The sequence below is a fragment of the Heteronotia binoei genome, chromosome 1, assembly GCF_032191835.1.
Source record: "Heteronotia binoei isolate CCM8104 ecotype False Entrance Well chromosome 1, APGP_CSIRO_Hbin_v1, whole genome shotgun sequence".
Classification (NCBI taxonomy): domain Eukaryota; kingdom Metazoa; phylum Chordata; class Lepidosauria; order Squamata; family Gekkonidae; genus Heteronotia; species Heteronotia binoei.
The window spans coordinates 98558729-98630817 of record NC_083223.1 but is presented as its reverse complement, the minus strand read 5'-3'; the positions used below and the strand labels follow the sequence as shown (position 1 = coordinate 98630817).

The 72089-nt window shown below is 40.6% G+C and overlaps 1 protein-coding gene across 1 annotated transcript; it reads left to right on the top strand.

Annotated features, from left to right (window-relative positions):
- Positions 1–28341: 28341 nt before the first annotated feature.
- Positions 28342–69506, top strand: SEC63 (SEC63 homolog, protein translocation regulator). The gene is made up of 21 exons (XM_060237827.1): positions 28342–28731; positions 43644–43743; positions 44997–45111; positions 46296–46408; positions 47935–47996; positions 48469–48527; positions 49666–49716; positions 50655–50763; positions 52911–53005; positions 53084–53216; positions 53709–53801; positions 54360–54514; positions 55836–55983; positions 57839–57921; positions 60115–60174; positions 60679–60849; positions 61362–61517; positions 62249–62350; positions 65763–65861; positions 67740–67844; positions 69094–69506. The coding sequence occupies exons 1-21, from the start codon at positions 28608–28610 to the stop codon at positions 69235–69237; spliced, it is 2277 nt and encodes a 758-aa protein (XP_060093810.1). The 5' UTR covers positions 28342–28607; the 3' UTR covers positions 69238–69506.
- The last annotated feature ends 2583 nt before the right edge of the window (positions 69507–72089 follow it).

The window sequence follows — 72089 nt, the reverse complement described above, 5'->3', positions numbered from 1 at the left end:
TTGACTTATTGTTTTAATCGTGTAAATGACTGTTGTAAGCTGCCCTGAGTCCGCTTGCGGAGAGGGCGGGATAAAAATCTAATGTAAATAAAATAATAATACTTCTATATCAACCATGTGATATCACCAACTGCCAGCAGGTGAAGGAGGAGCCAGCCCTTTAGTTTCTATTTAGTATTAACATATCTGAAAGCAATTCACATGATATAATAAGGTAAGAGAGATAGAAATGTAATTAACTGTGCTAGCCCAGTATGAAGACAGATAGGTAAAGGTACCACCAGAGTTATCAGATTTGGTGCCATGCAAAATGCACAAATTAAAAAGAGAAAGCAACACCAAAAAACGTACACCAGATTTGTTAACAACCGTATTGTGGGAAGATCAGTCAAGCAGACAGGCTTGTTCTGCAATTAAGGTCTTAACATCAGCCAATAAGCCTGCAGAGCCAGAGCCAATCCTGGCATTAAAATCACCACATAGAACAACTTGAGCATTAGAAAAATGACTACTCAGAATATCAAGAGTATCAGACAAAAGCTCCCCAAAAGTCTTCTTATTCTGTGATGGTAGCTTAGGGGGACTGTAAACATTTGTAAATAAAAGCAGCAGCATCCACCTGTCCAAACTGGATATTGTTTACCTAGACTTCCAGAAAACTTTTGATAAAGTTCCTCATGAAAGGCTCCTTAGTAAGCTCGAGAGTCATGGAGAAAAAGGACAGGTCCTCTTGTAGATCAAAAACTGGCTAATTAATAGGAAGTAGAGAGTGAGTATAAATGGGCAGTCTTCGCAGTGAAGGATGATAAGCAGTAGAGTGCCGCAGGGCTCAGTATTGGGTCCCATGCTCTTTAACTTGTTCATAAATGATTTGGAGTTGAGAGTAAGCAGTGAAGTGGCCAGGTTTGCTGATGACACTAAATTATTCAGGGTGGTGAGAACCAGGATTGTGAGGAACTCCAAAGGGATCTGTTGAGGCTGGGTGAGTGGGGGTCAACGTGGCAGATGAGGTTCAATGTGGCCAAGTGCAAAGTAATGCACATTGGGGCCAAGAATCCCAGCTACAAATACAAGTTGATGGGGTGTGAACTGGCAGAGACTGACGAAGAGAGAGTTCTTGGGGTAGATAACTCACTGAAAATGTCAAGACAGTGTGCAATTGCAAGGAAAAAAGGCCAACACCATGCTGGGAATTATAAGGACGGGAATTGAAAACAAATCAGCCAGTATCATAATGCCCCTCAAGCTGAAGGGTTATAAACCACCTAATAACCATCCACATCTTTTCTTTTTAAAGGCTCTACCTTTAGGACTTCCTGCCAATTCCAAGATACCTCCCATTTCCTTTCCCTCCAAAACCCAACTGGAAGTTAAATCTAGGGTTGCCAATCCCCAGGTGGGGGCAGGGGATCCCCCGGTTTGGAGACCCTTCCCCCGCTTCAGGGTCGTCAGAAAGCAGGGGGAGGGGAGGGAAATGTCTGCTGGGAACTCTATTGTTCCCTATGGAGATTTATTCCCATAGAAAATCATGGAGAATTGATCTGCAAGTATCTGGGGCTCTGGGGGGGGCTGTTTTTGGGGGTAGAGGCACCAAATTTTCAGTATAGCATCTAGTACCTCTCCCCAAAATACCCCCCAAGTTTCAAAAAGATTGGACCAGAGGGTCCAATTCTATGAGCCCCAAAAGAAGGTGCCCCTATCCTTCATTATTTCCTATGGAAGGAAGGAATTGAAAAGGTGTGCCGTCCCTTTAAATGTGATGTCCAGAACTCCCTTTGGAGTTCAATTATGCTTGTCACAGCCTTGATCTTGGCTCCACCCCTAATGTCTCCTGACTCCACCCCCAAAGTCTCCTGGCTCCACCCCAAAGTCCCCAGATATTTCTTGAATTGGACTTGGCAACCCTAGTTAAATCACAACTATCCCTCCCCTCCAACATTCCATTCAGTGTAATCTGATTGGTATGAGCTGAATGGGAAGAAAAGAGGGCAGAATCTGTTGGTGTTCCTTCTGCCCCCCCCCCGCCCCACTGAAACAATGACTTAGAAGACAAAATTGTTGTGACTGTCTAGCAGCCCCCAAGAACCACCACTGAGAGTTCAGGGGGAATTCTTTTCTTAAAGCTAGTGGGGTAGTTTCAGTTAATTTGGGGTTATAATTCCACAATGCATTTTTAAAAAAAGATTTCGGATGCTTTTGGAACCCTGGAACTGCCCTCAGGTTTGTAGAGATGTCGCCTCAGTCAGTCCATGGCTCCGTTTTGTGACTGTATTATATCTTCTATCATGCAGTTCAAAAGTAGGTATATTGATGCAACTTTTTATTTATTTTGAACATTTGCATGCTGCCTTGCCAGAGTCTTATTTGTTGACGTTTTTTGGAGCTGCCCAGAAACATATTAATGAAAAAGCAGGACAAATAAATATTTCCCCTAGAGCAGAACATTAAGATCTAAGGGCTTTTTCATGCACTTCTATGGACTCCAGTGCAGCCTGCCTTCTCCACCACAGAAAAATTTGACTTTTTTCAGGGCTGGGAAGCTAATGTCCTTAATACAGGAAAAGCAATTGACAAAGCAGTACTTTAAATTGCATGCCTCAGCATTAGCTTCTCTCACCACTCCCTATGAATTAGCATTGCAAAGTGTCATAGAGTGGTGAGTGAGAAGTGCAGCAAACTGAAGTGGGAAACAGCAAGATTGGGTATCTGCTCAGTGAATGAAATGTGCAGCCAAGGGGGAAGAAAATGAAATGGTAAGACAACCTATGTCCGAAGGAAGAGATTTGGATGATAGAGCTGGGAAATATAGAGGCAGCAGTGACCACATGTGAGAGGATTTTAGAGGGCGAGCAGTGGCATGTGGAAAGAGGGTTTAGATAGTAGGGGAGAGGATCATGGGCATGATAATGTGCTCTCACCTGTGTTTAGTCACATTCACTTTGAGATTTCCTCCACTTGCCTCTCAAGTCCATCTGCTCAACTATTTCATTTGGTATAGTAAAGTTTAGTTACAGTCATTGATCATGACTAGATCTTTGCTATCAGTTGTGCTGATAGATTGGATTTGTCCTGGGTTGGAGGAATGAAGAATGATAAGAAATAATAGTGTGTAAAATCCAAAGCATGGTTGAGAAGATATCATAAGGACTTTGTAGACCAAAAGCCTATTGAGACCAAAAGCAGAAACATGCAGTAGCCCACCGGGTACCACAAAGCACCCTGTTTCAGAGGAGGACAGAGTAACATAAATAGAAAAGACATGCACTACCAAAAAGATGTCTACAGATGAAACAGTTGCACCTGATTTCAACAATCAGTGTGGGGGAAAGAACTGTTTTTCTATAAGTTTAAAAGATGGAGCCTGTGAGAATGTGTGCTTTCTCTTCTCTTCCAGGATGAATTTTCATATACAATTCTGCTTTGCAAAATCAGTTGCTCTTTCCCACGCAAAGTTCACTCTTTTGCAGCTAGTGTTATTTTTATCCCCCCAAATTACTGCCAACATTTAAACACAAGAGAGGAGTGAAAAGCAGTTGAGAGACAGGAGTCACAGACCTTTCAAAAAATTAGTTGCTGCTGTTGCCATGACCAACCTCCCCCCTCCATGAGCAAGAAGAGGTGCAGTGGATTCTATTTCTTGGCACAAACTGGAAGTCCTGGTGCGTACAAAGGCACTGCTCGGTTCTTTAGACATATTCCAAGCCTGGAGTCTGTTTTTCGTCTGATACAGGACTGGTGAGCTGTATTAAAGATACTTTTTAAAAAAAGAATCTGCAAAATGGTTAATGAAATTCAAATCATGACAGTATTGTCCATTGTGGTGGGATGTTACAGTATTTAAATCACCATTCATGCTCACCAAATTATTAGAATCACAGGAATCTAAGCAACTTGGAGGTGATAATTAGAAGGGAAATGAATTTGTTTAGTTTTGAGTAATGATCTGTTGAGTTGTAAGCTTGTGATCAGCTTGGCTTACTTATATGTCCCCTAAAGTATAATGTCCATTTTTAAGAGATGCTGATAGAGGACTTTCAATACTCACTGTGTCTGTAGCATAAGATCTATCACTCAATTTGCAAGATATTTTTAAAAATATGCTAGGGCACTGTTGAGATGTTGGCTTAAAATTGCTAATTTAACAAACAAGGGAAACTGAGAAAAGGGTCTTTTCAGATAGACTACTTCTACATCTTTGTTATTCCTCTTTCTCATAATTCCCAGGGCCCCAGTTGCTAGAATTAATCACAGCCCTTGTTAATTTCTAGAGATGCAGCAGTGGCCTCTCCAGCTTTCATTGTACTTATTTACAATATTGCTACTCTGTTCTAATTCCTCTGAAACACAGCGGTAAATCCTGCACCTCTTAAAGAATATGATCTTATCAGAATATTAAACTCATTCTCTGTGTAAAGCTGCTCTCTTTGTGGATGAGATGGGAAGGAAGAAAAATAATGGAGAAGGGAAGAATCAGAGCTGTCCCCCTCCATCTCTTGTGAAGCTAGAGAGAGACCTCTCTGGGATGGTGGAAAAATATAAAATGACAACTACTTCATAGGTTTCCAGAAGTATTCACAAAACTGTAGGCTAGTTAAATCAGCACTTGTGGAGGACAAACTTAAAGGAATAATACATCCCATCTTCCCATTCCACTACGGAAGACGTTCGAGCTATTGAAAGTGACCAGAGCATTGTTTTATGTTACATCCTGTACTCTGGTCATGGACTGTAATAACCTATTTGATTTGATTTGACCAGAACATTGTTAGACTAGACAAATCCAGGAACATTTGTCTTGTCTTTATGAGCCTTGGTCTCCAGACATTCTGAAACCCAAACAGGACAGGAGCTAGTGAAGTTTACAGTGCAATTCTATGTAGATCTAAGCCCTTTGCATACAGTTGTACTTTATCTAACATATAGACTACCCTAAAAGAAAGTTTTTATAATGTTAAAGGTAGAAGCAACATTGAATATTAGGTACAATAATTTCCTCTCCCTTTTATAGTATTTGATCCAGTTTCTATAGTCAGCATATTCAAGTGATAAAGCTTTGCGAGGACTGTACAAAATTAAACTGGATTTGCGTATGTGCACACATTTTTTTCTGTGCACACACAGGGTGATTTAAAAAAAAAAAGAGGCATGAAAAGTTTGCCCTTTGATCAGCAGTCTGAAGTGGTACAATCCAGGAAATCTTTATCATATATAGATGATCCAGATATACCTATTGCTGTGAAGATTATAACTGAACCATGTAAACCTATGCTGAAGAATAAGAACATCCTGTCAAGTCACAACTGGCTCATGGCGACCCCAGCCGTGGGGCATTCAAGGCAAGAGATGAGCAAAGAAAGTTCACCATTGCTTTCCTCCATGTAGCAGTCTTCCTTGGTGTTCTGCCATCCAAGCACTGACCATAGCTGACCTTGCTTAGCTCCAAAGGCCTAATAAGCTCAGGCCAAACTGGCCTATGCAGGTTAGGGAAACCGAAGGTAAACCTAATTCTCTTTCAGCAGATTCATCCTGCCACTCCCTTCTGCTAACAGAGGGGCCTTGCTCTGACTGAGGATGTATCACCCAGACCAGTGGTTCTCAAACTTTTTGAAGTGGAATTATTTGTAAACTTCCTGTAACTTGGCATCCACTCACAAAGTAAATCTAAGCGACTTTATTCTTACTCAAAATAAAAGAAGACATTGGATTTATATTCCACCCTCCACTCAAAAGTCTCAGAGTGGGTCACAATCTCCTTTATCTCCCTCCCCCACAACAGACACCCTGTGAGGTGGGTGGGGCTGAGAGGACTCTCACAGCAGCTGCCCTTTCAAGGACAACCTCTGCCAGAGCTATGGCTGACCCAAGGCCATGCCAGCAGGTGCAAGTGGAGGAATGGGGAATCAAACCTGGTTCTCCCAGATAAGAGTCCACACACTTAACCACTACACCAAACTGGCTCTCTAAAATGCAGGAATCGGATCAGTAAACATTTAATAAATTTATATTTTATTTTTCATCCATTTTGTGTTAATAAATGTAACTCCAAATAGCAAGCCATATTTCATGGCGACTTCACACATTATGCAGCGGCAATCCCACATGTGCCATCATGGACCCTCCCAGAGAACACTCTCCCAGCTCACCTTATTCTGCCTCCTCCCTCCTGGCCTTGCTGTTTGAAAAGCAAGTTGGCACCTGGAGTGCCTTCTAACAGCTACATTTGGTTAACCAACTTCTCCTTTCTTAGGCTCAAGCAAACTGGCTACACTGATTTGTCCTTCTATAATCTCATGGCTGAATTACTTTTAATAGGTTCTATGCTGGGCTGTCTTTGAAGACAACCAGGACTTTTCTTGAGCAGGAATGCACAGGAACGCAGGATTCAAATGCTGCAAGGATTTCCAAGAGATCTATTAATTTCCTCTCAAAACTAAACCTGGCCATTTAGATCATGTTCCGAGGGCCCAGTTATGAATAAACAGCTGTATCACGTACAGAATGTTTGAAATAAGCCATTCTTTGACAGCAAGCTAGGTGATCTTTGTGAAATCACCTCAATTAACTTATTAACGCATCAATAAGGTTACTAAGTATTCAGGGGCCACAGGCGATAACTGGTAAATAATTCAGCTAAAGCATTATTTGATTAATATGTGGAGGTTAATTTAGATTGGTTAGGCTGCAAGTTAAGGGCACACTTGTTTACATTTCTGTTGTGTTATTGTAAGAAAGAATTAGAAAATATTAAATATGGCCTTTTCTTCAGGAAGTGAGTGATAGTTTACAGTTTAATAAACAAAAGTCCTATTATATTTTTATCATCTCCAAAAGTTAATAGGCAGACTTATTTTTACTTAATTATTTAGTAGCTGATAATGATTGACAAGTGCTTTAATCAATCAGCAGCCCTCATTCTCTTCCTTTTAGAGATGAGTAACTGAAGTGGATAGTAAAGTAAAACAGGCAATACCTTAACAGCTTAACAACGTTTATTCCAGCACAATAGTATTTCCTGTTGGAATGAACCACACAACACGCGTGTTGAGGAGAAAATGCTTCTGCCTTGCCTCTCCGAGCAAGGGTTTATTTATCTCTGCATCAGTTGCGCCAGAAATAAACCAGCTTACAGCATCGAACAGACAAAAGCACTAACAGGAAGACATACGCCCCTTTACCATGAGGTCGTATCTGCCTAGTCTACAGAAACTAATACCAGCTCAGCAGTTGTCAAGAATACATGTGTCAGCAAAAGGAAGCTTGAATATGAGTGTAAGATGTCTGCGCCCTTTTAGCCTTTCAGACACAACGTGGGCGGCTCAGGCTGATATGCCAAATGCATGATCCACCCACATTTCTGTCTTCAGGCTTTGTGGGGTCTGGGGGCTCAAGTGCATGAGCCCCACATTCCATTCTTTTTTTATATGGCTGCTTGCAAAGGGCAGCAAAATAACAATTTGATCTTTACATTCCCAGGAAGGAATGAAATAACATTATGAGTTAAAAAAAAGTGTACTAATAAAGATGGGGTAATAGATAAGCCACAGGTGGGAAACAAACAATGATGGATTTATGCATTCGCACTGTCACATCTTAGTATTTAATTTTTGTCCGTCCAGAAAAGATGCACGTATAGGGGGAGAAGGGTTATTCAGAGGAATACTTTTGGCTAGGCAGGCCAGCCTTCCACTACAGAACTGTCTCCATCATGGGGCTGGGTATGCAGGCTAGCGTGAGAGGGCCCACCATGTCTTTTGAGGCTAGGCTACCCTCTTTATACAATAGCACCCTGGTATCAGTTCTCCCCCTTCCTGCACTGTACCATTCCTGGAGAGTGTAGGCCAAATTGCATGATGTGCTCTCATTTAGGTTTCAAACAACCAGGGTTAAAACACAGTTGCTACAAGAGGGGGATGGGAATGTCAATTACCAAAAAGTAAGCTCTTCATGCATGAGGGAAAGCTATGTGTCTTGATACTGAAAATTTTTTATCAATAAACTTTACTAGCTATGTTGCAAAAATATAAGATGAATATCTTAACTTCTAGGCACATAAGCAATACTGAGTGACATATGCAAGTGACATGTTATAAACTGAATCAATTCATGTGCCTTTATGGCAAGCAACATATTGTAGCCCAGGTGATCAAGATACACACATTCAGACATAGGTGAGAGCATGGCCAGAAATGGGCAGTCCATACTGGCCATATTAACATAGGTGAAAGCAGTGCCAGAAATGGGCAGTCCATACTGGCTTATTATTACAATATAAAAACCATTTCACTGTTCATTTCTTGTTCCCCTCCTCCCTTAGTCTAACAAAAGGTCTTCTTTCTTGAGTTCATGCAGAGTTTGCGTGCTTTATGCATGACAATCTTTTCACAGGGAAATGCGTTTCTATTGCAGCCAAAAGGAATTCTTTTTATTTGGAAGTATGACTTGGAAGTGGCTGTGGGGATGCTTATTGGGATCTCGCTGGGGCCTCTAGCCTTTTGCTAGGCAGAGGAATTTCCCTGGAAATAAGTGGTCTCCATAACTCAGTTTGGATGGGGTTTTGGGGGAGGCCTTCCTTCCAACATCAATGAGGCATGTCCAGGCAATTTCAGAACCCCTGGGTAGATATGGAAGAGCCTGGAAAACATATTTTGTTTGTTTGTTTCTCCAAGTAACAATAATAGATTTTTTTCTTTTCTTTTCTTTTAAAGCTTTTCTTGGCTGTTCACAAATTGCCATAACTAAATTACTACACTTGTTTTGGACTGGATACTTTCTTCTCCTCACATGAAGTTTTAGTTTGACAATGTCTCTGCCCTTCCAATGTTAAAGGGCAAATTTTATACACCATACATTATGCAGAATACAAATTCACAATATAAACCTATGCATCACTTCTCATGATTCAGGCTAGTGGACATCCATATAAAAAGCATGCACCTAGAGATTCCTGAGAGGCTTTTTACTTTGTTGCAACAGATATAAATTTTAAAGAAAAAGAAAACATGAAATTGTGCACAAGATTGGAGCTTCAAAAAAAAGATTACCAGAGTTGAAATTACCCCTGGATTATAAAAATAGTCACAAAAAGGAAAGAAAAACTTTTGCTATAGCTTTGGAACATATGAAATTGTCAAAAATAAGAAAAAACTTTAAAAACAAACAAAATAAAACTGAGGCCTCAATAGAATAATGCCAGCTTTTAACATACATGTATATGAGGGATCAGACTCAAAATGATTAGAGAATTGGATCAGAGAATTTAAACCATTGGAAATCAGTGAGGTGATCAAGTTCCACTGAACCCCATTTTTCTCTGTGCCAGCTCATCCCAATCTGTTCTGTGGGTCTCAACAAACTTTAACAACAAAATCCTAAAAACAAATAATAATTAATCCTTAAATAAACAATTCTTAACATACATACACCAGCAATTCTTAAAACTATCATAATGAACATGCATTTAAACTTGACTTGCAGGTCCAGATTTCCTGCACAGGATATTGAAAGAAAAGATGAGCAAACTTAATAAATCAATGAAAAAATCCTAGAAATTAAATTATGGTTAATACCTGGTCAAAAACACAAAACAATTCTTAAATCCATTTATAATAAGCATGCTATATATAAACTAAGTTTATATATATATAAACTTAGGAGAAAACCTAGTAAGGAGCTTGCACAGCCAAGAAGATGTGTGGGGCAGTGCAAAGATAGAATTTGGAACTGATGCATAAAGCAGGGTGCTAAAACATGCACCTTGATGAAGAATGGTTGAAATAATGGAAAGGCTGAAACTTAAAACAAGCAAATGGAAATGTGTTATCCAGTAGCAAGCCTGGCCAGGACTGTAGACTGGATTGAAACACAAAATCAAGCAGAACTGGAGTCCTACCATGATAAGAACATGAAATATAGAAAGGATTTTCTAAACAAAACACTCAGAAAAGGTCAAACTCTTACAAGGCATAAAATAAAATAGATAAGCATGTAAATGCCTCTTTCCACAGGTAAGAGGTTCACCAAATAGCTAAATAGGAAGACTGATATGTACAGTTCATAGATGGAAATAACTATAAATGACATTAAGAGAGCAAATGAAGATATACATTTGAGGAATGCAGAACATTATTAAAGTCTAGATTTCTAATGAAGACCAAGAGTTTTCAGGAATTCTGCCAAGTGAATCACCAACAGATCTAGAAAAGGTATTTCTATGAGAAACATGACACTGAGAGTAATTGGGTCACTGATAAGACAAGGTATTAGTTTTTCAAGACTTAAAAGAGAAGATGCACAGTGAGAGGGTAGTTTTATCCAAGGAAGGATACAGATGTTCTTCTATAACACATGCTATAACTTCAAATGAAAAGAGGTCTTGTAGGAACCAAAATTTGCGAGGTAGAATTTTAAAACACTGTTCTTTTCAGAAAATAAAAATTCAGAGCCAACAACAAAAAGAATTTTTTAAATTTAAATGAATAAAAATTGTGAAGCAATTCAAAATAAGATGCAAAATTGTGATAAATGTAAAACTAATAGCCTTAACAGGAGACAAAATACATAAATACAATAGAGACTAGTCATGGATTTCATTGTGAGTTGCAAAATAGCAGCCACCAAATTCTCTGGAGAAGGCTCTTGCCCAGCCACTTCCAGCATTTGAGGCTGAGATTGAAATTGAGAATCAGATTTGGGAGACCCTGATGCCATGCCATCTTTAGCCAGGCAAACGCAACATGCCAGAACCCACAAAAGACCTGCAAGAGAAAACACAGCAGCATGCCTGCACCCCCAGGTAAGGGGGGCTGGACTATGCCAAGTTAATAATTCAATTTGAACCCTCATTTTCACTCCTTTTAATTGTTTTAATGTATGATTAGCATGTTCCACAATAGCGTGACCTGTGGAATTACATGAAATGCCATGCTGGAACTAAATGTGTACAAAAAGCAGCAAATTCAGAAAAACAGGTAGAATAAAATGGAATTTCTGGAAAATATTAGAACACACTTGAGATTAAATCAAGAGAAAACAAAATTAATTCTATATTATATGGCTGATCAAGAATGTTTTGTTCCTTTTTTCCCTGAAAAGAAAAGCTAGGGTTAAAAATTAAGTTGCTGTTTGCTTTTCAGGGCAATAAAGGGTTACATGCCTTAACTCCATGCAAAAAAGCACTAAGCTATTTATTGCGCAGTGAAATTCTGCTCATTTCCTGTTTCCTCTCTAAACAGAGAGAGAGAGAGAGAGAAATGGCTGGAAGCTCATGTCGCTAAGCCATTCTGGTATTTTGTTCTGGTAATTATTCAGTTTTTCCTTTTCAAATTGAGTCAGTCTTGCCCCACACAAAAAGGTGGCTTGCAGGGCTGTTTTTTCTCTTTTCTCTTTGTTTGTTTTAATTAAAAAAAATTCTTCTATGGGGGAAGGAGCAACTTTTGTAAAAAAAATCTGGCTGGGGTTTTTAAAGTAATGCTATCTGTCTGTCTGCTGCTCCTCTATTGGCAGTAAGACTTTGTGGGCTGTTTTTCTGTCTTCATTGCACAAGCCTGTTATTTGTACTTGGCCCGCCTTGCAGGGCTGGTGTGCAAGTTCAGAGCAGAGTTGTTAGCAATGAGTAATAATAATAATAATAAATTTTTATTTATACCCCGCCCTCCCCGCCGAGGCAGGCTCAGGGCGGCTTACAAGACATGGTACAAGCCATGATATAACAATAAAATCAGAATAACAACAATTAAAATACAATTCATAAATTAAATTAATTTAAATTAAATAAGTAATCTAAAAACCAGTATAACTTAATGGTGCTACAATTTCAGTACATATATAAAGATGGCTTGATATTATTGCCAAGGTTCCACCTTAAAAGGCAAGTTGGAAGAGGGCAGTTTTACAGGCCCTACAGAACTGATTAAGAACCGGTAGGGCCCGCACCTCCTCTGGCAGCTGATTCCACCATTGGGGAGCCATTATCAAAAAGGTTTGCTCCCTTGTTGTTTTTAACTTGGCCTCCTTTGGACCAGGGATTTTCAGAAGGTTTTGTGAACTAGATCTCAGTGCTCTCTGGGGAACATATGGAGAGAGACGGTCCCTAAGGTAAGCAGGTCCTTGGCCATATAGGGCTCTAAAGGTAATAACCAGCACCTTGTAGCGAACTCGGTACACAATTGGCAGCCAGTGCAGTTCCCGCAGCCTAGGCCGTACATGTTCCCACTGTGGTAGTCCCACTAACAGTCTGGCTGCTGCATTCTGTACTAGCTGCAGTTTCTGAGTTCGGTACAGGGGCAGCCCATGTAGAGGGTATTACAGTAGTCTAGATATGTATATATATGTGCATATGTGTATGCATAAAAAAAACATTGGATTCATATTCCGTCCTCCACTCAAGAGTCTCAGAGCAGCTCACAATTTCCTCTATCTCCCTCTCCCACAACAGACGTGGATGTGGCTGAGAGAACTCTCACAGCAGTCGCACTTTCAAGGACAACCTCTGCAAGAGCTATGGCTGACCCAAGGTTGTTCCAGCAGTTGCAAGCGGAGGAGTGGGGAATCAAACCTGGGATTATTAGCCCAATGTGAACACAAGAGAACAATTTTGCTAAGTCTAGTCAAAAGCAACAAGAACGGTTTGTCTAGTGTTTTGGCATTTTAGGTAACTGAAAGAAAGAATAAATAGGGAAGTGACATCTTTCAAAGTCTTGTCAGCAAATGCATTGCCCTGAGCAATCACACCAGGAGGATTAAAATGACTTTAAATAGTGAGCAAAGAAAAGTAACAACAAGAAATTAAAACCTGCAAGATTAAAAATATAGCCAATCAAATCAAGGTCAATTTGGAGAGATACATGCATAAAACATTAAAACTGATGAATCAAATTAAGGGCATATAAGGTATCAACTTTTAAGTTGAAAGCCTGTGTGAATAGTAACAATTTCAGCCTGCTGCACTGAGCATTGCCACAAAGTAAAGTGCGTCCTTTACACTTCCCCCTAGCAAACTGGGTACTCATTTGACCAACCTCAGAAAAATGGAAGGCTGAGTAACCTTGAGGCAGCTACCTGAATCCAGCTTCAACCAGGATCAAACTCAGGCCGTAAGCAGAGCTCAAGACTGCAGTACTGTAGCTTTAACACTTTGCACCACGGGGCTCTTTTTGAATCCAAATTAGCATTTTCCTTGGCCAATTTTATCAATTTTTCTGCTGCATCAGGATTATCAACCTGTCTTCTGATTGCTGCCTGAAGACAATTGATAAGGTCTAAATAGGACTTTTGTGGCTTTTGACAGACAGTTGCAAAACTATGGGCTAGTTTCCCTTCTGTAGGTACCTTGACAAAAGCCTGTAAAGCACATTTCACAGTGTCGCCATTAGAGAGTCCTTCTAAAAGATTTTGCACATTGGTTTCCCACATCTCTGATAGCCTTTACCGATAAAAGGTCAGGCAGCTCTTCCCCTGTCAAATGTACAGGGCAAATAGACATCATTTCTGCCAATTCTGGGACATCTTCCAATTTAGCCTGATCAAGTTCCTTTTCCAAAACTTCACAGACCATGATTCCCAGAGTGTTAGATGATGGGCCCACGGGTGGATCTGTTGGTGAAGGAGGGGGAAAAGGAGGAGGAAGAAGGGGGTGGGCAGGGGGCACTTGTTGAACATCAGTGCTTTTTAGGGAACAATCTTTGGAGAGTTGGCTTGGGTTAGAAACGGGCATAAATTTCTCTACTGCATACCTGCATTTATGCCAGACTTGCAGAAGTTCCATAGAAGCTCGGGGCTCTGTGTGAAAGGTCTTCCCTGTCTTCTCCCAGTCCTGAAGTTTAAAGGAACCTCCCTTCGGATACCAGGGGCATTGCTTACTGATCTCTTGTAACAGAGTCCTAAGCTGGCCAAAGTCATGGACCCGCCGGACTTTTGGATCAAAAACTTTAACTCACCTAAATGTTTCTGCTCAGCCTGAGAGAACTTTCCACCCATACTTACCAAATGAAAGGGGTCATTTGAGAACGACGAAGAATGCACTCAAGGGGCCTTTGCCAGGCGTTTGATAAGTAGGAGCTGAGCTGCTGGGCTGTGCCAGATGATACCTGAAAGCAGGAGCTCTCCCTTGTCCCAGGAGCTGAGCTGTCCTTGCTTCGGTGAGCTGTCCCTGTTTTGGTGCGCGACTTGTTGGAAAGAACCACACAACACACGTGTTGAGGAGAAAATGCTTCTGCCTTGCCTCTCTGAGCAAGGGTTTATTTATCTCTGCATCAGTTGCACCAGAAATAAACCAGCTTACAGCATCGAACAGACAAAAGCACTAACAGGAAGACATACGCCCCTTTACCATGAGGTCGTATCTGCCTAGTCTACAGAAACTAATACCAGCTCAGCAGTTGTCAAGAATACATGTGTCAGCAAAAGGAAGCATGAATACGAGTGTAAGATGTCTGCGCCCTTTTAGCCTTTCAGACACAACGTGGGCGGTTCAGGCTGATATGCCAAATGAGTGATCCACCCACATTTCTGTCTTCAGGCTTTGTGAGGTCTGGGGGCTCAAGCGCATGAGCCCCACAATTTCCTAGTGCTAGAGCCAGATTTGAATTCTGGATTTCCCTCTAGAATGCAGTGAGCTACATCCTTTTTCATTTTCTCTGTCCACATGAGAGCAATCAAGCAAAAAGTGTGTGCATGTGGCATTTGCAGAGTCTTGCCTGAAGGGAAACTGTCAGACTATACAAGTGGTATTATCCATGTACAAACCCAGATAGATGAGAGGAAAGGGAATGTTGCCTAATTCAACCTTGAGTGCTACTAAATCCAGAACAGTTTTTTCTAGACTCACTAGTCCAAAGCATATAAATCTGATGATATTCTTTCTATGAGCACCATTACAATGAAAATTCCTCTTCCAATCTGATAACAACCTCTTTATTTGGAATTCTCTGTACCTTCTACAGAACTTTATTCCTGATAATAAGTGTATTTAAGACTGCCACCTGAGCACATCAGCTAGTTGAGCTGTGGGTTGAAAGGCATCTGCTGAGAGCTGCAGATAAATGCTCAGCTATACTGGACTATTTGCAAAGTTTCTCCCTAGCCATGATATGACAAACTTAATTTTCCTTCTAGTGTGTCCAAAGTAATTCCATGGATTATTGATGACTAGGCTTTATGCACTGTCATTTTCCTCAGAGGGAGAAATTGTTGATATAGTTGGGACTAAAACAAAGAATCATACATAATTGTTAGGGATGGCAGCAAGGCGAAAAGATGATGCAGAAGAAAAGCTGCTTTCTACACTGGGGATGTAGTTGTCATTGCCCAAGGCAGAACCCTGACATGCCAAAATGATCTGCATGGTTTCCACTGGATGTACTTCACCTAGTTACAGGCGCATCTGATAGGGTCACAAAGAACTATTTTATTGATTGGTTCCGTGCCAGTGAAGTTCCACGTCACATAAATTTGTCGCTCTTCTAAATATGTAAGAAGTAATAATGTTCCTTCTTTATATAATGCACTAAGCTGGGGCAACATGCTAAGAGAATTGCATGATTATTTCATTTGGATGAAATTTAAGTATTTGTCAGGTTTACAGCTGATTACCCCCCCAATCACCACAATCTTTTTGACTCAAATTAACAACAAAAATGGCATAAGAGGTGTTAGGTTTTGTGTAATTAGACTGCCATCTGCTGGTCGCATGCACTACCTGAGAACTCTGCTTGTAAGATTGGTGATACTGTGGAAGCAAAACTGACATAGGCTGGATTTGCATGTGCATATTCAGATGTTTTCCAGCAGTTTAATGGTCACTTAGAAATAATATACTTTAGTTATTGTGTATTTTTGCCATTCACAAATAAATGTTTTTGCTGCTTTAAATGTTCGCTTACTTCTTTCAGCTAACAAAACATACCACCCCAGATGCTGCTAGTTAGACTGGTACTGTGGGTGGGAATCTTCTAAAAATCAGGATGGGTGAGAAGAGTAGGTTAATCCTGTTTTTAAATTGGGAAGAACAGGGAAATAATAACTCCCCATGATTTCTGAGTTTTCAAGGAATTGTGGTCTGTCCACCTCTGCACCAAATTATAGTGGAGTACTTTACTGTAGGATTAATGCTTTGGGGAGTGGGCTTACTGGGAGCAGGAAGTCTCATGCGCCCAGTCAAATATTGGTCAGGTTTCTTAATGCATTCATTTGATTTTTTACTTTATTTTTACCCTGTCTTTCTCCCCAGTGGAGACCGGACTTAACTAGAACCATACACACACAAATGTTAATCAATGTAGCCCTGACCTTAGCCCTTTTAACTAGGAGTGGTCTTGCCACGTGAGTGGAGTCATTCCAACATCAGGGAAACATCAGAACCTCCTACAGTACTGCACTCCAGAAAGCCAGGCTTGGTACAGAGAGGCATCTGTACCAAGACATTGGCCTGAGAGAGATAAAGGCTCCATGAACAAATGTTGTAGCCAGACTCTCCCAAATCTCCCCCTCCTGCTGTCTGTCTCTTCCTTATTTCTTGGATTTGTTGTGTATGTGACCTGATACCTTAATGAAGGTTTGTTCCTGCCTGGCTCATTGGAGCCTTTAGGATTGAGCTTGAGGTCACTGAAACAATGAGAAGCAGGATCCAAATCTCTGCTTCCTCGGACCAATAACAAGCTCCCTGCTGGTTCAAATGATCCAATGATGTTCTAGCACTGGAACTCTGTGTATATATAGTTGGCCCCAATGGCCCAGTTATTCAGTCTTAGTTTAATCATTGCCATGCTATAATCACCAACAATGAGCTGTGATCAATTGCATATGAGTCTCCTCATGCATTGAACCCAGTACATTTCAGGATTATTCTACAGCCCAAGGCTGTCATACCTGATGGCTGAGAATGCTGTCCTTTGTCTAGCTTAGGCACTGAGAATGGAGCAAGCATCCAGCCCTTCCTCAATAGGCTGAATGGTTTATGTTTGGTGATGTTTTCCCCAATTTCCTTCCTGTTCTGCTATGGAGTTTGCAGCATGTACTTTCTCTATGGTAATCACTTTATCCCTGAAGTAATCCTAGTTATTTGTCTACATTTCCTTCCTTCATGCCAGGCTGTTGAGACAACCCTTAACTTCTCAGTAATACTTGGCTACCACCATATTGCTCACATCCTACACCCATTTAGAAATATTCCCTTTTTGTCTAACACTTGGGAAATGTCAAACACTACTTTTGTCAAGACCTCCTAAACTCATCATGCCATTGTCATAGCAGCTCACTCACATTAGCATACCTTCAGGATACATTTTGGGGTGTAAATACACCCAGTTCTGCCAGTGCTCAGTGTGTCTTGATCTGGGTGCACCAGAAAGCAGCACCCCTGATGCATATCATGTCTTTGTGCATGCATTGCTGGTTGTTGCATGTACCTCCTTCTTCCCCATCTCAGACTCATCCACTCTCCAGGACCAGTAATATATCACCCATATTCCTTTCCCCCTCTATCACATCCACTACTATCTTCTTATTCCAATATCTTGTATGTGTGCTCCGATTTGAGTGTATATTTGAATTCTTTTGTTTTTTATACAATAAAATTCCTTTCTGTTTTATAATTGGCCTGGTAATTGACTCATACAGGGTTTATCAGAGAAATATCTCAATAAACATTGATAGCAGGTTCTGTTCACCCCACCTTTGTTGCTAATTCCCCAACTTAAAGATGAAAGGCAATATTTAATAATTCTGTCAGGGGTAACATCAACAGGTTTGATACCTATGCTAATTACAAAATAAATTAATTGTCACAGTAAAACTGTTACTGTGAAATTAACTTGCAAAAAACCTGCTAATTATAACTGAACAATGTTAAATAAGTTCCTGTGAGTGCACATTTCCCTGAACAGCTCATCTCTTTTGGCCTTTATTCTGGAATATCACAGTCAGACAAGTTTCAGGTTTTGTTTTTTTAAAAAAATCCAAAACAGAAATAAAGGAACTGTTAAAAATCAGAAGTCACTGTTTAGAGACAGTTGTGTTAAACCTGGAAAATGCCTGCAACTGCAACAGGAGGCCAGTAGGAAAGCCTGGGTGTTTTTCCAGTTTGGCCTGAAACAGCTGCAGGGTTCACAGCCTGCCTCCTTCCCTTGCTGACAAATGGAGGGAAAAGGCAAGTGGCCACCTACACAGCTCCTTCTTTAACTTCATAGACTATTCAAAGCAGTAAAACAACAGATGATCTCCTGGCAAAATCTGACCAGTCAATTAACCAGCATGAGAGAGAGAGGGAGAGAGAGAGAATGTGTGTTAAGTACGTCAAGTAATTTCCAACTTATGGCAAATTCTATGAATTAATTACTTCCAAAATGTCATGGTAACAGCCTTGCTCAGATGTTGCAAACTGAGGGCTGTGGTTTCTTTGACTGAGTCAATCCATCTCATGTCAGGATTTCCTCTTTTCCTGGCTGTCTTCAACTTTTCCTAGCATGATTGTATTATGTCTTCTCATAATGTGACCAAATTATGATAGCCTCAGTTTAGTCATTTTAGAGGGAGAATTCAGTCACCACTCATATTGCCATTTTACCATATCCCCTAAATTTAGGGTTGCCAACCAGTATTCCCTCTAAGCTGAGTTAGTGTAAGCCAAATTGCCCTCAAATGAGGTAGGGGAATTAGTCTGGGGGGCAAGATGACCAACTAAATGGGGTCAAAAACCTGTGTATACAGGAGATGGTCTCCCAAGAATTTCCCCTTTAAATAATGAGGAGATATTTGGTAAATTAAAATAGGTTTTATTAGAAAGTCAGTTCAATCATACAAAAATAAAATCACTCATCAATCACACAGTTCCTAAGAAAATAGAGATGAAGATTTTATAGAGAAACATATAATGGAAAGACATACAGGGCTTATACTTTACCTATCTTGAAGACTGCAAAAGGAATGGTCCAGTAGTGAAAACAATAAGGAGAGATGGAGCAAGAGATGACCAGCATCATTTAGCCATAATAGGGCCCAATTAGGTAATTGGGGATGGCTCAGACAGCAAGTGGGGATATTGCAAGAGACACACCTGAATGGTCAAGCACATGGCTTTTTATACCCTAATTCCTGTTCCCAGGCAGTGACATCAGGTGACCCGTGACATAGCTGTCAGCTGTCAGCTGACTGGTAACACTGCAACATGTGGTACCTGATGTCACGGAGAGGGAGGCTCCCAAGCATGTTTGCAAAAGGAATTAACAGTGTTGATGAACTTCTTACTTAAACAAAACACCTGATGGGATAATAGTGGGGCAAATCACAACCTATGACGACACCAGAGTTAAACACAATGGGGATGGTCTCCATGGCTGGAACTGGTCTTTGTCCTGGCTGAAGTTGTATTGTGTATGTAACTGCTTTGGCTGTCTTTTGTTCAGGTGAGAAGATGAAATTAACAAATACCTGGTTCACCTGGGCTTCCTCTATTTGCATCTTCAAGACATAGCCTGAGTACATGATGGTGATATTGGATGATGATGATACTGGATTTATATCCCACCCTATACTCTGAATCTCAGTCTCAGAGGAGTCACAATCTCCTTTACCTCCCCCCGCCCACAACAGACACCCTGTGAGGTAGGTGGGGCTAAGAGAGCTCTTACAGCAGCTGCCTTTTCAAGGACAACTTCTATGAAAGTGATGCCTGACCCAAGGCCATTCCAGCAGGTGCAAGTGGAAGAGTGGGGAATCAAACCCGGTTCTCCCAGATAAGAGTCCGCACACCAAACTGGCTCTCCTGCTTGGCTCTCATAGCATCCAGAGAGGCTTGACATTGTTGTCTCAGGACAACATAGGAAAATGGCTCCTGCAGAGAGACCGCGTAATGACTTCCATGGACAGGAATGCAGTTAGGATCTGCATGGCTGAGCAGTTCAGGAGAGAAGCGTGATCTGGAGTCCTTGGCAGGGCAGGCACAAATAGGCACAAGCAGCGAGCTGGCTGGAGACTGGCAAGGAACACTGCTGCATGATTCACAGAGTAAATCTCCAAGCGGAAGCTGGCATGAATGCAAAATGCTTAAAGTTGAACAGGATTCATTGCCTATAGACAGTAGGCAAGTGAGTAGTTGGTGTTAATGTTCATATTGGGTTAAGTCTTATACCCAGTGTTTTCTGCTTACCACTGAATGATGATAGAAACAGTTTGCCTGTGCTCACACAATATAGATTCATACTGTAAGTTTATAACAATAAGAGTCCTGTATCCCTGACACTACGCCAGAGTAAACTCAGTCCATAAATGGTGAAAAAGGGGGGTCCAGGGAGTCTGGCACCAGGGCCAGGGTGAACATAGTCCATTAAAGATGAAAGACGGGGCTCATGCTTACACAGATTTTTAGCCTCCAGCTCACACATTTCTGTCTTAGCTCAGGAAGGATGACCCCAGGGCACACTAATTTATGCAGTAGGTAACAACTTTAATGCCAGTAGCTCACGAAGTAGAATTTTTGCTCAAAAGACCGCAGCTTAGAGGGAACATTGTTGCCAACTACCAGGCTGGCCACCTGGAAATCTCCTGTTATTACAACTGATCTCCAGGAAACAGAGATCGTTCACCTGAAGGTGGACTCTGTGGCATTATACCCCACTGAAGTCCCTTCTCTCATCAGGCTCCACCCCCAAATCTCTAGGTATTTCCCAACCTGAAGCTGACAACTCTTAACTAAATTCCAGTAGTGTTCCACTTAGAGTGTTGGACTAGGATCTGGGAAAACAGGGTTCAGGTTCCCATTTTGCCATGGAAACTTGCTGATGACTTTGGGCCAGTCACACACACTCAGCCTCACCTATCTCACAGGTTGTTTTGAAGACGAAAAATGGAAAATGTTATAACTCACTTTGGATTCCCCAAAAGGGAGAAAAGTGGGGAATAAATTAAGCAAATAAATAAATAAACAATAGTAACTGGGGAAACATATGTAATTGATTTGGGTTTTTTATCATACATATACAAAGAATACACACCCACACAAAGAATTTCACAAGAGGTGCGCAGAGCTGAGTCCTGCCATGGACTCAGAAGATCGCCTTTTGGAGCAGACAGACCCTCAGTGGTATTTGTAGCTACTAATTTATTGTAACTTATAAATTGCTCTATATGATTTAGTAACAATTTTCCACTTGCTTATTGGAACATGTTATAATCCAGATGCTGATTAACAAAGGGAGCTTTATGTAAGTGATGTGTCAGACCAAGGTTCATGAAGTCAGACTGCCCTTGAAGAAGATTGTAATAAAGAACCTATACAAATAACTTTAAATTACTACTTGTTGTCTGTTTTTGTTTTGGGGTTTTCCTTCTTTTTCTCCTGCTTTGGCAACTTACTGCTCATTCCTACTGATTGCTGTCAGCCCTCCCATCCCATTTTTCTGATGTTACAATTAGCATTGTCAGGCCTTAGGCTCTTGCTGGTGGGGGGTGGGAGGGAGCCAATGTTCCCTCTAAGCTGAGCTAGCTCACAGTTTTTTAGCCTCCAGCTCACACATTTTTGTCTTTGCTCTGGAAGGATGGCCCCAGAGCAAACTAATTTATGCAGTAGGTCACAACTTTAATGCCAGTGGTTCACAAGGCAGAATTTTTGCTCGCAAGACTCCACAGCTTAGAGGGAGCATTGGAGGGAGCTTTCAGGGAATGATGGTAGCCATGGCTTTTTTTTGAGCAGAAATGCATGAGAACACAGTTCCTGCTGGCTTGGTGTCAGTGGGTATGGCCTAAAATGCAAATGAGTCCCTGCTAGGCTTTTCCTACAAAAAAACCCTGTGCAAAACAATGGCGATGATCGGTGTATGTATCCTAATATGCAAATGAGTTCCTGCTGGGCTTTTTCTACAAAAAAAGCCCTGAGGGTAGCAACATGATGATGACATTTGATGGAAGTGACTTTATCATGCCAGGAGTGTTGTGTGGTAGGGCTGCCAAGTCCAATTCAAGAAATATCTGGGGACTTTGAGGGTGGAGCCAGGAGACATTGGGGGTGGAGCCAGGAGCAAGGTTGTGACAGACATAATTGAACTCCAAAGGGAGTACTGGCAATCACATTTAAAGGGACTGCACACCTTTTAAATGCCTTCTCTCCATTGGAAATAATGAAGGATAGGGGCACCTTCTTTGGGGACTCAGAATTGGACCCCATGGTCCAATCTTTTTGAAACTTGGAGGATATTCTGAGGAGAGGGACCGGATGTTATGCTGAAACTTTGGTGCCTCTATCTCAAAAAACATCCCCCCAAAGCCCCAGATCAATTCTCCATTATACCCTATGGGAATCAGTCTCCATAGGGAATAATGGGAGTGCCCAGCAGACTTTCCCTGCCCCCCTGCCATTTTGATGATCCTGAAGCAGGGGTAGGGCCTCCAAACCAGGGGATTCCCTGCCTCCACCTGGGGATTGGCAACCCTATGATGTGTGGCAACACTGATATTGTGGGCAAAACTCTATGGTTCCTAGAGGTTTGCCCAAAATACCAAAGCATCACTGTGTGACATCATCTTGTTGGAGATGTTGTGCCAGGTCATGACTGTTGGTGTCACGTTCTCAGGGTGCAGGCAGGCAGGAGTCCAAAGCCAGTCCAAGGTCATAGTCCAGGAAGTCAAGCAGGAGCCAAGTCACCAATGCAGAATCACAAACCAGAATCAGAAGTCAATGTTCAAAAGCCAAAAGATCATGGTGCCAAGGAAATCAAGCAGGTCAGGATCAGGGATCAAGAAGGAGCGTGGATGCAAGCCAGAGAATAGACTTGTTGCTTCCACAAGATTACCAGGTCCTGGGTGGGAGCTATATGGGAGCCTTAATCAGCCTGCTCCCTGTGTGGCAATGACTCTGCTAGAACTCAGGGCTGAGAGATCTGAAGCATCGGCGTGCCTCATGTCTTCGCTCTGAAAGTTATTTCCGGAGCCTGCTTCGAACTCTTGAGATGGGAGGAGGAGAGCTTGGAGGAGATTGATCGTCAACAGCTGACACTGGTGCCTGGAGAGTGATTGATGGGCCAGCTGCTGTTTGTTCAGCTGAGGAACTGGCTGGCAACTCTTCCAGGTCTGTTAACCCTTCCAGCTCCCCCTCATCAGAGCTCATGACAGTTGGAGGTGGGACTTTCCCTAGTTTCATGCGCTAGTTACAATTGCACATACCCAGAGGCTACCAACTGAACATATTGGAAGAAAACCTGTGACCCTCTGGAATGGATGTGTACACTTGCAATGTTGTGTAAGAAGAAGACTGCAGACTGCAGATTTATACCCCGCCCTTCTCTCTGAGTCAGAGTCTCAGAGCGGCTTACAATCTCCTATATCTTCTCCCCCCACAACAGACACCCTGTGAGGTGGGTGGGGCTGAGAGGGCTCTCACAGCAGCTGCCCTTTCAAGGACAACTCCTACGAGAGCTATGGCTAACCCAAGACCATTTCAGCATGTGCATGTGGAGGAGTGGAGAATCAAACCCATTTCTCCCAGATAAGAGTCTGCACACTTAACCACTACACCAAAACACGTATTTATTATATGTAGCAGTCCTAAACACAACCCTAAACACAAACCCTAAAAAGGCCATTGCTCAGTTTGTGTGTACCAGAGTGGCACATGCATGATAAATATGCACACTGCCCTTGTTCACACAATATGGCAACCATATGTATACCCTGTGCTCACTGGGACCACCAAGGTAGCTAATAGATTACAAACATAATGACACATCTTAAATTTAAACCAAACAAAAACACATCATTAAAACAGTTAAAACCAAGATAGGATGCACATTCCCCTCTTGGATGCATCATGCATGCCTTAACATGGTGGGATGGTTTGTTTGTGTCAGAGAAGCTGAGTAATATCATAAGGAACTATACTCTGTGAGGAGGCTAAACTCCTAGCAGAGTCACTCAAGGCAGAATGGTCACAGCTGAGACACCAGAATAAGATGCATCCACCCCCTTCTGGAATCAATGGCCACATCAGCAGAAGAGGGTGGACACTTCTGGTAGTGATAGGGTGGAAGAATTCTTCAAAGGCAGCTACGAGGCAGCAACAGTAATGGAAGGTGACACTGACAGAGCTGTTTAGTACAGCACATAACGACAATGTAAACCATTTTTGATCATCTCATACCTTGAGCATCCTATAAAATAATCCAAAACAACAATAATAAAAAAGATGTAGTGTTGGAAGACAGGTCAGATGATGCTCAATTATCTCCTGGAGGAACAGAAGAAAAGTCCTAGTAGCACTATTTTTAATGATGCAACTGGATTAAAGCCGGAAGGATATTCAGTTATTGATGTGAATGGATGCAAAAGGGAAGTCCAAAGTTTGACACATATAACAGGAACATGGAACATGAGAAGTATGAATCAAGACAAATTCAAAATCATTAAATGAGAAATGGAATATTTAAACATGGCAGTCCTGGGAGTGACTGAACTAAAGTAGACTGAATTAGGACATTTTCAGTCAGAAAATTGCAAGGTGTTTTAACTAAGAGAATGACAAAAACGGAAGAAACAGAGTTGTTCTAATAGTGAGGTGAGATGTAGCCCATGTGGTCAGAGGCTACAATACAAACTCTGGCCAAATATCAATTAGACTTCATGGAAAGTCTATCAACATAACCATCATTTAAGTTTATGCCTAAATTATGGTTGCTGAAGGGGAAGACAATGAAAGCTTTTATGTAAATGTCCAGGAAGAAATTGATCACACATCTAAACATGATGTGCTTATAATCATAAATGACTGGAAAGCAAAAGTGGGAAACAAAGCAGCAGGGCTTTTTTTGAGTAGGAATGCACAAGAACACAGTCCTGGCTGGCTTGGTGTCAGGGGGTGTGGCCTAATATACAAATGAGTTCCTGCTGGGCTTTTTCTACAAAAAAGTCCTGTGTGAAATAATAGTGATGTCAGGGGTGTGTGCCCTAATATGCAAATGAGTTCCTGCTGGGCTTTTACTACAAAAAGCTCTGCAAAGCAGAATCAAATATTGTTCAAAGATTTGGGCTAGGAGCATGGGATGGAGCTGTACTCATAGAATTCTGTGAAGACAACAATTTGTTCAATGCAAACATTTCAGGCAACCAAACAGATGATTATATACATGGACAACATTGGATGGCTAAGATAGGAATCAAATAGACTACATAACTAGGAGAAAATGATGGAGAAGCTATATTCTCTCTGATAAAACAAGACCAGGAGTTGATTGTGCTACAGACCATGAATGGTTAATATCAAAATTTAGAAAAAGCTGAAGAAAAACACCAAAACATTAATAGTGCCAAATTATAAACTAAACCACATTCATGAAGAGTTTAAAGACCAAGTAATGAATAGGCTTGCATTGCTAAGTTCAAGTGAATGGGAAGCAGAAGAATTGTGGGCTGAAACCAGAGATATTATCAAGGAAGGATGCACAAAGATTATTCCTATAGCCACAAGAAATGAAAATCCTTGATGGATGTGTTAGGGAATTTTTGGAGTATAGAGACTTATCTAGGACTCCCATTCCTACTGGGCTCAGTAAGGGTGTGGGGCATGACTGGCAAGAACCCCATAAATTGAGAGAGAGAGAGAAATCTGTTCCAAAGTTAAACCCATTTATTAAAATTAAAACCATGTTGCAGTTATTGTTAATCATATAACATAGTATGCAGCATACAGAATTTAGTACATTACACAAACACCCAAGTAAATTGACCTTTTATTTCTTAAAGAATGCATCCTGATTGTTCAGCCCAAAGACCTATAAGGTGTTTGTCCAGAACAACAAGGGGCAAGAATAAAATCACATATTAAATACCCTTTTCCATCCATAAGAGCTAATGTAATTGTCAGCCAGGTCTGTGATGAACATCTGATGTATCTGATAAAACCGAACCGCTGTCATACAGTAAGGCATGAACTCTTAGTCAAAACAATACTATGAGGGCATTTCTTCAAGTATATTATGTCTACTGGTGGATCAAGAAGGTCTTAGACATTACAAATTCCTAATCTAATGTTTAGGATTACATTACAAATTCCTAATCTAATGTTTAGGATTTGAAGCTAGTACCATTGATACTGACAATATAAACTATTTTCTAGGACATAGGTCACTTGCATAGAGACAGTGCAGCTGTGCTGTAGAGGATCATGGGAGAAAACCAAAGCTTCTAACAGTGAACAAATGTGAACACAAATGGATGTATACATGAATTTTTAAGTCTCCTCACAAAAATTCCACCACAGGATTACCTATACACACACACATATTAGGAAACAAAGAAATAGTATAAAGGACATACAGAAAGGAAAAAAGGGTTATCTAACACACACACAAGATTATATATAATAAAGTATAAAAGACAGAAATTATTTCTCTGTTTACTTTTGATGGGGTACATTTTATTCATTATTTTAATTTCAAACCTTGTAACTGGTCAATTTTGTAGCTACACTGCCAGTTTTGTCATTTTTACATAATATTACATGTGTTTGCCTCTTCTGCATAATTGCTGCTATTTTAAGGTAATATAGCAAAAATACAAAGGAAAGGCTATTATATATTTTATAATAAGAAAAATTTAAAAGATGTTTCTCCCCCAAATCTGCTTCCTTACACATATTCATGATATTATATTTAAAACTCACACTGTGCTTCTTGTTTATTACCATACATTTGTATATAATATTTTAAACTACTTCTCATTCTAAATTTGCTTCCTGCTTGCATAGTATATGCTCCATCTCTCCTCAAATTTTGTAATTGATGTTTCTCAAAGTTGTTGTTAATTTTGCCATTACTACATATTGCAAAAAGACATTTACAGAAGACAGTTCAAAAACAGTCTTTTCAATCACAAAGGAGTAACAATATTCCAGCATTTAGTTCATAGAACTAAAAGAACCCCTTCCTCTGTTCTAGACATCTGTTCTAGATATCAAGATGCTTCATCTGTCTTTCTTCAGTTTGGAGGTTTATTTATCACTGGAACCCAATCTTTACCATACATTCACAGAAGACCCACAAGGTTCAGAACGTGTCTGTTAAATCAGGGCGGCTTACATGTTGTAAGCCGCCCTGAGCCACCTAGTGGGAAGGGCGGGATATAAATCTTAGATAAATAAAAAAGATAAATAAAAATAAAATTTCCAGACAGGTTCTGAACCTGCAAATCTATTGTAAAGATTGGGTTCCTGTGATAAATAACAGCCTTTAGAGTTATATACCATCTAAAGATTTCCTCCTCCACCAATAGCTGCCATCTCCTGGTTGGGAAACACCTGGAAAGCTGGGTGGGTGGAGGAGCCTTGGGAAGAGCAGACTCAGCAGTGTAATGCTCCCCCCTCCCCCGCAGGCATTTTCACTAGAGGAACTGATTTCTAAAGTCTGGAGATCAATTGTAATTTCAGGATAATCTCTAGACCCTGGATTTTCAGAACGTCACAGAACGTCACTGTCACCCTATTTCAGAACGTCACTTTTCCCATTCAAAACTATTTACTGTCTTCTCTTCAAATAATATGCAGGCAGGCAGACTCCAACCCTCGTGAAAGCTAGCTGCACACCCTTTTTAAAAGTGCTCATACAGCCCTACTCTGAGGTTGCTGGCTCAGATATCAACTCGATTTACTAGAAAGATACAATGAGATAGGCATGCCTGTTCATTTTTAATTTGATTTGCCGAGGCGGATAGACACGAAGTTTGCTGATGAGCGACGACGTCCCTTTTTAACCGCCTCAAACGCAAACCGTCACCTCTAACTCAACGGGATATAGAATTTGGGCAAGGAAGCGATTAGAGCTAGTTCAAAGTGTTCAAAAGACCATTTTCTGGACACTCCTCAGAAGTCCCACTAAATTCAGTGGGATTCACACAGTGATTAAGCATGCGACTGCAGTGTAAGAATGGTGAGAGGGGTTAAAGATCCTGGGAATCGAAAACATCAGCAACAGCAGGCTGTGATAATCTGTCGCTTGATCACTGATCATCACACATCCGCGTTTTAAATCGTATTTTCATAACGAGAACTGGAAAATTCAGTTTCAAAATACAGACATAGGTTGTCTTGCAGGGCTTAGAATGGTACAACTCAGTTTAGAACAACTTGCAGGGCTTAGAAGAGTTAATTTAGAACATCACAGCAAATGTTAGGCAAGACGGAGGTTACGTGGGTTTAAGGGCAAATGAGAATTTCCACATATGCTTTTCACCGCGTTCCGTTGCAATCCCTCCTGCGAAAAAAACCCACACCTCCTCCTTCAGCATGCCCGTCCAGCAGCGCACCCTTCCGCTCGCGCGCGCGCTCTACCTCCTTAAGAGGGTGGAGAAAGTAACCGGGCATAGCCAATCTAGTCCCATCCCGGGCAAGGAACCGGAAGCGCCCGTGACGTCACAACGGCAGCGAGGGTGCCTGCGCAGTGACACGTCTCCCTACCTGCCCGCGCCGGCGCTGCCCGAGGCCGAAGTTGGACAAGAGACGGCGGGCGGTAGCGGTGAAGTAGGAAGCGGAAAAGGAAGGGCTCTCTGCTTCTCTTGCGGTGGCGCCTGTTCTCGCGGGATCCCCGCAGAGGCCACTGCCGGGCTGGCTGTGGAGGGGGCGGGGCGTGTGAGCGACCATGGCGGGGCAGCAGTTTCAGTACGATGACAGCGGCAACACCTTCTTCTACTTCCTCACCAGCTTCGTCGCCCTCATCGTCATCCCCGCCACCTACTACCTGTGGCCTCGGGACCAGCACGCCGGTGAGTGGCCGCCCCCGCCCCCTCCTCTCCCTTTCCCCCGACCTCGAGTGCGCGGACCCTCACTTCAGGCGGGCCCGGGGGTCTCTCGGCCTTCTCCACCCGTGGCTTCGCTGCCGCCTGTAGAGTTACTCTCGGTGACCCCCCCCCCCCCCGCAGTTCTTACCTCGTCTTCTCAGCTCCTCCTGCTTCGTGTTCTTTCTCTCCCTTCCATGTACCCCACGCGCCTCTTGTTGCTGCAAAGAAAAGGTGGTCTTGCCAGTTGTGCGTGAGGAGACTGCTCTAGCGTGAGGCCGGTTTCAGCATGCGGGAGTGACGCTAAAAAGCAACTCTGAGCTCTTTTCCCCAGCTGGTCTGTGGTGCCACGTGGGACTGTTGGTAATGGCCAGTAGCACTTCTTGAAATCTTTAGTTGTGTATTGGAGCCAGTGTAGGCGTTTGCCTTTCAGGACAAGATGTACACTGATATTTATAGTGCTGTGCGTGTGAAAACAGGCAGAGACTGTGTGTTTGGGGACAGCCATGGTTTGCCAAGTCCCATAAGGTTTGACAGATACTGCCTACCTGATTATTGTTGTGTATGCTGTGCTGATTTTCTTCCTGGAAGGAAAATCGCCACCTCTTCCATCTCTTGCTAAAGTGAGTTAGACCTTCATGCTAAAAAAGAAGAAATTGATCATTGCATGCCTAGCAGGTGGTCATCATCATTAGATGACTTGAATGTAGGTAGCAGGTTGTAGTCTCATAGAGATGCTGAATAATGGTCTCCATAGCTGTAATGACTCTTTCAGAAGGAGTGGTGGTTCTTAGGTCTGCTGGATTTGTATATAACTAGTTTTACTATAAGGGCCTGTGGCGCAGAGTGGTAAAGCTGCAGTACTGCAGTCGGAGCCCCCTGCTCACGACCTGAATTCGATACCAGTGGAAGCTGGCTCAGGTAACCAGCTCCAGGTTGACTCAGACTTCCATCCTTCCGAGGTCGGTAAAATGAGTACCCAGTTTACTGGGGGGAAAGTGTAGATGACTGGGGAAGGCAATGGCAAACCACCCCGTAAAAAGTCTGCCATGAAAATGACTGGTGCTTGCACAGGGGACTATCTTTAGCTTTACTATGTTTGTTTGTGAAGTTGCTTCTGGTTTAGTGCAACCCTATGAATTAATGACCTCCAAAACATCCTATTATTAATAGCCTTGCTCCGGTTAACCAGCCTTGCTATCCTTCAAGAAAACTGTTTCATCATTAAAAATATGAATGTTTATCTTTAGAACTGTATTGTAAGCCACAGCCTGTAACTTCCTCAGCTAAGCAATAGTTTTCTTCGAAGGCTGTTTGTAAAGCACCAAGATTATTCTGATTTAGACTGTTTGTAGTTAGCCTCTGGTTTCCTTCCTACTCAATATCTGTGTCTTTTGAAACCCCAATATACTGGAATGCATACTATTTTTTCCTAATCCTTGTTATAGTAAGTAGAATCAGCTACCACACCATCTTTTCCCATGCTGTTCCATTATCTACAAAATATTTCCTTGCAGCTGGGTGCAGCCTGTAGCTATTGTTTCCCTGCTTGCTCTCATTATGGGAATAAGGAACAACCAGTATCTTTATTTTAACTTTATTTTAACTAGTAGTATCCCTAGACACTTCTATTGTGTAGTTTCTTGGTGATTATCGTGTCATCCTAAATATGACATCTTGTGTGCTTATCTTGATATGGTGGTTATGGAAGGTGAAGTCAAGTTGCAGCCCACTTATGGCAACCCCATAGGGTTCTCAAGGAAAGAGATATTCAGAGGTGGCTTGCCATTACCTGCCTTTGTGTAGCGACCATGGACTTCCTTGTAGATCTCCTGAACCTGCTTTACTTCTGAGATCAGATAAGGTAGGATTAGCATGGACAGGGGTCCACATATTTTGCCTTTGTTTGGCTAAGGTAAGTGTAGTGTGTTATTTGTGATTGCCAATGACCTATGGTTTCCACAAGTCTGTTGTTATTTACAGAAAACTTGGGAAATAACCAGTTAGCTTGGGAAATAATGGGGGTTCTAACCATTTGTGGAGGGTGCAAGAATTACTTTGCTGCTGTCATCTTGGAAGATTCAAGAGGTACTTTCATTCACCTTTTCCCTACAGATTATCCACTGAGTAAAGTAGGAGTGATTTCTCTTCCTGACCTTAGATTTTTGTGGGAGGTTGTACAATCGGGGCATTGCTGAAGCTTTGTACAAAAACCTGCATACAGGATTTTTGTGGGAAGACAAGGAAGTGAATACACTACTTTTTTCTTCCTGCCAAGTTTTCAGGGTACTATGTGGGGTCATTTCTTATCTGTGAGATAGGCGTTTGTAAAAGTTCATTGCAGAATAAGAGGTAAAGGACAAAAAAGTGGTGTCACTTCCATCCTGTCCTTCAAAGTCCCTGGGCTGTGCTTGAGAGAGAAGTTGCCTTGTTCTGCAGAAGGTGGCCACAGACACCACCACTCAGTAGAATGAGAGAAACCAAACTTTTGTACTCCAAGTACTTCCAAGAGGAACTGGAACAGCTTCTCTTCAGTGAGCAACACATTCTGGGAGCACAGCTAAGCTGTGTGCATGAGTGGCCACACATTAGCACAGGAAGCCCTGCTCAGCAGCAATCTGCAGTGTGCAGGACCTTGCACTGCCCATTTTAAGATTATAGTAGTTATATTCTGTTTAGGATATGAATTGCTCTGCTTGGTGATGGTGGGGAAGTTGGAGGGAACATTGAGCACAGGAACACTTGCTCTCCTGGAAAGGAAAATTTGTGGTTGGTGGGGAGTCAAGTGAAGAACCCTGGTGTAGGGGAATGGTCAAGTGAAGGCAAAAGCTGGCATAACATTGGTTTTTGGGAGAAAACATTTCGGGAAAGGCACCACACCAAATGGAGTGGCTTTTTAAGTTATATGTTGGAAGACTGATTTAATTTATATTTCGAAAATATGTAGGTGCCCCACAAATGTTCTTGATATATTGAGGAGACAATAAAATTACCTAATAACCCAATAGGAGGTAGAACTCTTGGTTATGTCTAGGAGCTTAGTTTAATTTTAAGTGCTCCTAGACACTGGATTTTTGCATCTCTGCTTATAGTGGTAGTGAGGTTCGATTGGACAAGAAGTCAGTGATAGAAGCATGTATAGACTTTCCCCCAAGGATTTTCAGAAGACTCTTGTAACATGTATAACATTTCCTGAGCTGGATACTTTTGATACTATCATAGCTGCAACAAACATTCATGCCATTTGTGCACCTTGTTAGTAGTGGGAGGGGGAGTGAGGTTAGCACATGACTGGCCAGAAAATTTTCATTAACTTTTATATATAATCTCACTGCCCTCCCAAAAAGGAAATCAAATTAAAATAGCTGCTCTTGAAATCTTGTGTGAAATTCTTCCATGCACAGTACTGATACTGTTCTAAGAAGTTTGCAGGAAGGATGTTTCCCAAGTTTTGAAACTCTTTTCTGTGTTACAACTGTTCATTTTTTCTTCATTTGTTAGTGGAGGCTGAAAGAATGTTGGCTTGGGAGAAATTCTTAGAACTGTGTAGGAATAGTTTAGTATTCTGAAATGTGACTGCAGAACTTCTACCTAAAGCATTATTTCCAGATGAACCAACTTCACCTTTAACTTTGACCCACTTATTTTTACAGTATCTCATTCCCCTGTAACTGCTTGATCACTTGTTATTCTTCATATTAGCTATTCTTCAGATTTTCTTCTGAATCTTTCCAGTTTGACAGCATGCTTCTTGAAGTAGTAAGTTTATGTAGCATTTGGAATCCAATTATATGCATGCTTTCAATGATAGCTTAACAAATCATAGTGTTTGGGAGGCCTCACTTGCTTCTGGTCTTCTTGGAAACAGATGGTGAAGTTGGGCTCATGCTCGACCAAAATGTAGAGCTGCATTCTGAGTATGCACATCAGCTTCCGTTCCAGCCTCTCAGTATGCAGAATAGATTGTGTTGTCCCTTTCTCCTCCCCCTTTGAAATCAGGTATAGAGACAAACAGCTGTTCAGGCTTCCGGTAGTGATGTTTTAAATGTGCATATCATATTTCATTGTTATTCTCTCTACCCCCCCCCCCCCCCCAGCTTCAAATTAGGTATTGCATTGCCTTTTTCTCCCTTTTAAACAAATGTGGCTGATCTTTAGAGTATCCATGAGATGCAGAACATTGCCCTGCATGTGCATGCCATCTTTCAATCTGGTATCTTGGTCTTCAAGGCAGATATATTGCATTGTATCACACTTGCATTTTCCTTCTACCTTTGAAAATAAGAACATATGAAGAGCCCTGCTGGACCAGAACATCTAGTCCAGCATCCTGTCTTGCCAACCAGTTCCTATGGACAGCCAATAACAGGGCATAAAGGCCAAGGCCTTCTCCTGATGTTGCCTCCTGCCTCTGGGATTCAGAGCTTAATGGGAGGGTTCCAAAGTGATCTATGCCACTGGTAGGACAGAACTTCATGGTGGCCCCCATGTTTTGAATTTTGTTGTGATTGTTCACTGGGACTTGCTTTGCAGGTGTGTGTCAGGCGAAGTCCGCAGTAGTGCAGAACCAAGTTGTTCAGGAATGGGCATTTCCTTTTAGATTGTTTTGATTGCTGTAGGGAACATGCTCTTTTGAGCTGTAATTTTACTTTAAGGATTAAAAATAGCATTGCTATTTTAAACGTATGGTGCCTTTGCTCATGAATTAACTTAAGTTTTTTTCCCCTGATTGTTGTGTTTTACTTGTGGAAGCAGCTTCTGAAGTACAGTCTCAAATATTCTCCATTCTGTAGATTTACAATATGGTGTATATTTGATCTATGGTTACACAATGCTAAAGGTAAAGGTAGTCCCCTGTGGACGCACTGAGTCATTACCGACCCATGGGCTGACACCACATCACAACATTTTCTAAAAGATAGCTATTTGGTTAGCCAGTACAGCTCTTTCAGAACAGGGGTGATAAAATCTCTCTAACTAATCCTGGACAGTAGCCTGGCAAACACATTTTGTACCAGCTGAAGTTTCCAAATTATTTTAAAAGGCTGCACTATACAGAGAACATTACAGCAGTCTAGCTTGAATGTGATCAGACCATGAATCACCATGGCTAGATTAAAGTTTTTGAGGAATAGTCATAGCTGGCTCCTGCAGAAAGGTCCAGTGACCTGCAAGTACAGTGCTTCTTTGGCTCCTTTGAGAGGTTGAGACATGCAGTGTCTCCTCCTCGTGGCACTCCACTGTTCTAAGTCCATCTGACTCCTGGAGGGTTCTTTGCTTCTCTTTAGGTATTTATAATACCATCAGCTCGTCATTTTAGAGCATCTCCCTCTAAGCATCAGCACTGTCTATGTAGCTCTAGACAGACTCCTCCTAGTGTCTGCATCTGCATGTTCTGGGGATCTAATGATCAACTCCCTCCCTTCCCTTGGCATCTTTTAAATAATGTCTTTGAGTTAGGCTTGACATGATTATGAATAACAGATAATCCAGCATTTAAAGTAATAAGAAATTTATTAAAAAGAAAATGGCCACATGTGTACTCTGCACAACAGATCAACTAGGAATACAAATTAAAAGTGCATGCACTCAATCTTACATCCCACCTCTCTGTATACTTTGCTTATTGTTATTTTAGGATAGGCTATTTACTCTTAAGGTTACAGCATTCTATTAGTCAGCCAATACCTTGAGTTCTTGTCCAGACTGTTTGTCCTTTGTTAGCTCCATGCAGAATTGGTAGCTGTCAAGGTGAAGCTTAGATGAGAGAGCCCCTTCTTGCAAGTTATCCTCAGATAGAATTGACCAAAATGGACCTTGTTTCCCTCATGTCACGGGAATTTATCTCCTCTGTTTGCCTACCTCTCCTTGGACCAGTCCTCTTTCTGTTCTAGCAATTGGCATTCCCACATTTCTATCCTCCCTAGGTGTCACATTCCTTCCGGGTTGTGAAATGGCCTTTTGATCTCCATTGGTTTAGAAGCATTTATATAATTTGTGAAAGCCATTGCCTGGATGGGGGATGCTTGAGAGAAATTAACTTCTTCCCTGTTTCCTGTCCCTTTTCTAACAGAGAAATTTTTGGAATAGAACTTTTTTATAACCCTCAGACTCCCAATAGTGTTGTGCTGCCCAAAGTGTAGGGCATTTCTCCACACTAGCATATCAGCTGAACCTGGTAAAAAATGCTACACGTTAATGAGGAGAACTGAGCTAGATTGGTTCACTGTGCAGTCCCTGTGCAGGTTCCCCATTGACCAACAAACTTCAGTTGTGTCTGGACTGAATTTCAGCTTATTTGCTCTCATCCATCCCCATTACCTTCACTTATTCTGGACTTCCATAGACCTACCTGACTCAGTTGTTAAGGAGAAACAGAGCCTGATGTGAACTGCATGTTTTAGTACCAGTTTACTCTGAATTCTTTGACAGCCTCTTCCAATGATTTCATGCTGATATTGTACAGAGATGAGTATGGAATGTTAGGAAATGTTCCTTTTTTCTGTTCAAATATTGTTGTTAGGGTGATAATGGAATCAGACTGTTGAGTGCAACTACTTCTTAAGGCATAGATCACTTGGGATTCCAGCACATGTATTAAGACAATTTGGTTTTGGGACAAGCCAGCTTACCTCTCTTATATCTGACAAAATAGAACTAGAATCTTTTTTTATGGAATGGGCTTGTAGCCTTTGACCCTTATAACAGTTCAACAGATGGTGGTCCTCAGACATTAAGTGTAATAATTAATATGTATGGAGAAGAATTAGTTTGAACTGCTTCCCAATTAATATAAGGAGTAGAAGGACAGTTTTCTTATTTTTAACAGTTTCACTTCATTTGGATATGCGACTTGTTTGTGGGTGAGGGCTGTGGTTAGGTCTGAACACCATATTTCCAGAGAACTACTTTAGTATTCAGCAGTGGTTGTTCATCAGGCTGTTCAGGCATGTCTGATTATTTGAATCGATCCCAGTAGGCAGCCATGTTGGTCTGAAGCAATAGAACAAAGCAGTAGACAAGTGCACCTTTAAGACCAACTAAGTTTTATTCAGAATGTAAGCTTTTGTATGCTCTTAAGCAGACTTCATCAGACATATGGGAATGGACGCAGCAATTCTTATGTAAGTTTGCAGTGTGGAATCATGGGAATGTTTTTAGCAGATAAAAAGAATCACAAATAGGATCTGTGTTTGTTAGTGTAGGACAAAACGGCTGAAAAAACACTAGATGATAAAAAGCAGACTGCTGTCGTAGGAGTGCCATAAATCTAGGTAACATTCTGGCTTTGTTAATTTAAATAAAGAGCATGTTTACTCAAGAGATTGTAGCATCCATATAGTTTGCCATAGGATGGGTTGGTATATGCAATAAGACTAAACAGCCAATATCCTCCATTTGAGTGTATCAATACAAAAAAGCAAAAACAAAAATTCTGATACACTGTTCTAAAAGAGAAATAATATAAGTTAGCCCTTAGGAAAACAGGGTGCATTAAAGTATAGTGGAAGGTAAGTTAGTATATGTAATGAGACAAACAGCCCACATCCCTCATTTGAGCATGTCAACACACACAAAAAAACATTATTCTGATACACTGTTCTAAAAGAGAAATACATTGGAACACTGTAGATGCACAGCTATACTCAGTGAGAGTTGGTTTAGTATATGTAATGAGATAAAAAAACCAATATCCCTGTTCAGTCCTGGGGAGGTGTTTGTTCCAAGTTTCATGATAATTCGTAATTGAGCAATTTCTCTCTCCATTCTGTTCTTGAAGTTCCTTTGCAGTAAAATAGTTACTTTGAGGTCACCCATTGAATGCTCAGGAAGGTTAAAGTGTTCACCTTTAATTCAATGAGTTCAAATTTAATTCAAAGCATTCAATGGGTTTAAATTTAATTCAAAGCATTCAATTTTTTTTGTATTGACATACTCAAATAGGGGATGATATTGGCTGTTTGTCTTATTGCATATACCAACCCATCCTATGGCAAACGATATGGATATTACAATCTCTTGAGTAAACATGATCTCTATTTAAACTAACAAAGCCAGAATGTTACCTAGATTTATGGCCTAGGGCGTTTTCGCACTGACCTTAATTGGCAGCGACGTCCCTCTTCACCACGCAGGATCTGCGCGGATTTTGCACCAATTGCTGCGGAGCACCCGGAAGAGCCTCAAAGTCCCGTGGCTTTTGCGGCGCAAATGGAAACCGCCAAAAACCAGTTTCCATTTGCGCCGCAAAAGCCGCGGGACTTTGCGGCTCTTCCGGGTGCTCCGCAGCAATTGGTGCGAAATCCGCACAGATCCTGCGCGGTGAAGAGGGACGTCGCTGCTGATTAAGGTCAGTGCGAAAATGCCCCTAGTGTTTTTTCAGTCGTTTTATCCTACACTAACAAACACAGATCCTATTTGTGATTCTTTTTATCTGCTAAAAACATTCCCATGATTCCACACTGCAAACCTATATTAAGAATTGCTGCGTCCATTCCCATATGTCTGATTAAGTCTGCTTAGGAGCTTACGAAAGCTTACATTCTGAATAAAACTTAGTTGGTCTTAAAGGTGCACTTACCTACTGCTTTGTTTGATTATTTGAATATCAGAGTTTAACTGATGTTGCCTAGAACAGTCACTCTTGAGAATCAGTCATTGCCATGAAGACTGGAGAACCATTTGATTGTGACAAGTGTGTTCTGATTAACCTTGACTTGTCCCCTTTAAATCTAATATGATCATGGACTTGTGTGTTAGGGAGACAGAGAAGTTGGAGAGGAAGTTGTGTCAAGAGCTGAATTCAAAAGCAGGTGTTAAGATAATAAAATATAAGTTTATTTCTATTTTGATCTGCTTCTTGGTATGTATCTGTATTACCTTTCACAGTCCTAATTGTTTGCAAAGGATAAGCTTGATGTTTTATTTTATGCATTTGTTATTGACTGGTCATCTACCCCGAAGGCTCAGAGTAGGTAATAATTTGAAAACACTGCATAATTCCACAGAGCAAAACTTTACCATACTGCGGGACCATTCAAAACCCAACTTTCTTCCAGCTTATGCTTCTTCACATTGGAGTGGAAACAAGGCTGGGACCCCCTGCAGTTGAAGCAACTGTGATGGAGTGCATACTGTGGCATCCATATGCCCTGACCCTGAGCCACTTAGTCCTGATGCCACCCACTTCCTTTTGCTCCATTTCATTGATGAGATAACAGTTGTGTGGCCCCTCCTATTACCTGGTAACCCTCCTTTCCCCTTTCTCAGCTGAGTCAGGGTACAAAGAGGTACCCTGGTTCAGCTGTGAAATAAAGGTGGTTAATGGGTTAAATGGAGGGTGTGGAGATGTGAGGCTGAGCTCAGCCCGTTTTGGCTGTGGGTAGAATGTCCATTTGGATTTGCCTATTTGGAATTATGTGATGATAGTGTATGTAGACTGGTGCTTAGTAGATGCTTTTACTGTAACCTTTTCTGACTGGCTTAAAGGCCAATGGCAAACCACGCCGTTAAAAAGTCTGTTGTGAAAGCAGTGTCACCCCAGAGTCGAAAACGACTGGTGCTTGCACAGTGGACTACCTTTACCTTTATGTGAGGAAACCTTCAAAGGTTTATGCAATGACTCTTACAGGATATCAACTGTGTACTGAAGTTAAAGTTGCTTATTCCCTTCCTGTGCTGTCTTGGTTATGTTTTTGGAAACATTTTATGAATTTAGAGGCAGACGACAACTATTAGGCAAACTTTTAGACTTTTTATCACATCCCTTCAGTGGCTAGTTCTTCTGGTGCTGTCTTCAAGAGATGTACATTCCCTAGGTTCTGAAATACAGCTGCTGGTGACCTTTAAAAAACACCTAGTCTGACCCTTTAGTTTTCCTACAAATGTAGAGTGATTTTAAGTGTTCCATTAGCCTGTTTCCTCAGAAGTCAGACTCTGAAACCTCAGGTTTCCTAAACCAGCACCTCTGGCAGTCAATTCCTGTCTGACTGAAAACAGCAGTTTAATAGATTCCCCCCCTCCCATCAACTCTTCCCTACAATTTAGTTGCTCCAGAATTGTGTGCAATGATTGGATGTAACCTTCTGTTCGCACACTTAAAGCCGGGCATAAAAAGTGTTGGTTATTCATAGAAAGGGACAGGAACTTAGCCCATCCATCATAGTTGTGTGCAGTTCACCTACGCTAGCCCTAGGAAGCCTACAACTCATGCATGAAAAGAGCCCAGCATTGCGCACACCCTCCCAAAATATCAGCAGCATCCAGCTGTACAAAATGGGGGAAATCCCCATTTGGAAGAATTCTTAATCAGGTTCTAAAGCCCACCTGATCTTGCAGTACTTTTAAAGTTTTTAGTTTTTTCTATTTCTTTCAGAGCTGGTATTTGAAGAGCAGAGCTAAGATGTGGGGGCAGTTGGTCACTCTTCTTACCTGGCAATGTTCTAGCCATGGTGGGAACCCCACTGGCTACTTGGCTAAGCACCACCAACATAGAAATGGTGCAGCAGGAAGGATCAAGAGGGCGATTGTGAGGTAAAATAGGAAGCTGTGACCCCAGAGATACCATCCAGTCAGCACTCCAGCCCTTGGGGGGGAAGGCCCACCCCACTGTAAGAGCCAGGAAACAGTGGGTGAACCTGCCTGCTCTTTAGGCTGGCCCTTAAAAATTAGAGAGGGGCTGGTGAGGACGGACCTGTCTGGGTTCCAGGCAGCAGGGTGGACTTCAGCTATTCTTATCACTTCCTGACTCTCTTGTGCTTTCTTACTTGGAAGTAATTCTCATGATTCCAGTAGAATTTATGTACAACTAAGCATATTTAAGGTAGCACCATTAAAATCCTATTAATATTTCTTTATAGTCCCCCTTTCTCAATGAGACTCAGGGTGCAAGTTAATGCAGATAGTACCATGATACATCTAAGAAGTTATATTAGTGGAATTCATGCTTGATTTTCCAGACAAAACTTTAAACTTTATCTGAGGAAGTGAACTGTGCCTCACAAAGCTCATGTTGAAATAAATGATAGTCTTTAAGATGCCACTGGACGACTTTCGTTTTGCTATAATGACTATCCCCTTGCAATTGTAGTGAAATCGAGACGATCTTGGTTTCCATTTGGTATTGTGACCAGCCTCAATGTTAGTCTGCTGGGATATTTAAGTGGCTCTCCCAAAGAAAGCATTAAACTGCATTTAAGTTTTTTTGTGAATGAGTTTTAACTTAAGGGGTGTTTTAAAAATACTTGAACAAATTCACCCAGCACTGTATGGGTACTTAAAAAAAAACAAAAAACTGTTCCTGAGCCTGTGAAATGTGATCATTGTAACACTTTCTTCAAGAACATTTAGTTTATAATTGCAAGAAGCAGCTGCTACAGTTAGCAACAAACACTAAGAATGTACACATTTGGTTTTCAGAAAAGCCTAGGATGATCTCAACAAAATAGCTCTATTCTGCTATGTATTATAGTACAGGGGTGTCAAATATGCATTCCAGGGTTGAATCAGGCCCCTGGAGGGCTCCTATCAGGCCCCTGAGTAACTGGCTGTCATCTGCTTCCATCTCCCTATTCTTGCTTCCTTCTGCATAACAGATTGCTTTGCAAGGCTTGCTCAGACACACAGCCACAGAACTAAACCTCTGTTTTCTCCATTGACTGAGGTTCCTCCCTTTGGGAGGAAGGGGGGGGAGGCAAAGCTTGTTTTTCCAGGCTCTCTCAGTTGCACAGCAGAGCTACTGAGCCAAGCCTCTCTCCCTTCTATTGGATGATACTCCACCCTCCTCTGTCCTCTGGGGAAGGAAGGAAAGAGCCATAGCTTTGTTTGCCTAGTTTCCCTGGATCCCATGGGAGAAATACAAAGAAAAGCACCTTTGAGACCAACGAGTGCTAACATTTTAAGCATATTTCAAGTTTTTTAAAAAATTGTGTTTGTCGGTGTCCTAATCTTAAATTGGTATACACATGGCCTGGCCCAACATGGCCTGGCCCAGCCCAGCCAGGTCTTATTTATGTCAGATCCGGCCCTCATAACAAATAAGTTCGACACGCCTGCACTAGTACCAAACAGCTGTGACATTTTTACTTCAGAAAAACAGTGTACAAAGTAGCTGACATGTAGGTTGTTATACAGAATTACTACTCTGGGACTTCTGGGTATACCTGAATCAGATGACTGTAGCTTAACCCATTGTAAGTTAACGTGTTGCTGATCCACCAAACCACTTTCCACGAATTGGATACAAGGAACAAACTTAAGCATCAAATTATGTGCTTTTTATGTAGCCGGCCCTGGGTTGGATCCAGCAGAAAAGCTAGCAGAAGGAACTGATGGAATGAATCCTGCCTTCTCCCATAAACTCTTTTGGAGTGGCAGAAGAGCCTCACTAACAAAATGCGCTGTGGTAGGAGGGTGCCTCAGTGAGAAGGTGGAATCAGGTAAAATCAGCTGATTCAAGCTGCCAATGAACATGGAGGAGGCAGTTTTACATGAGTCCCCATTTTAGCTGCAGCATGCAGTACCATGGTGCATTTTGTTTGGTATCTGACAACAGCAGGGTGCTTGTGGAAGGCAAGGAAAGACCTACTCTTCTTTCTCCTGTTTTTCTGCTGGATCCAACCCAGTATTAAAATCACGTAGTATTTTCTCTTAAATGTTAGATTGCAAGTTGGAGAATGTTTGTTTCTCCACCTTCCTACTGCAGCCCATTGATCTTTCAAAAATGTCACTCCCTAGGGATGTAGGACCCCCAGGAACCACATCAGAAGCAAATGAGGGTTCTGCAGCAGGAGAAGAGAATTGGTGGAAATTGCCCCACTCTTTCTATTAGTCTGGATCTACCCCTGTTCCCTGGTTTGTCTGCTGCAGGTAGCTGAGCCTGGCAGCTGCTGATAGTGCTATGGAAGTACATAATGTGGGTGTCGGTTGCTGTGCATTTCTGCTATTCTGTGTGGAAGCTGCATATCCAGCGCTACTTCTGTAAGCTGCAACAGTGGTACATAGACTAGCCTTGAAATGACCTGTGCCTCTTTAGTAGAATTAAATAGCGGACAGACATTGCTGAAAGAACTACAGTACAATTGTGCTGCTGTAGGTGGGCAAGTGAACAAAGCCAAACTGAGTTGGCATATCACCCTGAATTATAATTGGGCAGTTTTGCATTTTGTAATTTAGTGTATGGAACACACCAGCTGACCACTGCAATCATGATGCAGGAATTTGTGTGAAGGAGAAATATTGCTTTGCTATTTCTTGCAGTAATTTGAGCCTGTTAATTTGATAGCTGTTAAGAGAACTACATTTTCCTCAGTAATTTCAAGAGTTGTAACACTAATTATTATTGTTTTAAAAGCATACAAGTTCACTGAACTAAACCAGACCAAAAGTTTATCTGTTCAGCTCATTTATTACTGGTGTGTGTCACTGGTTAGTTTTATAGTTGATTACTCTTATTCTCTCTATCCAGTGCAATACTTTGGGTTGAACTGCAGCAAGGAATATATCAAAACCAAGGAGACCAGATGCAGCTTTAATATGGGAGTACTTGACAATGGAATATTAAAATTTTAATTCAATACTACTTTTTCCTAAATTTTACTCAGTAACCTGAGAAACTACAAGTGTTCTTACATTGAATTAAGTGTTCTTTAGTGTGAACAGAAGTATGTATGGTCATAAGAATCTGGCACATATCTTGGCAGGTGGATCTCCTAAACTGGAAAACTACTGGAACCAATAACAGTAGAGTTAGACTACTGAGAAGCTGAAGTTAGTTAAGAATAACTAGCTTCAGCTTCTCAGTAGCTGAATATACTGATATAAGGGGAGTATAAAGCAAAAATCAATGTGATAGAATTGCAGCCTTAAGACACATGTTTTTTCCCTTCCAATGGTTTACTAATTTCAGTGACTCAGGAATTCAGATGTTGTTTAGTGTGAGAAAAGAATATGGGACAATCTGCTGCAGGCTTTAACACATGGGTATCAAATTCAGTTGTTATGAAGGCCGGATCTGACATAAATAAAACCTTGTTTGGACGGGCCATGTGGCATAAAATGTAATGCCAGGAAGTGGAGATATAAACTTTATAAGGGACACAAACACAATTGAAGATTTTTAACTTGAAATAAAATATGCTTAAAAGATTAGTTCTCTTGCGATATTTAACAGTTTTTGATAACTAACACCTCTTGCTCTGAATTATTGCATCAAAATCTGGAGACAATGTCTGTGCTGTAGCAATAGTTTGGAAAGGGTGACTCGTTTAATGACTGAATATAATATTATGCTAATAAGGATAGTTGCCTGCCATTAAAATGCAAATACATTTGCATTTAAGGAATAAAAGGAGTTAGTTTTAAATACTTTGCTCAGAAAATTACAATTTACAGTACCTTTTTTAGATCAGGTAAAACAATCTTTAAAATTGGATTTCATTGTCCCTAGTTCACATATTCCAAGATTGTACAGTGGCATTTAAAATCTAATGAGGCCCTTTGCACATAATTATAAGAAAACTGTGGAGCATCAGGACCTACATTTTTGTGCAACATGAACACAGTTTGTAGTTCTAGAAGTCATACTTCAACTGATATGCCTTCAATGTCAAATTTTGTGTTATATTTAACTTAATGTACATGTGTTGTGTTTCTATTATGATATCTTTTGAACATGCTTCCCCTTTTTTGAGAGGTTGCTGCAAAGAGAAAAGTATTTGTATATTGCACATGTCAAATGCATCATCTTCTCTTCAAGCCTGTTATTGAAGTTGACACTTTTGGATGACATTTTGGTATTCCTAGTCAGAGTGACAAAGGGTTTTAAAGGTTTAATCTAAAAACATTGCATATTTGAGGAGATATTTTGTTGCTACCAAATTTTAAAACCGTTTCTCTTTCAGAGCAAATTCGCTTAAAGAATCTAAGAAAAGTATATGGAAGATGCTTGTGGTATCGTTTGCGATTATTAAAACCCCAGCAGAACATAATTCCCACTATAAAGTAAGTATACATAATTTAGTTCTGTTTGTTCTTGAAGTCTTTTAAAAGAACCTTTAATTTTACACTGGAAATGTAGTCTAATTGCCAAATTATTATCCAGGGTGCACTGGTAGGTCCTAGTAGAGTAGTAGAGATCATAGCTGTAAAGGAACTGATGACCTTCAGTAAATTGTTCTGCTCCATGTAATTAAGCAATACCATTGGTGAATATTTCAACTTCTAGCAAGCAGTTCATGTTTAGTTTTAAAGTAGTGTCATTCAGGCTGCATTTTGCAAGCCCTAGGATTCCTTGAGAGTGTTATCTGACAAGGATAAGAATGGCAGACAAGGTTTCCAGAAAGGTATCTTGCCCACCACAACTGGTATTCCTTTGTTTAGGAGTGTTAAGTGAATTCTAGGTTGTGATCTTGATTTCTGTGCAGCTGTGGTGAGGGGAGATAAACCTTGTTGGTGCCCTGTATGAATTCATACATGAGTAGGGTTTCTATGGTGGGTGTATGGAGGACTCTTTGGTGGACTTATGAACATCATTCTGTAAAGGTGGAGCGTTTGAAAATGAATACAAATAGATTAGATCATTGTGGTACATAGACAGCAGATTTTAAATTCTGCATTGGTCTGCAGTACAGTTTATATACAAAGATCCATTGGTCATTAGTTTCAGAACTCTGGCCTTGCTGTTCCACATAGAAGATAAGAAGATATTGGATTTCTATCCCGCCCTCCACTCCGAAGAGTCTCAGAGCGGCTCACAATCTCCTTTACCTTCCTCCCCCACAACAGACACCCTGTGAGGTGGGTGGGGCTGGAGAGGGCTCTCACAGCAGCTGCCCTTTCAAGGACAACCTCTGCCAGAGCTATGGCTGACCCAAGGCCATCTCAGCAGGTGCAAGTGGAGGAGTGGGGAATCAAACCCAGTTCTCCCAGATAAGAGTCCGCACACTTAACCACTACACCAAACTGGCTCTCCTGAGATCCTATTTACATATATCCTATTTACTGGTTAGGTTGCATCCTATCATATACCACAGAGGAGAGAATATGTTATCTTGTATCAGAGGTTCCTGTACGATTTAAGAAATAGGTTTTTCAATATCATCAACATGCTTTGGTAATCACGTGCAATCCCCATTTATTATGATACTGTTGCCTATGGTGCTCAGATGCCTTCAAATGTCAATATGCAGTTGCTGTATAAATTATTTTCAAATTCTTAAATGTTGAGAAGCACTTTATCTTTCAACTTTCAACAGGAAAATAATTCTGCTTGCTGGATGGGCACTCTTTTTGTTCCTTGCTTACAAAGTTTCCAAAACAGACAGAGAATATCAAGAATACAATCCATATGAAGTATTAAATTTAGACCCAGTAAGTTATATCATTAACTTTTAAAATGCTTTGTTTGACATATTTTGACACATAGTTGTACAAAATGATGGGGGAGATTGAAGGAGATGTGAAAGTGTTAAGTTTTTTTTAACATAGCAAGAATTAATCCAATTAATACAGTTTGATTTCTTACTGTTCTGAGCATCTTAAAATTCGGGGTGTACTTTCAGAGTAGCATTTGTGTAATGTAAAGCACAGTCATGAAAAAACAACCATTAATATGTAATAGAACAAAGTTTGGGCCCAGTGGCAACTTTAAACTTCTACACTGGACTCAAACTTCGTTCTGCTGCTTCAGACCAGCAAAGTTACCCATCTGAATTAATATGTAATGTCACTCTGCTATATAGTGCAGATAATTTTTTGAAAAATTATTCTGAATTAAGGCAAAGGGCCAATTAAGATTTTTTTTGCGGCGGGTGGGAAGTCTCCCAATCCCCTTCCCTTTCACTTCCTGCTGCCTCCACAGGCTTTCCCTTTCTGGTTTGCAATCCCCCATTGTCTATAGTTTGCCAAATTGTGGTTTGTCACTTTCCCAATCCCTAGTTTCTTGTTGTCTCCTGATGGCTGTGCACATTTGTGCACCATTTTGAAGGGTTGCATTTTACGTGTGTGAAATCTCTTGTTTAAAACTTTTCCCTCCTTCTCCCACTTTTTTGTTGTTAAGATTTTCCTAGTGTGTGTGTGTGGGGGGGCTCCCTGTGGCATGCAGGCCTGTGGCCCTGTTGTATGAATTTGCCTAGGCACATGGGGGCCAGCTCATGGCTGTTAGTTAATGGGGTTTGGGGTGGGGGGAATGTATTTTTTCTTGAATTGTGTGAAGAAAGCATTCTTATACTGAAGCATTGTAATCTGCAACCAATTGTGAAGCTTTAAAAGGATCAGTTCATTATTTGCTCATAAGGAACAGTGACACATCCTACATTGTACTCAGTAACAGTAACAATTGAAAAGAAGCACTGTTTGTTCCTTTTTTGTTGGGTTTAATCAATTCTGGAGCTTTAGAAAGGTGCAGCTTTTACAGTGTGCAGTGCTTTAGTGAACTCTTAAGGGGGATGGAGATGTCCAAACCATGGTTCCTGCAAAGCTGGTGGGAGGGGAATGGTATGGTAGAACATGTCACAATATGTTTGTTATAACTAATATGGAAGTTTATTTTATAGGGAGCAACTGTATCAGAAATTAAAAAGCAATACCGTTTGCTATCGCTGAAGTACCATCCAGATAAAGGAGGTGATGAAGTTATGTTCATGAGGATTGCTAAGGCTTATGCTGCGTAAGTTCTGGACACTGGAAACAAAACTGGTAGCTGGTGGAACAACGTCTTCTCCAAAGGCCAGCATCCTGATCTTAAACCTTTGAGTTGTTTGGTATACTGCTGGCATCAGGAGTTGCTGCATTGCTAGCCCATGTTATTGCCTGTGCTTTTGGTAATTTCATCTGAAACTAGCATGTAATTCTATTGCAAGACTTAAGAGTAGGCTGTCAGGCGGTTTCTAATGTATATTATCATCTTCTGGCAGATTTAACCCCCCCCCCCCCCCAAGATCATCCAGACCATTTACAGTTAAAGACAAACACGGACTTCCAGAAGTATATTTTGTCATATATATATAAAGCACCCTTCACGTGGTTTGAGCACTGCATATTTTACGGAAAGTATAAGACACTTGAGAAGAGATAGCAGTGTTCCTGTCAGTGTGCATGAATGAGAATTAAACTGTAGTTTAGAATCCTAGTTTGTATAGAAGAAACACATTCCAGTATTCACATTTGGGCTTTTGGGATTAGAATGAAGAAATCCAAAATCAGGGCTTTACTCACATCCCATTTCCGGGAAGGAGGGGGAGCATGAGCACAACCAGCCAGCTGTTTGTCTGTGATAAACAAACACTGGAAAATCTGAAAATGGCTGTAGTAATAAGATGCTTAAAGCTGTGAAACACAAAACTTGGGGTGGAGTGTTCCATGCAATGCACGTCTTTATTTCACTGATGCTTTGTTTATCTCTGCCCTCATGTCTGGCTTTTTTAACACTTCAGTTTTCACTGGTATCAGTTTTGTAAAACCCCAAACAATATGCAGGACAAATAATGTACATTGGCATGGTTTATGTAAATTGGTTGGAAAACTGAATGATACACTTTATCAGCCTAATTCTTTACTGGTAAGCTTCTATTTGGTTTGATGAGAATAATCACCTGGAAAGCTATACAGACTTTTTGGCTTATTGTCAAAAAGATTATTTGAGGCACATATGTAGTCTGAATAACTAATTTAAATCTGTAATTTTAAATTGCGTGTGTGCCATTTTGATTGCAACCATTGGCCAGCAGAGGCCACTATTAGCAAAATATAATAATTTGTGGCCCCTGATGAAAGCTTGCTCCCTGAATCTTAGCTTTGTTCACTGCGTTCACTGCCATACTGATGAAAGCTACAGTGCAGGTTGTGCTTGAGCATGTGGGATTTACAGTGCAATCCTAAGGAGAGTTACTCCAGTCTAAGCCTATTCATTTCAATGGGCTTAGAATGGAGTAACTCTCTTTAGGATTACGCTGATAGTCACTTATGGAAAGGAGATTACTTGTGCATGCCAAAAGTGAGGGTAGACCTTTCTCTTTATGGAGGCAACTGTGAAAAGTACATGGACTTGGCCCTGTTGTTTGCTGGTAGTGCTGTTGTAATATCGTGCTATTCTAAGGACTTCTTATATTTTGGTATGGCAAGCTGTAGAATCAGATATAGAAGACAAATAAGTGATATGATTTCTAATGTGTTTCCCCCCCCCCCTCTTGTTAGTTTAACTGACGAAGAATCTCGAAAAAATTGGGAAGAATTTGGCAATCCTGATGGGCCGCAAGGTTGGCTTTTAATGATATAAATTACTGTATCTATTATGGAGTACTCAGCTTTTGTCCAGATTCTTGCAATATTACTTTTGCATGTGGATTGTTGTAGACTTGATACGTTTGATGTATTTATGTTTGTACAACCATTTGAGGTACTTTAAGGCTGGGAAATAGCAACACAGGCAGAGTTATTTGCATCATCCTCGAAGTGGGGATACCATATCCCAAATCAGTAATTGGTCCATTTTGTTATGTTGGGCTCAGTGGTAGTTCAAGCAGATCTACGATGGTAAATATCCTCAAACCTTGGTTTATGAATTAGATCGATTGAATGCACTATCATCCATAGCTAAATTTCAGTAAGTTAGAGTTAAGGAAATTTACATAAATTTCAGGAAGTAATAGAAAATAAAAAACACTCAACATATACTATTTCTCTAACTAAATGTATTTGTGTGAACTTACTGTCTTCTGTTCTTTGCAGCTACAAGTTTTGGGATCGCCTTGCCAGCTTGGATTGTGGATCAGAAGAATTCTATTTTGGTAAGTTAACACTGTGTTCACTGCCAAACTGATGAAAGCTACAGTGCAGATTGTGCTTGAGCATGTGGGATTTAGTCACTTATGGAAAGGAGATTACTTGTGCATGCCAAAACTGAAGGTAGACCTTTTTCTTTATGGAAACAGCTGTGAGAAGTACATGAACCTGGCCCTGTTGGAATCATGGCCATTCTGTAGAAAGTTAATACATGCTTGCTTCCACCTAGAATGGTGCAATCTAATTCACCTGTTCTTAGTCCATGATTTATAGGAGCTGTTTTATAGCACTGAAGTTAGCAGCATTGCTGGGTGGCCCATCATTCCAAACTGCATTCTGCCAGGGAGGAAGAAAATGATCTCTGAGCTCCTAGCAAGTATGACATGGAGTTACTAAATTCTTTCCCAACAATCTGCATCCATTTCTGATTGTCATGCCCTGAACCTAGTGGTTAGCGGTATCCATGTTTCTACTGCTCCCAGAATGCCAACAGCTCATAGCAAGAACAAGAAGGGTGTCTCCTAGTGTAGGTGCCTGTCTGCTTGAATAAGTAGTATCAGGAATAAATTTTACAAAAAAATAAATAAGTAGTATCAGGATTTTAACATAATGAGGTTGTTCACCTTGGTTTTAGAATTGTTGCTATGGAATATTTGTTTAGATGCATATTTGCTGCTTCATACATGCTTGTGAAAAATCAGCCTTTAATATACTTAACTAATAATTATACTTAGCAACAGTATGCTTTACTCCTTTGCTTCCCTGCTCTTCTCTCAGGCTTGGGGAAAAAAAATACAAGAATCTACATACAGGCGAGCTGGCAGGAGATTATTGGGTATGAAGCAAAATTGAACTGACAAATGAGAGTCTTTGCCGTTCTAGTTGTTAAGTAAACAGCGATCTTGCTTAATAACAAAATGGAAGGGTTCATATATAAAACACATGGTAGTTTTTCAGTAACTGTTAAGTCATGCTCAATTGTTGTAGGTTTCTGGAATTTTTCTTAACTGCTTAATGGTTGTGCCCTTCAGACATCCTAACAGATGGCTCTAATGATGATGACTTTGACAATTTCACATGTATAATAATTTTGAAACTTTATCAGGACACTTCTAATATTTTCTTTCCATTCTGTCTTTCTAGGTTTTGCTAGTGTATGGATTAGCATTTATGGTTATTCTTCCAGTAGTTGTGGTAAGTATTACTTTCAGTGCAGTTTGGTAAAATCCTGAAGGTCACTGTCATTTTTTTCCCTGCAGGTCCTAGAAACAGTAGTTATCTTTGATTTTGATGTATTCATGTTGAGTAAAGTCACTGCGTTAATACGTCAGCTTTGTAGCAACTTACTTCATTTATAATCCATTAATCACAGTGTTATGTAGATTTTAGAGTTTTTTTTCCAGCCCCAGAAAACAGTTGAAACCTGAACAACATTCATATAGCCATCCCAAATGCTTAGGACTGTGTGACATTCATCCAAGATGTCACTTTGCCCCTTATGCCTGGGCATGACTGAATGTGAAAATTGAATGGCTTGCAGAGCCCTCATAAATCTCTATTTGTTGAAGTTCATTGCAGCATGGACCAGGTTACTGATTTGTAAGACTGCTTACAGGATTTGAATAGGTCCCTGTAGAGACCTTTAGCCTTTATGTGGAAGGCAAGAGAGAGGCTAGAAAGCTGGAAAACTTTAAATGGCGATAAACCCTTGACCTGTAGCTTGTGCTTGACATGACTGAAAGTGAAAAGGGAATAGCTTGCACAATAGCATCAGCATTCAGTGAACAATTTCTGCCTGTTTAGGGAGTACAGAGTGAGGTACATGATGCCTTCCAGTTGAATCCTAGTTTTCCCATTAGCCATATTTCTCCCATTCCCTGTATGTTGGCATCCTACATCTCCAGTTTATTTAATGTAGAAGGACCCTTTTCTGAAGTGTAAAATTAAGGTTTTGATCCATTGAAGGTAGTGGTGGCTTTATTAAACAGGTAATGTTCCTGTGGCCTGTAATATTTTGTTTTGTCTAGCAATTTTTGTGTTTACATTTTCTTTGGTGTTGGAACTTAAAGAATGATTTGGTTGTGACCATATAACATTAATAGTTGCCATTTTGCCCATCTGAACTATTTTAGGGTTCCTGGTGGTATCGCTCAATACGCTATAGTGGAGACCAGATTCTCATCCGTACAACTCAAATCTATACCTATTTTGTTTATAAAACAAGAAATATGGATATGAAAAGTAAGTTTTTCTAATTGTTAGTTAAACACACAAGACTGGAAGTGCTGTAATTTCATTTGTTTTTAGATTCAGGTGGGTAGCCATATTGGTTTGAAGCAGCAGAACAAAGTTTGAGTTCAGTGGCACCTTTAAGGCCAACAAAGTTTCATTTCTGGGTATGTGAGAATTGAATGACTTAGCATGTGTAGGATGATAAGAAGCTGATGTCTTTATTAAGCCCTGAGGGTTCTATTGTCCTGAATGTTGTAATAACTTGTAATTCAGCAATCTCTCATTCTGGTCGGTTTCTGAAATTCCTTTGCAACAAAACCCCTAGGGCTTAAACAGATATATTGACTTCTTATCTTACTATATATTCTGAGTTACTTGGTTTTCACCAATACCCAGAAATTATATTTTATTGGTCTTAAAGGTTCCACTGGACTCAAACTTAGTTCTCACATATGTTGTTGACTCCTTTATTACCTGTGCCAATTTGTTGCTATTCACATGTCTTACCATATGTGTTATTCCAATCTTAGCAGTAATTATTGCCCAGTTACTTATGTAGCTTGACTCTAATTAGCCCTTACTGGCAACTAATCCCCCCCACCTATGTGTAAAATTTGAGGAAATCTGTTTCAATATATCTGAAGGAATGTGCATCTACATATGCTGAGTCTCTCCATTCTTGCTTATACCCAAACTTGAACTTTGTTGGTCTTGGAGGTGCCACTGAGCTCACATTTAGTTCTCACATCTGTTAACTCTTGTATTTGAAAGCCAATTAACTGTAATTCATACATCTCACCAACTACTTTAATTGAATCTCAGCTATAATTGCTTTGTTACTTATGCATCCTGACTGACTAGTCCTTCTTGGCAACTAACCCCTCTCCTCTCTCTTCCTATATGCAATGGTTGAGGGATTTTATGTCATTGTATCTGAAGAAGTGTGCTTGCACATGGAAGCTCATACCTTGAATAAAACTTTGTTGGTCTTAAAAGTGCTACTGGTCACAAACTTCATGTTTTTAGTGACTGTGCAGTATGCGTGAGCTCTTCATGGCCTTCATGGATTTGATTAGGCTCTAAAACTTTATAGAGGGGTAATGTGGGCAAGTTGGACCTAATTCTTGAGGTTATAAACATGAAGCTGGGCTATAGCACTGTAGTTGAAGACTCGTATGACCAAATGCTTCCCCATACAAAACATTCCATGCACATAGGAATGGCTGAGAGTATAGGGTAGGATAAATGAATGGCAGAAAGATGGGGGGTGTATGTCAAAAACCCACCCTGGGTCTGTGTGTTCTCACATGCTTGTTGGATGTTTGCATGTAAAAGTGTGTTTCTCTTCATGATACATCCTGGGTTGCAAAACCTAGCCTATCATATAACCAGTGCTTTGGGAAAACCCTGATGAGGCTGTCGCTGAGCAAGTACAAAGGGCAGAACTTCCAATTACTTAGCAGCCCCCCAGTACATGCATGTTCTTAGTGTGTAGGAGTATAGGTAGGATTAGAATCACAGTGTACTTTCTTAGCTAGAGTACATATATGGAGATAAATGGTTCCTGGCACATCAGTCTGCAGTATTTTGTTAGCTACTGAGGAACTGCCTACAAGCCCTTGATAATATGATAATTAGAGGCCAGTGCTACTATAGCACAGTAGTTTCCTGTGGAAGAATGGTTTATTAGAGAGTGAACTATTCGTGACAATGAATATAAGGAAGAAACATTGTACAGGAAATTATGGTATACTAAAATGGTTTTGTAGTGTTGAAGAGTGAAGAGTTCAGTGCATGTCTTGTGTGGGGAGACAATGTCTGCTGATATGATGAGTTAAAGAACTGATGATGGATGCATCAGTTTTACTAGGCCCTTTACTAGGCATTGCTACCCCATTCAAGACCTTGAAGTAACTATCTTCTGTCCCTTTCTCTATAAGTAATGTGCCTTTACTTTGGACAGAAGTGCCCTTTGTCATCATGTTGTATTTACAAATGTAACTAACAGCCATTTGTTCCTTGTTTTGGGGTATTGATGGTAAAGAAGGGCCTTGCTAACATTTGAAAGTTCCTGGAACAAGGTGTTATACTTCATTTACAGCTGTTGGAGCTTCTGGTGTGCTTGTTTTGCATTTATACTCTGATTTTCCTTGTAGGGCTTATAATGGTTTTAGCAGGAGCCTCTGAATTTGATCCTCAGTATAATAAAGATGCCACAAGCAGACCTGTAGATAACATTCAAATACCACAGGTTAGTTACTCAGATGTCTTGTATGTTCTGGTGTGGAAATGTATGTTTTGGTAACCTCTTTGTTTGCCTTATTTTTAGCTCATCAGAGAAATTGGCAGCATTAATTTGAAGAAGAATGAACCTCCTCTTACGTGCCCATACAGCTTGAAAGCCAGAGTCCTCCTACTGGCTCACCTTGCCAGAATGAAAGTTCCTGATACACTTGAACAAGGTAGTTTAGTGATGCAATCTTGACCTGGAACTCCTCAGGTTATACACTGTTCTGGCTTAATTAGTCTTATTCCTGGCCATAAGGAAACAAACATTGTGTTTTAAAAAGAAACCCATATCAAGATCAAACTTCAGTGCCAAGAAAAAGAGTTCTGTGGCATGAAATTATGCAAGTTAAACCTTGTGTTTTGCTTCACATGGCATATTGGAAGGGCAGAAAGGAACCCATGCAAATATATAAAATAAATCATGTGATATAAAGAGTTATATTAATAGCCAGGCAACAAATAGAAAAGAGACAAAGTAATGAAGACTGTAGTCATGGGTTGCATTGAGATCCAGAGAACTGTTTAGATGGATGATGTTTGTGGGGGTTTTTTTAATCTTATTTGATTTTAATTTGTAATATTTTGGTTATTACTTGTAAGTTGCCTTGAGCCAAGAGGGAAAGGCAGGCTATAAATATTTTAATAAATAACTTCCTATCTTGCAGATCAGCAGTTTATCCTGAAGAAGTGTCCTGCTTTGCTTCAAGAAATGGTTAATGTAATCTGTCAGCTAATAATAATGGCCCGTAGCCGAGAAGGTAAGGAATAAATTTATTGTAAGGCCACTAGTAAAATTATTCTGCTGTTTGAATCTTACAAAATGTTCAGAGTTTAGTCTTCTTAACAGTTTCTGGTTGCCGCAGGCAGTTACTACAACAGTAAATTTCCCATGGATTCAGAATAGCCAATATTCTGTAAGAAGAAAGAAATGTTAAAATGACTTTCAGTCTTGCATTTTCTACATGTGATTCTGGTTCAAAGACTGCTTTCTAGCAAACTGCAGAAGGGATGATACTAGAATCCTTTTGTTATGTCAGATTGGTATCTAAACATTTTGAGTAGTGTGACAAGGTGTATTTAAATGGAGCTTAAATTGTGCTCTGTTAATACACTTTAGCATGTAGCACAATGGGAGGTTTTCTTGCAGAACAGTATTTTAAAAGTCTTTACTTTTTATAGCACTAAAATATAGTGTAGACTATCATGTTAGAGTAACCTTTCTTTTCTTTAGGGAGCCTTTACAGAGCTTTTCCTATTCCATTGTATTTCACACTGACAATTAGTCTAAAAGTCTCATCCTCCTCTCCCCATCCCAGAAAGAGAATTCCGTGCTCCTTCATTGGGCTCCCTGGAAAACTGCATGAAGCTTTCACAGATGACCGTACAAGGTCTTCAGCAATTTAAATCTCCACTTTTGCAACTCCCGCATATTGAAGAAGACAATCTCAGGCGGGTTTCTAATCATAAAAAGGTAAAATGCCCATGGTTAATCATGTCATCTTGCAATTAACTTTTAAGTTAACTTTTAAGTTACTAATAGAGTAGAGTAACTTTCTGAGAGCTGCTAGTTTTTGTCTTAAAGGCTGTACTTCCCTGTGTTTCTGCACCTAGATGAGTCAGCCATTCACCTTTGTATTACGTGGCTGCCATCATAACCATTAATGTTACTTTATGCTGGTGGAGGCTGCAGCACCAGGTACAATGAAGGCTTAGCAAAGGTCCCCAGTCTTGTGGACACTATGAACCCTTTCGAGTTTTGAAGACAGGGTGTAGATATCACCACAAATGGCTCCCAAAGGGGGCAATCCTTAGAATGCCACAAAACAACCAAATGTTGAAAGTTTCAAACCAAACATTGTCCTATGTTGGAGACAGCTGTTTCTAAATAGGTACTTCCTGTAGACTTAAAGGTTAATGCTTCCTGAACTCTTCTGAAATACCACCTGTTACAATAAGGCAGGGAAGACATGCTTTGTCAAAGAAGGAAATGGAGTGCCAAGAAAACCCATTGGTGGAGATCACTGGCGTAGGAAATCCCTTGAAGCTGCTCTGGGCTGCATCTACAGCTCACTTCTTCTGCCTTTGTTTTAGTAGCAATCTGACATTGCTTGTGAGTGGGAGAGAAGGGCGATCATGCAAAGCAGGCTGCTGGTTCAACTGATCTTAGGTTGGTGGTTGCCTTGACTGGAAGGGCATAGAGGGAAGAAGAGGAGGAAGGCATCATATTTGTTGCTGCTGTGCTCTTCAATCATTGTTTTATATTCTGTGCAAACCAGTGGAAGTTAAATTGATGTGGAAAGGCTGCTGTCTTTTTTCCCCCTGAGGCAAACAGCCATAAATGTCCATGGCTGTTGTTCTTCTAGAAAGTTTTGCTGTAGTTGAGGGAGAGGATAAAGAGCAGTCATCTCCGTTTTGAACTATTTAATACTTAAAGCAATCGTACTGTTTTGGGTACAACACTTGTGGTCAGGGCTTTTTTTCTGGAAAAAGAGGTCCCAGAACTCTCAAGGGGGAAATGAAGGGGAAACACTTGGGTGCCCTTCCTGAACTTTGAAACACATTTTTGAGAATTTTGTTTCCACAAAGAGGTTCTGGAACTTTGTTCTGCCACATTGCCCCAGAAAAAAAAGTCCTGCTTGTGGTCTTTTTTAATATCAGTAATGCTTTGCATACAATTTTTTAAAATTGCAATAACATCCTTGACATTGCATAGTGTGAAACTATTCCAGGTTCAAATTAACGGTGTTTATACAACAAAATATTAATGTTTTTGTTTTGTATATTTAACACAGTACAAAATTAAGACTATACAAGATTTGGTGAGTTTAAAAGCATCAGATCGTCACAATCTACTGCACTTCCTTGAAGATGAAAAATATGAAGAAGTTATGGCTGTCCTGGGAAGTTTTCCTCATATTACTATGGATATAAAGTCCCAGGGTAAGAAATCATATTGCTCTAAGTATGTGCTGCAGGGTTGAATCTGAAGTCCATCTCTAACAACCTCTAATTTGCTCAAGGAACAGGACAGTTTTTATCTGCGCCCTATATTATTTAACCTAGGAGTCTGTGAGAATTGTAGGATAGGAAAATAATGTGGACCTTTCATCTCCTCAGAAATTCCCCTTGTAGAATTCTTCAAGGCAGGGGTGTCAAACATGCAATCTGAGGGCCGAAAGGCTCCTGGAGGGCTCCTATCAGGCCCCCAAGCAACTGGCTGTCATCTGCTTCCTTATCCCTATATCTTGTTTCCTTCTGCATAACAGTTTGCTTTGCAGGGCTTGCTCAGTTGCTGAGGACCTACAGAACAAAACCTCTGTTTCTCCATTGGCTGAGGTTCCTCCCTTGGGGATGAAGGGTGGGTGAGGCAGAGCTTGTTTTCTCAGGCTCTCTCAGTCACACAGCAGAGCTACTTCCTTCTATTGGCTGAGGCTCGTCCCCCCCCTTCCATCTCTGGGGAAGGAAGAAAGAAGCCAAAGCTTCTCTTGCCCAGTTCCCTGGATCCCATGGGAGAAATACAAAGAAAGCACCTTTAAGACCAACAAGTGCTAACATTTTAAGCATGGTTTAAGTTAAAAAATGTGTTTGTCTGTGTCTTTTATAAAGTTTATATCTCTGCTACCTAATCTTAAATAGGTACATACATGGCCCGGCCCACCTTGACATGGTCCGGCCCAACAAGGTCTCATTTATGTCAGATCTGGCCTTCATAACAAATGGGTTCAACACCCCTGCAGGTGTTGGGGGCTTGAGCAGATGACACGCACCCCTCCCTGGACATTCACTTGTTCTTGCTGTTCCATCTCTTCTGGAGCCGCATACCTCCTCCACATGCTGATTTTTAGATTTTTTTCTGCTTGGGTTAATTTAAATTATTCATTGTCGGGAGTACTTTGGAGACCCCCTACAATGTTTTTGACCCATTTTGAGTCTTTGTCATCTGCATGGGAGTAAGCCAGTTTACTCTTGGATACAATGATTTGTGCCCTGCTTCTCAGGCATTTCCTAGAGCAGCTAACATCATTCTAGGCACTTGCCTCTTCTCTCAGGCTTACTAATTCAAAAGGCAAGATATATCAGAGAAGAGGAGTAGATGAAAAATGTAGAAGGTCGTGAGCTTCACACTGTGAGAATGAAGTGAACTCTATATCTTGAGGTGGAGTCCTTCCTCTTTTCTGTTTTAACTCCCCCTTTTTATAAGAGCCCCGTGGCGCAGAGTGTTAAAGCTGAAGTACTGCAGTCCTAAGCTCTGCTCATGACGTGAGTTTGATCCCCAGTGGAAGCTGGGTTGAAATTTCAGGTAGCTGGCTCGAGGTTGACTCAGCCTTTCATCTTTCCGAGGTCAGTAAAATGAGTACCCAGCTTGCTGGGGGGAAAGTGTAGATGACTGGGGAAGGCAATGGCAAACCACCCCATAAAAAGTCTGCCATGAAAACGTTGTGAAAGCAACATCACCCCAGAGTCAGAAACAACTGATGCTTGCACAGGGGACCTTTCCCTTTCCTCCCTTTTATACCACTCCCCAGGAGCTACTTTGCAGGACAGAGTCATCTTGGAAGCGGCCTTATTTCCTTTGTGTGAAATTACCCTAATTACTTTGTGATGTTGAAAGACTGTTGTATCACCTGTGCTACTAAGTTCAGCGTGTGGTCCTGACTTGGACTAATTGCTGGTTTGCATATTCTAAGCAAGATTAAATTTGTGTCCTTCACTGGTTAGTAATTTATTTATGTGAGCTAAGTAATTTGGAAACTTAAAGTAGTTTGAAATTTTCATTTCTTCAACATTACCTCAGTTTTGGATGATGAAGACAGCAACAACATCACAGTAGGATCCTTAGTTACAGTTCTGGTCACTCTAACAAGGCAGACAATGGCAGTAAGTATTCTTATTTTTCAAAGTGTTCTTGGAATTATTTAGTGTCACTAGAGCCAGTTTGGTGTAGTGGTTAAGTGCATGAACTCTTTTCTGGGAGAACAGGGTTTGATTCCCCCACTCCTACATGCAGCTGTTGATGTGGTCTTGGGTCAGCCATAAGTTCTCTCAAAGCTGTTTTACTCGAGCAGTTTCTTGAAAAAGCTCTCTCAGCCTTATCTACCTCACAGGGTATCTTTTGGGGGGAACGGAAGGGAAAGGAGATTATCAACCGCTCTGAGACTCCTTCAGGTAGTGAAGGAAGGGGTATAAATCCAATCCATTCTCTTCTCTTCTTCTAACTGGTTAATGCTTTTTAGGTGAAAGAACCAGATTTTCCATTCAACAGTGTCTTTGGGTTCTTTGAAAAGATGCCATATTTGAAGCATGACTGTTAGTTACTAATATCTATTTCCATGGCTTTGTATACTCAAACAAAAAGTCTGTATAAGACAACCAAGATTCTGTGACTAGAAAAGCAAATTTGCATAAGATACCCAAGGTGTAGAGTTCGGCCTATGCTGATAATGGAGAGGGATAATGGTGTATGTATTGAAGTCCCTTCCCTCTTGCCTTGTGACTGGAAATCATTGTCAGGATTTCTTCTTGTGTGTTGCATATTTATCAAAGGTTGAACAAAACTTGAGAGCAGTTTACAACAACTGGTTATCAAACTGCAATTTTTATCCTGTTGCTATCTGTGACACCCTTGTCCACTCACACAGAGTGCTTTCCACCCTCTGCAAACCTCTGTTATTCAGGTTACAAGTTATATGTTTGGACATCACATGTGGCCACCTTTCTTGTCTCTTTTCAAATCTACAGAGAACCATGACCACCTCACAGCTCATGCCCTCTCTCTCACTCCCAGAAACATCCACAGACAGGGTAGCTCAACCCCCTTTAATTATCAGCCCTCACTCACCCAGAGCTATTGGGGCTCAAACACTTCCAATCATTCCCTGCCACCATTCATTTATATCCTAGAATATCTGTACATAGACTGAGATAGTACATTGTGTGTGTGCGCGTGCTTCTTTCCCTTAGACACTCAGCCCACAGGTTTAATCAAAACTAAATTTTATTTATAAGAACAAAACAGTGAGGAAAGTGAAGTCTAAGAAACAACATTTCACTTCCACTGAACTTTTGAACTGAGGTCCTGTATTGACAATTGGGATCTTTTAGTTACAAATTTATTGTTTTCAGCCTATTCCAAGCAGCTTTTCTATACAGTCCCCCTCAGTCAGAAGAACACTTTTCACCTCAGCTTAACCCGTAACTGTCGTTTCTCAGCTGCTGTTTTTCAAGTCTTTTTATCTCAACATTCTGTCCATTCTCATTGGTTGCTCATGGAGAGAGGCAGAACTTAGCCTGTCAGTCACACCATTATATAGGGACTCAGAGGAGTTTGAATTTCACTGTCCATCATAACATGAGAGCCAGTTTGGGGTAGTGGTTAAGTGTGCAGACTCTTATTGGGGAGAACCAGGTTTGATTCCCCACTCCTGCACTTGCAGCTGCTGGAATGGCCTTGGGTTAGCCATAGCTCTTGCAAGAGTTGTCCTTAAAAGCGCAGCTTTTGTGAGAGCTCTCTCAGCCCCAACCACCTCACAGGGTATCTATTGTTGGGGAATAAGATAAAGGGAATTGTAAGCTGCTCTGAGATTCTGATTCAGAGAGAAGGGCAGGTTCAGTGTATAAATTTGCAGACTTCTCCTCAGTGAATACAGCTCTAATATAATCCTGAGTGAGTAGGGAATGGGAAGTAGAAATACAGATTCCAGTGAAACAAACACCAGCCTATACAGAGTCAGGATTTCATACATAGCATCACATGCATAGACGATGAAGATCATTCTACTATGCTCAGTGAGTGCTGTTGTAGATCCAAGTAGCCGGTGTGCTATTTAGAACTTTGGATGTTTAATATATATATTTGAATGCTTATATGGGAATCTCTCAGTGAGAGGCTGCTGTAACATCCTTTTTTCTAAAGTAAATGTTATATCTGATGAATGTGAGATCTTGAATAATCATTAAATTCTTCTAAGTTTTTAAATATGTGAGGATTAAATAACATTTAACTAGAATATATGTTTTGATCTCATTGATAGTACAGGAAAACTAAAAGACATTGTTTGCTTCTCTGTTTAGGAAGTGTTTGAAAAGGAACAGTCTACCTGCTCAGCCGAAGAGCAACCTGCAGATGATGGGGTAAGTCAAGAACTTGAAGCCCGTAGATTTTAACCAAATCAAATGGAAGTCTGCCTGTGTAAGAAGGCATACTGAATAAGAGCATGATAGAACTCCATTGCACAGCATTAAGGCCAGACTCTGGGTCACTGTGTGTGTGTGTGGGGGGGGGGGGGGGTAATCCCTTGTACAGACATCACTGCTAAGAGAAACCAGGGAGATTTCTTCAGCCTTACTATCACAGTGCCTTGATGCCTCCTCTACTGGTTATCTTCTGACTTAACCACCTGGCAAGTAGGTTGTCAGGTAGCCTCTTGCCAGGCTCCATAGCACCCTGCTTGACATCATGCTGAAATGGTTTTCAGAGTCCCAGCACAGTTCTTGCACCTGCCCTTGCATACAGATCCTTGGGGCTGCTAGTGTTGTTATGAGTTGTTGTTATGCGTTGCTTGTTGAGATTTTCCTTAGACATTTGGAATGTTGAAGCAGCTATTCTAACGTTATCCTTGCCTTTTGTGGTTACAGCAAGGAGATGCTAACAAAATTAAGAACAAAGGATGGCAGCAAAAGAATAAAGGCACAAAGAAGGCTTCAAAGTCAAAGAAAAAGAAACTATTGAAGAAAAAACCTGCTCCTGCACCTCTGCAGCAAACAAAGCAGCAGAAGCAAAAGCAAGCAAATGGGGTAGTTGGGAGTGTATGTCAACCCAAATGCATAAGGGGGGCGGGGGAGGATTATTATACAGGTAGTAGAAAGTGCAGTATAAAGCTCTAGGTAAGGCCTTGGGAAAGAGCCTGGCAGAATTTGAACTTACCCTCCTTCAAAGAATTACAGAAATTGTTGGAAGGGGTGGATTGGTTCTTGGCACATTTATTAATCAAACTGGTTCTGAGAAACAGCAAACTCCCCTTAGGCCTTTTGTATGCATCATGATAGCCGAAAGTCCTTTCTATTTCAATCATACAATTATTATTTAATAAATTGGTTTCTTTCTTTATTTGATTTGCAGATTTAAAGTGTCACTCTTATATAAAATAGTCTCTAAATGCACCTGAGAGACAATTTATAAGGTTACAGTAATCCATGTAGCAAAATGTTGCATACCAAAGTAAAATTTCAGCTTCAGCTATCAATCTCAGATAAAAAGCTCTTGAATTCTGCCATTTGCCTAAACTAAAAGAAATTGCATGTGGATTTTTCCCCTTTAGGAAGTTGTAAAGGAAGAGGATGATGAAGCTTCTGATAAAGGAAGTGAATCTGATGAAGATGACACTAACAGAGATTCTCTAAGTGACAAAGACGATGGAAGCGATAGGGATTCTGACAGAGAGCCTGATGAAAAGCAAAGCAAGGATGATGAAGCTGTAAGTGTCACTTCCCATTGCATGATGTCATTACTGTGAGGCTGGAGAATAGAACATCATGTACAGCATGTGTTCCATGTGTCACCAGGAAAACTCTTCTCTGCCCTTGGTCAAGGTACTCACTAGCAGAAGGAGGGGGAGAATACTGTTTTCTGTGAATAGAGAATGATACAGAACACAGAGGCTTCTCAAAAAGGTGTAATTAGTGTGGTTAGTTAGTGAAGGGGCTTGCTGCAAAACTCCGCATATGAAATCTCTGCTTGTATCTGTGATGGGACACAGCACCATGTTGCACAGGTTTGCATACATTTGGTCCTAGAACTAGAGTCCCAGAGAGCTAGCCCCTCTGTTTTATTACAACTGAGAAAACTGATGAAAGCCTTCAAATAATTGGAATGAAAATAACTTGAGAAAATCATCACTTTGGCTGTAGAATGCAGCAGTGCAGCAGGTTATTTCTTACTGTAGCATAGAGGGGTATTAGAGGATTATGTTGAAAGCATTTATTGATACAGTACCATATACTAGTTTAAGGGAGATGTATCACTTTTCCAAAAGAACTGATTTTCTGCCCTTTCATAGATGTCAGCAATAGTCAGATGAATGTGGCATTCTTTCAAGCATGAGTGTGTTCACATGTTCATGTTTCCATGCTGAAACGGGAAGTGGTGTGCTTTTTTAAGGAGGTAGAATTTAACTATATTGACTTCTGCTATTTTTGTCCTCATCAGGAATGGCAAGAATTACAGCAGAGTATACAGCGAAAGGAACGAGCTCTTTTGGAAACCAAATCAAAAATAACCCATCCTGTTTACAGTCTCTACTTTCCTGAGGTCAGCTAATAGATAATTGCAATAACAATGAAACTAATACAATACATCATGATATGATTCTCATTTTGCCCTATTATGGCACTATGTCTAGATATCAAAATGCTTTGTTACTTTTTTTCTTGTATATTGTCTTTGAAAGATTGATTTCTTAATAGTTCTTCAAAAAATCGAGAGTGGGCCACAGGGCTTTAAAACAACAGTGCAGAATACCAGCAGCTTGGTGATAGTCCTCCTTACCTACAAATAAAGTATGCCTCTTGTGTATTCCCAGAATGTCATGCAGGAGACCCTCCAAGTGGGTTAAGCTCCTAGGCTTGTATGGGGATATTGCATTGCTGAAATCTGCTTCAGTTACAGTTAAATCTGCTTCAGTTACAGCCTTCAGATTTTCCTCTTCTTTCTCATTGCAGCATGTTTGCCTGGGTTTCGCTGAGGCACTCTGCCTTCTAGTTACTCGACTAAGCAAGTTCTGTTTTCTGAGTAGATCTAATTACTGCACAGATTGTGGTTTTGACATTTTCCTATGGAAGCTTGCCCTCAAAGTCAAACTCAACACACATACTGATTCCCTGGCATGCTTATGTTTGCTATCCATCTGTTTAAAAGGAACATTGCCCACAAGCAGGTAGCTTGCCAACTTTAACTAGATACATACCCTAGATTGCAACCAGTTATCTACTCACACTGTAAATTTTTCAAATCAGAAAAATACATCCTCTGTGTCAAGCAGTGCCAAATATAGGCCTACTTCCTTAGATCTGTCTGACGCATGGGATCACATTATGAATTTCTTCAAGTTGCGTCTAATAGTCTCATTAATATTGGCTTGCCAACTAACAGTTTACTCTTCACCCATCTGCCATAGTTGAGTACAGAAGACTGTAACTGGCCATTGTAATTAATATTTTAACGACACAACAGCCTTTATTTTCTGTAAACAATTGCCCTGTTTAATCCCTGTTTGGAGAATGTTTGTACCATCTAAGAATGCAAATCAATATGTGTTACCTTTAACAAGACCTGTTTGGTGGAAATTGGAAGCCCATTGGTGTTCTCTTCCAAGATGAAACAAAGCATTACAAAATCGGGCTGAGCTGACTAGAATTCTGGAAGAGAAACAGCCAAAATAGGGCAGGGCAGATAAGAACAATGTTCTGGTCCTTACTTTTGTTCTTATGCAAGTATATGTTAACTAGGCCTTTTGGTATCTTCATTGATCTCTTGTTATGGCAAAAAGTGCACACTTGCCAAGTTTCACATGGTTGCTTGTAAAAAGCAACCATGTGAAACTTAATAGTTTGCTCTGTTTCACTCCAGTAGCATATATCTAAATTCTTTCCCTGTTTAAGAGTGTATATGCTAAGGACCATTAGTTTTCTTCCTAAAGTGGACTCAATTTTACAAGTATACATTTTTTTAAAGTGAGGAAGTCAGCTAAAACTGTTACTTTGTTAGCTTCATAGGCTCAAAGCTCCAGGATAGCAAGTTTTTAGGCTGCTGGTTAACTCTGTGTGTGTGCATATATTTTGCTTAGTATTAATACAGAAGGCAAAAATACAAGATGATGACATTGCTGTCTAAATGAAATGAGGACGCATATGGAAAAGGTTGCTCTTTATCAATGTCAACACAGGTAGCACAGAATTTGCTTCAATAGCAAGACTATTCAGAGTTCATTTCAGAGTTTTATATAAAGTGGTGTCTCAGGCAGAGGTCAAGCTCACAGTGTTTTCCATCCTTTGTGAGGTTGTCATTGACTGAAATTCACCCCAGGGCAGAACAGAGAGAAGTGGTGTGATGAAGGGCAGGTGCATAAGGCTCAGTAATTTATTTCTGTGTGGTTTTTCTCCTGGAGAGTTTTCTCATGGAGCTTGTTCTATTATGTTGTAATGCATTCTTCATGGGTCTGCCTTTAAAAACAACTTGGAAGTTCCAGCTGGTGCAGAACACCACAACCCAGTTACTGTTAGATGCTAGGCAAAGTATGCAATTACACCCATTTTCCAGACACTTCATTGGTTATCTGTCAGATCCAGGAACTAATTATCACACACAAAATCCTTTGTGGGCTTGGACCCTTGTATCTGCCGGACCACCTGTGTTGTTGCTTCCAGTTTGTGAAATGGCCTGCCTGAGGAGGTCAGGAAATTCCCACTTTTCTACTGTTCTGCAGAATATGCAAGATAGAAATGTTCAGGGGGGCATTTTGAAAAGGGATTCAATCTGTGATAGAATGGAAGAGTCCAGGAAGGTACTTTTATAATGGAATAGGACTGTAATCTACTGCAATGATTATTGTAGGGGTCATCTGCTTTTACTGCATTATTTTATAGCTTGTAATCCACTTTCTATATCATTTATTGTATAGCTTGCCTTAGTTTGTTGTTTGCTTTGTTCTCTAATTCTATAAGCCTGGTCCTATTGCATTCTTCACTGATTGTTTTATGGTGTCTGATTTCCCTCTTTATATCCTGTAATCCACCTTTAGTATCAGTGAGAAAGGCAGATTACAAATAAAGTAAATATTTTTTCTGTCCTTTCTTTTCTCTAGACAATTTAGGCTAGTTATCACAAATGGAACGGAAGGTAGGATACCTGTGTCTCAACTGTACCACTTCAGGGAGAAGGCTAAACTAGAAAAACCCTTTTCATGGCATACTTTTCTATGTGCAGGGAAGCTTTCTGAGTGATGGGGCATTTGGGATCTACCTGCAATCTAAAGTGACACATCAAGAAACAGCTTTGCTGCATCCTGTGTGCTTTGTTAGAGCTAGTTCTTATTACCTGCACTTTTAAAAAGAAAAGTGAATATAGATTACTTGGAAGAGCATCTTCTCTAATCCCTCTGCCTTAGAACTGGACTTGGGACAAAGTATTGGGTCACTTGGCTTCTAATGACCAGCAATCTAGAGGCAAAAAAGAGGGAAAGTACTAGATGATAGGGAGATGCAGAGATAAACCTGAAGGTGGTACTTTGAGATTTATTTTTGAAGAGGTGTTAAAAAGACCAAGGTGTTTCCGTATTTTCTTTGAAATACTTTTTAATAGAAGCATTTTCCCCCTGAAATCCTGTCCCTGGCAGTCTTTCTCCATCTTATCAAAACAGATTGGGCTTTTTAATAGCTCTTCAGGAGTGAATTTATCTGGTACAAGTTTGTGGCTCCCCTTTCTGTGGGTTTCCTCCTATCTTTGAGAATTACTTTTTGATCCCCTGGTGTCTGTGGCTATGCAATATGTGATGGAGGCCTTCTACATCTCACCTGTGCAGCAGCAGGTCAGCCCAACTAGACCAAGTGCCTGCTGAGATGCCCTGCCTAAGAACTGTGAAACTCCAAATCCAGCTTGCCTAACAATGCACCAATAAGTATTTATAGTTTTCTTTAATCCTGATTTGTTCCCCTTTCTTCTACAGGAAAAACAAGAATGGTGGTGGCTATATATTGCAGATAGGAAAGAACAAACATTAATATCCATGCCATATCATGTGTGTACACTAAAAGACCGAGAAGAGGTAAAGTATCTTGTCAGTTTCCTCTGTTCATTTAAGTAGTTGTAAAGGTATTTTAAAGATTATGCTCTGGACTAGATTGGAATGCCTACTAACATTAGCGATGACATTGATAGGTTGAAAACACACACCGCAAGGGTATTTATTTATAAACTACTTTAACTTTTCCAGCCAGGATGGAGAACTACCCCCTAACCCCCAAGGGTAGGCAAGAAACTTCACTGCGGTTAAACTGATTTTTAAACTTGAAGTGCCAGTTTGAGGAATGGTTAAGAGTGGCAAACTCTAATCTGGAGAACTGAGTTTGATTCCCCACTCCTTCACATGCACCTGCTGAGTGATTTTGGGTCAGTCACAGTTCTCAAGAGCAGTTCTCTCAGAGAACTCTCACAGGCTGTCTTTTGTGGAGGGAGGAAGAGAAGGAGATTGTAAGCTACTTTGAGACTCCGACTGAAGGGCGGGGTATAAATCCAGTCTCTCTCTTTTCTTCTTCTAAATGAAAACCACCTCCAAGGGAAAACCTCCCTGTTTGCTACTGGAAGACATACCCTTGTTCAAAATTTTCTTGTAACCAGATGTTGCTTGTAGTTTTCCTGCAATATGTTGGAGCAATGTGGGCATCATATGTGTTATTTGGAAGTGCCTATTCAGTTTATTTCAGTGAAGTACACATTTTGTATCAGGTAAATTTTGGGTAGTCAGGAGCTTACAAGATCACAGTTCTATTTACTTTCTCTGTACTCTGTCATCTCTCTATTCAGAAGTCGCCACTCTACTGCTTTCAATGCTTCCTCCTTCCACAACTGCCCTTCCAACTATTGTCTCCAGCCAGATCACTGTCCATCCTTGAGCATCTTGAGGGAGTCTCTGATTGAGATCTCTTTCACAACCTCTTCAGTGAGCACTGTGTTCTGACCTGTAAACGGCTGGTAAAGGAGATAAAGCATTAGGATGGGAACAACGCTGGAACTGTTAGAGGCCAGATTCTCAGACTAGCTTATTGGAAACAACCATTTCATAGAATCATAGACTTGGAAGGGATCTTCAGGGTCATCTAGTCCAACTCCCTGCACATTGCAGGAAATTCACAAATACACTACCCCCAGTGACCCCTGCTCCATGTCCAGAAAATAACACAAACCCACCAGAATCCCTGGCCAAACTGGCCTGGAGAAAACTGTTTCCTGATGCAATCAGCATTTCCTTGGACATGTAAGAAGGGGCCTTGAGAACGAAGCACTGATGCAACCCTTTAACAAAGAAAATCTAGCATTAGTATGAAATAGAATTGTTAATGGACTGAGAAGTACATGTTAAGGGAAATCATTTTTAAAAATCTTAATATAAAAAACTGGCACAATAACAATCCTGGGAGGTAGGCCATGATTATTCACATTTGCAGATGGATAACTGAGAGGGCAAGCTGCTCCAGCATACATCATTAGCATGAGAAACTGTAAGGCTCAGATTAACATTTGCCTTCTGTATACTTATTCCCAAAATGCATGTATATTGAAATATGAACTGTTATATCAGCACAATAATACCAAGGCAAGGTTGTTTCTAAACACTGCAGGTGATTCCTATGTATATTTACTAAAAATGCATATTTACTAAAAAGTAAAGTGAAAAGGGACACAGCTCAGTTGCAAAATCCATTTTTTATGTGGATGAGGCCAAATCAGTCCTTAGGGTGTAGGCCTGGGGAAAATGTCTACTTAAGAGCTGATCACAACATATGACTTACTGAATCTGTTAAACACATGAGAAAGAGAAACGGCAAGAATGTATTCCTTTAAAAAAAATTTCAACAGAAGCTGTTTTATAACTGTTTCCTAACTGCCTGTTAATAACTTGATGCTATGAATGATTTTTTTCTAGGTAGAATTAAAGTTTCCTGCACCTGGCAAACCTGGAAACTACCAATATACAGTTTACCTAAGATCAGATTCCTATATGGGCTTGGACCAGATTAAACCGTTGAAGGTAGTCTTTCTAGCATTTGGGGGTGGGTGAGTGGGTTGTAGTTTTATTTTTTGCTTCAAATCCATCTCTTAAGTTAAAGGTATCACTGTGTAGAACTGAATTTGGGTTGCCATAAGTTGAGTGACATGATGGCATTTAACACACAGAGAACTGAATTGCATACAGTATTGTAATGTTTCCATATATATTATAGTCATTAATGCTGGATTTTCCATGAGTTCAAAGTCTGTTAACAATTTTATTAACCTGTTTTGTCTCACTTTCAAGAGGACTAATAGTCTAAATTCTTAATAGTCATTGAACAAATACAAGTATTAATGATATAAACTCAAAAGAAAATGGTCTTCAAAATATTTGCTTTACACTTTCTCCCTATAAGCGGAGAATGTGCTGTATTGCATGCCTTCAGATAATTTATTTCAGAGTTATTGCAGCTTTGCATCTCCCAACCACTGACACCAGTTTTATTGGTGAAGGGGCTTGGTTACCGATTCTTAAGAGAAACCCGTCTTCTTGCCCATGACTAAGGGTGCTCTCACAGATGCCAAATAATGAAATTCAGTCAGCAACCCTTCGCAACTGGATGCTGCCATTTCACACAGTAAAATCCAGTTGCAAAGTGCATTGAAAGTGGAATAAAAGTATGTCATTTAGTGTGTGTGAAAGCACTCTGTCTACTCAGGACCTTTTCGTGAGGAACTTCGTCAAAAAGCATTTTTAAAGTCCAAATACATAATGCTAATCAGCTCTCCTTGTACATCCTTTTCTGCTTACAGTCCTGTCTACCACAGGTAGTCTTTTTGCATTGTAGGGAAAGCATTAAGATATAATAGGAAACACTTAGCTTTGCTGTAAGTGCCCTAAGGATGTGTTGTTTCTGTGGAGCCACTTCAGCCTGGCCGTCTTTATATTGATGTTGGCCAGAGATGTAGAAATAACTTCTAATTCTCAGAGTACTAGTCTTTTGTCTTGGTATTTAATAGTACAATCTATAAACCAATTAAATAAGTTTTATTGACTTGCTGCTGGAGGGAGGAGTCTCTTTTAAGGTGGCCATTGAATAAGAGGATTGGGTTGTTGTTAGCCTTGCCAGTGCTGTATTTTCTTGCGGTTAGTGGTTTACGCCGCATATGTTGTGATAAAACACGTCCCAGTGCGTCTTCACAATCCTGTCTTGCATAAAAATTAAAATGTCTTTGTGTTCTTCCGCCATCCTTTTCTGGACAATCACCCTAAACTCTGTTTACAGTTGGAAGTCCATGAAGCAAAACCAGTGCCAGAGAATCATCCACAATGGGAGACAGCAATAGAGGGCGATGAGGACCAGGAAGACAGTGAGGGTTTTGAGGACAGTTTTGAGGAAGAGGAGGAAGAAGAAGAGGAGGATGACTAAACACACTTTGAACTAACTACGTACATTTCTTGGGACATCTCTGCAAACTGGCCTCTGGGACTGGATAAACAAACAATGCAGGAGTACTGACAGAATGGATTTTTAAAGTTTCTCTTTACCAATTATGAGTGCTTTATGTAACTTCCCAGTGGAAATCTGTCAATCATTTGGCATAACCTGGAAGATGCTTATGGCTCTCTACAGCCTCCAAGTACAGGACAATGCATTTATTTCAACTGAAAAAAAAATAAAAACTTTTTTATTCTAAATGTTCATAAGTGTGGGCTATGTTGTCTGATCAACTTTTGGTCCAATATATAAAGAGGTACCATTATGACAGAGAAGCAGTCTTTAAATCAACTTTTCACACTAGAAAGTTTATTTTAGAAATTGTTTAAAGTCTCCATTTGCATTTAACCACCTCTTGAGTTCCTGTCTTGGTAAAATCCAAGAGGTCTTTTGCAGTGCTACACAAACATTACTGAAGTTGATTATTATTCTTGGCTATAAGCTTTGTTTTGCTTACTTTGGACATCGGAAACTAGCATCCTGTCCTTTGTAGGGTACATTCCATGTTGTCATGAGGGCTGCTATTCGGGACTTAACCTACTCTTATGGGTTGGGGGCGGGGGGAGAATGACTGCCAGAAGTCTTGCGCAGATATGTATTTCTTGACTAGGAAACCTATTCTCAATTCCTTAAAACGTGTTTAGCATCTTATATTGGCAATTCATACAGAATTTATTTCTTTGGATAAAGCTGTATGTATAAAATGAACCATGGAACCAGATGTTAGGCGCACACACACATGCGTGTAAAGCAATGGATTTTGTAAAATATACCTTTTGTAAAAGGTAAACGCTGAAATTCTATCTTTTAACCTACCTTACCCTTCCACAAGGCTTTAAATCAGACATACACAGACATGCTGGTATGTTTTTTGTATTTATTGAATAATTAAAAATAAACTAGTCTAAATTTGATAGAACTTTGCATTGTAAAAGTGAATTTTTCCTCTCTATGGAGGGTTAAACCAGGGATTTAGCATGGAGAGCCAGGCTTGATTCCCAACAATTTCTTTTGATTTTTAAAGTGTATTGCTGAGGGGTTTTTTTTGTTGAAGGATAAACAGGATCTTACAGTAAAATTTATTTTTTTCTTTCCACATGTAAAAGCAATGACTTTATTGATGTGGTTGGACGCTATAGAAAAACATCCAATGTCAATCACTAAGTGCTGAGGGAACTACAAGGCTGAAATATGTTGTGACAAATACTTTTGCTCTATAGCAAAAATGTCCATATAGTGGAACACGCCCCAAATCCAAAAGAGCTGCTCACTAATTTGTGACCTTGTTTATTAAATAGAGCAGGGGTGGCCAATGGTAGCTCTCCAGATGTTTTTTTGTCTACAACTCCCATCAGCCCCAGCCATTGGCCATGCTGGCTGGGGCTGATGGAAGTTGTAGGCAAAAAACATCTGGAGAGCTACTATTGGCCACCCCTGAAATAGAGGATTGTCACTTTAAATGCAACTTTCATTGATATTTCTTTGTAATTGCAGTAGTTGCAAATAAAATTTGGAAAATATCCTAATGGTGAAAATGGCTTCATTTAAAATGCTTCTTTATTAAGATGCTCGAAGTCTAAATTGCAGTGGTTTCAGTCTAAAAGAGGATGCATGCCATGCCACATGTATGTAATACATTGGTGTTAGAAGTCATTTTCCTGATCTGTTGCATACTGCAACAGTCTATTCATAAGAATAGGGTACATTCCATAAGAATAGACTGAAACTCTCATGTTGTTTACTCTTGAGCAGCCAAACAACAAAAAGAGGTTTATGGTACAAAACAGTTGGGGGCAGCAAATGAACCCTTCTTCAGATTAAACAGTAGTTTGAATCCTAAGAACCATGAATGGGAGTGCAGCACATGGGATGGATCTTCCTGCCTCCCCTATTTTCTGCAGTCCTCAGTCCCTTGAAAAGTGACTTCTGAGGAGGTGCAGAGCCTTCGGGAAGGACATGGGATGTAGTGGAGGGGCTGGAGTTCAAGTGGGATATCCACAGAAAATATGAACTCTCTTTGCACAAATGGAAGAGCTTTCTGTTTTTCAAATCAAAGTTTCCTGGCAGTTTCAAATCCCAAGTTCCTACTAGAGCTGGACTTGTTTAGTTATACCCCTTCACAGAAGGTTGGAGCCCTGTCCTGGCTACCTGACAATATCTGAATGATAAAAGTATTTTCTAACTCCTTTTTGTCATATTCATACTTCTAGGTGTACAGTTGCAAAAATGTTAGATGTCCTCCTGACAAAGGTAACGTCAAGAGGCCCCCTATGCCAACCTACAACAGGTTTTTTAAAAGTTTCCCAGTTCTAGGGTTTTTGGGGGGGGCTCTGGATGGAAGTAGATAATGGTCTATCCTTCAGTTTAGATTAAGGAAACAAAAAGAGGTTCTCCATACATACCTTGGAGTGGATTTCAACCCCATCTCAGACCAGGTCTGGTTTCTTTTCAGTTTCCTCCCTCTTGCCTGAGAGTGACCAAGGCAGCATTCTTATTCTCCCATTACCCAATGTTTACATGCTTCTAACAGGCATTTGGGGATAACAATGCCTGGTCACCCAGACATGCCTTGTATTCAAAGTATTTGGTAGCTACAACAGTGAAGGGGGTTGCTATTAGCTGACAATTCAAAAGGAGCATTGAAAGGCTTTGTTTAGTAGAAGCCGCTCCCACCCCCACCACATATTGCAGTTCAGCACTTTCCAGCAGGGGAGGCAAGTGTACAGGGAAGGAAAACATTTGCTAAATGGAGTTGTGTAGTGCTTTTAAAAGTTCTCAGCTCT

What these genes read in the sequence shown, in the direction of transcription:
- SEC63 (XM_060237827.1), top strand. Translation starts at nt 28,608, where the DNA reads ATGGCGGGGCAGCAGTTTCAGTACGATGACAGCGGCAACACCTTCTTC. An exon ending in CAATCCTGATGGGCCGCAAG is followed by an intron (nt 47,997 to 48,468) that starts GTTGGCTTTTAA and finishes TGTTCTTTGCAG; the next exon opens with CTACAAGTTTTGGGATCGCC. An exon ending in ATAACATTCAAATACCACAG is followed by an intron (nt 53,006 to 53,083) that starts GTTAGTTACTCA and finishes CCTTATTTTTAG; the next exon opens with CTCATCAGAGAAATTGGCAG.